We start from the raw sequence: 56,632 nt of genomic DNA, 5'->3' as shown, positions 1-56,632 counted from the left end.
AAGTTACAGGCCAAATTTTTATTTGTTTCTTTATTTAAATTATATGCCACTGACCATCTCACCAAAGGTGATCCTAAGCAACTTACAATCAAAGACAATCATTATGCAAACAATTCAGTTCAAGTTCAATACACATCACACCAAGCATCCCTTTATATGAAACAATGGGAGGGATAAATGGCAAGTTTAAATGTCTTTTAAGATGTACAAGTCTGTTATATCTTCTTACTGGCAGTGGACAATGATGTGTGTGTGACTTCATCTTTCTTACAATAAAGTTTCTAATCTAGGCACGCCATGCCTGGCAGCGTTCTGCCAACTTCCATTAAGATGAGCTAAGCTATGATCAGAAGGTCTGTTATTTATTGTTGAGTCTTGTTTAGAATGCCTAATGCAGGCATGTCAAAAACTTTAAGAATTATAACTGTTAATGTAACAGGAAGGGGAAATTGTGAGTGGAAAATAACAACATTAATTAGTATGGTTGTTAGATCGTGTAATGGATAGGCACACACAGGTTAACGGTAGCAACAGCTCTTTATTAAATGCAACAAGTGAGAACAATCCAGCGAAGGTTGAGTCTGACAGCATCCCTTTTATAGGGAGCTGTCAGACCCTTCGACCAATGAGATTAAACCCCTGTTCCCGCCGGAACAGAGGACCTTGGTGGAAACCACTATAGTTGAAGCTAGCATATAACAATGGTCAACTAAATTTAATTGGAATTTACTTTAACTGTAAATTATTCATGCAATAGCCAAGTTTAGCACCCGTTTAGACAAAGTTTACATCATTTATATTAATAAACCTAGAAAGAACTGCAATATAACTTTTCACAATGTATTCACAAATATATACTTGAAAACGTGGCAGAAGTGCTATGCTGACCTGAAGGACCTACACAGTTATCTTTTCAAAGCCTACTTTGAAAACACCCAGAAAGATTGAAATAGCAAAAAGAAAAATATGCAAGTATGGAAAATACTCTATTTACACAATTGCATAGAAAGTTATAACACCACGTGCTATAAATCTGTTTAAACTTACCTGAAACTTTCCAGTGAGCATTAAAAATCAGTTTTGACAAAGAGAGAGTGTACTAGTGAGCTGTATGAAAATTGCATTTAGTTGTATTTTATCTACAGTTAAGGAAAATGTATAATGCCAATAATTTATATATATTTTTTATTTAAAGGAGCCGAAATAAGATGTGCTTTATAGAATAAGAATAGTGCTTTTTTCACTACTGCTTGCTTAATTTTTTATGCATGTACTTTAAATAACAGTCTTTCTTTCTGGCTTTGATTTCTATTACATCTCTTTATTCAAGAAATATCATACTCTGCTTTTATGATATTTTAGATCATATTTTTGGAATAATAGCTTTATTGTGCAATGAATATGAAATTCAAAATCTTATTTTAAGTTTCTTTTGAATCCAATCAAAGTCCTATAAGTTTTTCCTTGATTTGCATAAGAGTTTTATCCAGAAAGGCCAAATTCTGTGATCTGCCTGAACGGCTGGTTTTCTCCTCAGAACAAAAAATTAGTATCTATTGCATTTTAGATGAAAACTGCTGAGGAAGCTTTAAAGCAGTTAATTATTCATTATTAAATTGTAATTATGAGGCTGAAATAGCTGCAAATTTCACCAACGAATATATTTATGCATACGAGACAATAGTTGTTATGTTGGTCTTAAGAAAATAAAGCCAAAATTAGTGGAAAGGAGTGCAAACAGTCAAAAAACAATAGTCAACAAAAATTTAAAGAAAGAATTCCACAGAACGTCTGGTCAGGCAAATATTACAAAAATGTGATTGAGAGAAAAATAATTGACTTGATTCTGAAATTATTAAGTTTGCATTGTTAAACTAATGTAAACCTCAGGAATGAAATACATTGATTTTCTCCTCCACTCTATCTGCCTTCTCCCAATCTTTGTTTTTAAAGATAGTTGGAGAATTGACCTTTGAATTGGATTAATAAAAGTATTTAACTAAAAGGGATTTTGCAATATTTACTCAGGTTTATCAGCTGTACTTTATCCCACTTATACGTCTTTTTGATATCTTTCCATCCCTTAACATAGTTGTTCTGAAATAACATACATTTAATGCTAAACAGTATACGCCCCAATTATTTTACCATCTTAATTTTGAAGCCAGTCCTTTTCTTCAAAATTTCTTAATCTTTTGTGATACTATTTTTTAATCCCAACTTTTTTTTTACTTTAAAGCAGGCTAATACACCAAAGTTCTTCCATTTCTTCATTAACTAGTCTATATCATTACTAGGCTCAAAACTAGATCATCAATAAATTTCCTCAATTTAGAAGTGTCTTTTTAATTTTCAATCCCATCATTTTCTCATCTTGTTTAAGATCTTTGTTCAATACTTCTAGAACTAAAAGGAAAAGACAAAGAATTGTAGAAGTATGATAAAGTATCAAAATCTGACAATCAAAATGGAAAGATTATGGCAAAAACTGGCTATGATGGTCACAGTGGTTACTGGCACACTAGGTGCTGTATCAAAAATATTGTATGGCACATAAGAAAATCTTTGTAATGATAAAATTTCCACATGTCAAAGCAGGGGTGAAATCAACTTACCTTCGCTACCGGTTCGCAAATATGAGCGCGTGCATGTGCAGAACCTTCCATGCATGCTCAGACTGTCAAAAGCCGGACGTGATGACATCCAGATGGATGGGCGGAGCCTCCCGCCACCACCGCTGCCAATTTGCCCAAACCGGATAGAACCAGCTGAATAACACTACTGTGTCAAAGGCCACACTGCTTGAATTTACACCTATGTAACATCCTAACTTGTTGGGAAGAACTTGGTATTTATGAAGGCCAACACCAGCGAAAGAACTGGCAACTGTGATTTCATATATTTGTGTATACAATAATGAAACATTAGAATAATCAGAAGTTTTAGAAAATAGGGTGATGGAGCCTGTAAATATTTGAATATTAGTACCATGTTTCCCCCAAAATAAGTCATGGTCTTATCTTCTTTTGACCCCCGAAATAAGCACTTGGCATTATTTTCAGGGAAGTCTTATTATTTTTGTGGTGCAGGAGGTTGCGAGCATAGTCACCTGAGGGCTGCTACTGTGTTGCAATATTTTCAGGGAGGGCTTATTTTTGGGAGAGGGCTTATTTTAGCGCAGGTGCTCAAAAACCCAATTGGGTTTATTACCCGGGGAGGTCTTATTTTCAGGGAAACAGGGTATATCCTTACTGTCTCTATGATGGAACGCAGGTAGTTCCAGCTCACTTTCCCATCAGATTCTCAGTCAAACACCATACAGACTTCGACTTACTAAAGGCTGGCAAAGATACTGATCTAGTAACGTTAACTCATGTCAAATCTGCCTTTCACAATTGGGTGATCCAGTGTATTCCCATGCAGTCAGCTATGCGGCAGACAGGTGGTGAATTCCAGCACATCTAGAAAGTATTATTTGCAGAAGATTGAACTAAACATATTATATGAAGGCAGAAAACTTGATAATAATCAATAATTATGTATATTTGCCTTCATTCACAAGTCAACTAGATTTATCAGAAATTTGAATACATGTAAGTAAGAAGAAAGAGATTGTATTCTGGTGCCACTAAATAAACAAAAGTATCAAAACAAAACTCAGGCATTATATTTGTATGATTTCATACAATCCCTCACGAGATACAAATTAATTCATTCTACCACAGTTGTTATTACTGCTGCATGGCTGACAAAAGAAAGCCTTTGTAAAGGTTTTCTTGAGGGTTTGAAAAATGTCGCAGACTTTCCAATTGATCCTTTTGTCAGGCAGCAACCTTTTGAATTGGACTGAAGGAAGCTTTTAACCCCTCAAAATATTTCTAGTCATCTTTTAAAAGACGTTTAAATAAAATATTTGCTTGAAGCCTTTTCCAGAAATAGAGATAAAGCCTCTTCACATATCTGAGCTTGGCAAAAAAAAAAAAAAGGGGGGGGGGAGAATGTAATTCTCTTCTGCTAAGAAGTGACAGCATAATATGCCTATCGCAGAGCTGCAGATGCCTTGTCTTACAGAAATCACATTTTCCGGCACAAACTTTATGTGCCTTTAACACTACGTTTTAAATGTGTTAGTCTCAAATGTCTTATGGACATTAAAGTTCATAACTAGATTATATATCTTCGGTCTATGAAGAGAAAGTTTCTAATTCTAAAAATGTCAATGACAGTAGTATACTGAAGCTGGGAAAAAGGGAAGCAGATTTATGGTTGGAAAAATTTGACATATACCACCATGTCACTGCTATCAGGTGAACTCATTAGCATTCAGCCTAATTTTAGAGTGGACAAGTGGACAGGGATACCCATGTAGTGGTCAAAAAAATCAGGGGGGGGGATGGGCTGACAGTGCAATTGACAGCTTGTCTCTTTTTTTATGCATGTTGCATGTGATCATGGAGATTATGTTAAACCCCTGTGGACATCCTGCAAATGGACATAGGCATGGAACGGGGAGGGAAAGAAATTAACCCCAACATATTATTATACAAATGTTGTAAACTACATGGGAAATACAGTTTATGTATGCTTCTACTATGCTTCGATATGCTTCTACTGAGCATAGAATATATGTGCTTATTGTGCTAGTACAAGAGATCCAATACAAATGGCCAGCTATATCATAGCTGATTTTCTAGTCTTGATTGTCACACAGAAGACTCTGTGGCTTAATGGTGACCTTACACAATGGCGCAGTTGTGCTGATGTACAGTAGCAATAGCTTTAACCATCTTTCATCAATTCCTCGCAATATGTCAGATGCGGGAAACCGGGAGCCAACCAATATATCCAGTACAAATAGGTAGCTACATCGTATCTGATTTGCTAGTCTTAATTGCTATTCAGAAGACTCTGTTGCTTAATGCTGACCTTATACAGGTGTGCTGGTGTACAGTAGCAATAGCTTTAAATATCTTGTTTCAAGTCTTTGCAAGTTGTCAGGGGCAGGAAAGCAGAAACCAGAACAGAATTCAAAAGCACTTGGAATTTATTCCATGCAACCGATATTGTACAATACTCCAATCTAATAACAGTCAAGGCAAATTGGCACCAGAGAAGACTCAATGGACTTCAAGGCGGGGTGGAAGTGGGGGAGCTGGACTTAGGTCTCTTTCGGGGCTGTAGGGATTCCACACTGATGATGCATTTGACTGCACTCTCAGGCTTGGCCTGGTCACCTCTTACACAGGCAGAACTCAAGTACAGGGTTAACAGCATAAGGAATTTTGGCAGCCAACCTATTCCAGTCAATCTTGGAAATTTAAAGAAGAATAAAGCTGGGAACTTTGCACGAAGGTGGGATGAAGCATAAATAACTTTAGGTACATCAATTTGTCTACTAACTGAAAATATGATTAAAAGCCATATTGTATAATGGAGAGATGCAACCCACAGTCATTTTGGTGACTTTTAGAATGAATAGAATTGCTGAGATTATATCTCTTTTAGGAAACTTACAAAAATATATTTTCATTTCTTGAAGACAAAAATGCAAAATATTTGCTCTATTTATTCAGTCTAAATCTATTTCTGAGACTATAATACATTTAGATTTCTTAATTTAAGCATTTAAGGTCACATAAATTGCATTACTTGCCAATGATAAACTTGTATGGGTAAAAATCAACACTACTGCTGTCACATTAGGAATATGTTGTCTTGCCATATTTGAAGAATTCTAAAATCACTATCTATAAATTTTTAAAAAATGAATTTAGAAGTATTACAGAAATTAAGTGATGTCTTTCTTGAGAAATGGACAGCTAAATCTAATTTTCTGATTAGATTAGATTCTATTATACAATCCTGAGGTCAAGGAATATACATATGTACTGTGTCTTTTTTGCTGCTTATTATTGTGCCTTATTTGCATTAAAAATATTTTAAATAGTTTATCGAAGTATTATTATAACTATAGTTTACAACAATCACAATAATTGTTCTTGTATCATTCTGACATGCCCCTTTGGGTTATTACAGAACAATATTTTGAGGACATTATAAGTCAATTGTAAATGTTCATTTATATTTTCCTTTTGCTCAAAAGCATGTTCTCTGCATATATTCCGTTGAGTTCCTGGAAGAAGTAATCTTTAGTATGCTATGAATCAATGGCATTGATTCATATTTTTTCTGTCCAAATAAACCCATAAAAATCACATATTTTTTAAAAAAAAAAATCAATTCCAGTGTTTTAAGCTTATATTCTAATTCAAAGTCTGCTTCAGTTAAAGTCTGCTTCATTCACTTAACTTGACATGAATCACTCCAAAAAAGAGTTTGCTGATGGATAATCCCTGATAACTACTATATTCTTTGTAGTTAAATTTCTTTCCGGAATCAAAGAGTGTTATCACCAATGGTATTGTACATCACTGCTATTTTCTACCTTTGATGGGATTATGTTTTATTTTGGATGTTTTATTTTGGTGTTATCAACTCTGTAAAACAGAACAAAGCAAAAATCTGCTACTAGGAAATCTGACAGCAAGCCTATCTAATTTAGCTTTAAAAAGTAGTATGGTATTGGGTTTTACAGGTCTTTTAATTGGTTTTATACTGTATAAACGCAGTTCATTTATGCATTTATATCCCATCCTAATTTTTTAATGAATAACTCAAGACTGCAAACATACCGAAAACTCCTTTCTCTTCCTGTTTTCCCCAGAAGAATTCTGTCATTGGGCAAGGCTTAGAAAGATTACCCCCCAAATCCCTTAGCTTATATTCATGCCTAAAGCAGGACTAGAACTCTCTGTTTCCTGGTTACTAGCTTGGTGCTTTAACCATTGAACCAAACTTATTGAACCAAACTTGTAACTTATTAAATATTGCAGCCAAGGTTGCTCTAAGATACACCGCACTTGTTCTGACCTAGCTCTCCAAACATGACAAATTCTCTGATGTGAACTCAAAAGATTATTTTATTAGGAATGCCTGCAGTACATTTATCTCACAGGCTAACACATTTGTCTGGCCAGAATATGAATTGTTGACTGCCACACAGGGGTGGGTTCTGGTTTCTTCTACTGCCGGTTCATTCAGGAACGTACTTCGCGCATGCGTGCATGTGTAGTAGTAAAAAAAATTCTTCTGCGCATGTGCAGAAGCAAAAAAACAAGATGGTGGTGTCTATGGCGCCGCTGATAGGACCGGTTCAGGGGCATGGCAGGCCGAGTTACTACCTACTCAGTCGAACTGGTCCGAACCAATAGGAATCCACCTCTGCAGACACACCTATTCATCTCTGCCCCCTGCCTTTTATTCCCAGAGCTAGGGTGAGGTCTTGTCAGCAGCAGTGGCTCTTCCTTCCCCAGCATTGCCCCCAGCTTTCTACTGCTCTCCCCTTCTCTGCCTTCTTTTTTTTCTTAAATAAAGTTTTTAAATTTTTGTTCTCTATATATACATTCACATAATTATTCTTTTTTTTTTACATTCATAATTCAAATCATTCCATTTATAGAATTGTAATATTATTTTCGGGTTGTTAGATATATATTCATAGATTTTCACGGGTGTAGGTATGCTGGTCTTGTTGTATTCGAGTCTTTTCCCGTATAAGATTGATATTGTCTTGGCAATGTTTCGGCGAGGTCTCACTCACCATCTTCAGGCTGGGTTTTGGGCTTAAAGCATGGTCGGAGCTGCTGTCTTCTATAAATCTTGGTGGTGTGTGTGTGGAATGCTAGCTTTGTTTCAGTAAGTGGAATGATTAGTCATGTGGTTGTATCATGATTGGTAAATTGGTGCTGATTGGTTCTGGCTGTGTGTCCGTTGTTGTTTTGTGTTGTAATGGCCTGGGTGGTAGGTGGGGCTCGTTTGTTGACTAGGGCTGCTTTCCAGATGTCTGGTAGGTGGGAGGTATCATCACGTTTATTCATGTTGTGGGGGTGTTTCTCTATTTCGATAGCTTCCATAATTATTCTCTTGTTGAAGTGTTCAGTTTTGGAGAGTAACCTGGTTCCTTCAAAATTAATTTCATGTCTTGTAGTTTTAAGGTGCTGGAAAAGGGAGGAAGTTTTTTCTTTTTTTCCTTGAACACTCTTTCGCCAGTTCATATTTGTTCAGCATTTCAGTAGCATGTTAGTTCATTGGTTTGATTAGTTATAATAAATCGGGAATTGGCAGTGTTTTTTTCCTGATTTCACACAAAATCATGCTGGTGCAAAATTATAATTAGTGTTGAAGAATAATTAAACTAATTATGCAATTTCTACATCTTTTGTCCTAGCTGCCTATAATAATCAGCCTACTTTTATCATATATACCTAACTATTAAAACTGCTCTTTATATCCTGTAGGGATAAATGTGGGGTTGTTTTTTTTCCCAATGAACCATAAAAATGCATTTAAGCATTTATTTTGTGCCCTGTAATTAGAATGTTGAAGTTTATTCTCATTAAACCAATTAGCTTGCATTTATTAAACTCATATCCTTTCTATGCATTAAGATTTCAGAACTAGTTTGTATTATTCTTGGATTACTGAAACTCAAAAATGATTGTTTATTTTCAATACAATAAAGGGGGGGGGAGACATAGTAAGTTAACAGAAAAATACAAACATCCTCTACATTTAATGTCTTTTAGTATAGAAAGACCCATAGCATAAGGACTGCAATGCATTTTTCTTAGGACTTCTTTCGGCAACCTTTTTGTCATCATTAGAAATGTGTGTGTAATTAGAATTACACAATCAGATATTTGAAAAATACTAAAAGCATGCAAATTCTTCCCCATTAGTTAATAAGCCAATTTATTGCTTTGCTAGAAAGCATTTGTAAAAATCCATTTGTAATAAGCAATAAGCAAAAATAATCCTACAATCCTACTTCACCGAACCTAGAAAATATTCAAGTAAAATTAACAAAAATAAATATATTGCAAAATAATATGTTTTATGAAAAAAAAAGCAAAATAGGAATGTGTCGTGGAATATGGTTTCAGTTAACAACAAACACATTCCCAAAACAGTGAACAGAATGTGAAGAGGTGTTTTATTTTTTAAGTCCAATTTGGGCTTTTGTTGTTGCACATATTTTTCCCTGCCTTTTATCAAGACCTGTTGTTGGTTATTTAATATCAGAAATGGGGATACTGCAAGGTATTAAAAATAAAAAGCTAATCTCAATGAGAAACTATCAGGAATGTTATTCTCTGGTCCTTTTTTGCTTCTGATTCCTGAAGGAGATTCTCTTTGGATGAGTAGGAGCTGTTCACATAACTCTACACTGTCTTTTATTAACCTTGCTACAGTGCCCCTGGAATGTTCTGATTTTTGTTTCTCATGAAATCTGTCAGCTAATCAAGCTAGGAACAGGCAAGAATTTCAGAGGTGAGGCTTCCAAGTCCAGGTTAGAAGTAATGGAATAAAGAAAGGCTGACTAGAAGTCAGAAATCTTTAGGCATGCCATGGAGGGAGGGCCATGTGGTCACCCATGAAATTTAAGCTCTGTATGCCTGGCTGGGTTCATTCAAAGTACTAAGTTTGAGGTCATGATTCACTAAGCAAAATAAATGGATAATCACAGGTATGTGATGCACACCACCCGTAGTTTGCCTTGTTACTATTCCTTTACACCCATACCGCAGCTATCGTTACAGAAATTTTGGGATTGTATGTTATTTTTTTGAAAGGAGCTGATTGAAATCAGAACTACCAGCTATAAAGGCAAGGAAAGCTAAACATTCACTGTGCCCCCGGTGTCACTCCACATGCACCCCACACTATGGAAAAATATGGGGGGGAACAAAGGTACTGAAACTGTAACAGAGCCATTTTATCACACACTCTTTGTCCCAATTCATGTCCAGAGGTCAGAGCAGGAATCTTAAGTTAAATCTATTATTCCTCCATTCAGATTTGAACGATACGTTGGTCCTGTTCAAGTGGATGCTTGATTTGGGTCATAGGGGTAGATGTTAAATGTGTTACATAAACACTTCAGTGCATAGATTACCTGCTTAAGTACTGCAAAGATAATTAGATTTAGCCCCAAGTAGACCTTTCCTTCTGTGGAGGTAACATAACTCTTCTCTATGGTGCCTGTTACTCAACCAGAATATTACCTGCATTTCCAGTGTCCATGTAGGCTGTTTTCGACCTGTAGCAATTTGGTTTTCACCACCTGCACACTCACACAGGGTTAGAAATAAGGTTAGAAATAAGAATAGATGTGGCCCTGACAATTCCTGTTGTGCTATTGAAGGATCAGATGATGGAATGTATGTCAGATGAGGACCTGGGATCAGAGGAAGGGTCATATGTGGCGATAAGACCCAAGTGTGGATGGAATGGACATGAGAGTGAGGAATGTGAATTCTGATAAAACATTTTCTCTGCCTTAATTTCTTTGCCTTGACAATTAAGAACTTTGCTCCTTTCCTGTCTCTCTCTCTCTCTCTCTCTGAAGAGGGGGGGGTCGCGGGGAAGCTGCCTCAGATAAAACTGTTTGTTCTTTTATTCTGCTCTGCAATAAGGAGGAGGGGGGCTGCACATTAACAGTGAGACAAAAGTTAGCACCTTAAAACCACTAGCCATGATGTTAGGAACAAGAACAGGTCACTTACATGAAAAACCCCAAAACCCACAAAGAGGTGGCACACTTTGCAAGATACCCGTGACCTGGGGTATCCAAATAACCAATCAATATTATCTGTCATGCATGCGTTATTAGGGGAAGGGCAAAGGATTGAACGCGACCATTCCTCGACTATAAAAACCGCTGTAAGATTCTACTCTTGGCACTTGGTTAGCTTTTCAAACCAGGGTCCTTATATCTTGGTACCAAAATAAAAGTATGATTGTGTCCGGTGACTTATCGGCTTCGACACCAAGCAAGAGCCCAGTTTTGGGGACAGCACTATCATAGATTCTCCGTCCCCCACACCCAAAATAAAAGAAATATAGAAAGGAAATGCAGTCTTCTTGGCAGAAATTGGAGGAGCTAACATGTTGATCTCTGACCAGAGTAATCCTGTGTCTCATTCTGTGTTGATCACAACACAGATATTGTGACTTGTCCATACACTCCAAAGTATATTTGGATATTTTTGTTTTGTCCATACACTCCAAAGTATATTTGGATATTTTTGTTTTGTCCATACACTCCAAAGTAATGGAGTAAGTAGAAATTACAAATCTTAGGTAGAAATTATAGTAAAGTATAGTAGTGTCTTATAGTAAAGATACTCCTGAACCACAGTTTAATCCATGCTGTCAGTTTGTACTGTTGGTGCTGTGCTTAATCATACCGTGGCTTATATCAGTTTTAGGCCATTTTTTCAGCTAGGGGCCTGTGCTTTTTAAATTATCTTGCTTCCCAAAGGCTGAGCAAGCAGAATTTCATTCCCAGTGGTATCACTGGAAAAGTGAGATAAACACATTGGCCTATTTGGGAAGGGATAAGATCTGATACTGGTGAAAAATGGATGTGTTTTGCTTTATAGAATCTTAGCACATTCATTTCAAAGGGTTTTGGGGGGAGGGAGAAAACAAAAAAGTATACACTATGAGTGAGTGCTTTGTTGAGCTACAAAATGTGGTATATGAGTCTCAATTTGCACAACCTAAACTCATTATGTTGAACAAACTACAACATATTGTTTATTTCTTTGATTTTAAAAAATAGAACTCAAATGCAAATTTTGAAAAGTGTGTATGTATCTGTGTGTTTGTGTGAATAAATAAAATAGAATAATTGTATGAATGGCTTTCAAAATGCATTAGGATTCTTATTTAACTTATTTTTTCAAACAATTCAACTCAAAATTTGACTTTCTTTGAGCCTTCTAGACTTGTTTTGACAGGCAGCTGATAGATACAGTAGATGATAGATCGATTGAGAGAGAGAGAAGAGAGAGAGAGAGAGAGAAAGGCAGGCAGGCAGATAGACAGATGAACAAGAAAAAGAGAGAGAAGATTAGTTTAGCAATTTTAAAATGGGACAGAAGCCTTGGGTATGTGAACTAATTTGTCTTTTTTATTCAACATTGCAATATGGATGATAGGAGCATGAGAGAGTGATCTTTTGGACATATACAGTTCAAAATCACAATTTTTCCAAAGAGTTTAACAAAAATCTTACTAATATTTTGCAGAAAACTTATAGAAAATTATAGGAAGTTAATATACATAAAAATAGTATTGTTTCAGATCACCTCTCTCCTGCCACGCCATTTATCCCGAGGCCCACTATGTCTAGAAGAGTTAAGAATAAGAATACTATGTAAGACCTTTGTTTTTAAAAACCAATACTAAGTTGTTGATATTTTATGGCAGGAAAGGGTATTGTTTTGGCTATACATGCGCAAAGCTAAGATTACTTAGTTCTGGCATCACCAGATTGTTTATTTTTATGATCCAGACCTTTAAACAACTATGCTGGGTATTTATTATAGGTCTCCTTGAGGGAAACAATAAAAGATCAAATAAAATTATAAAACCAGACACTTGTTATTTAGAAAAGGAAGTCTCATGTTATGAACTAATCTGCTGGCGTGGAGTCATTTTTTCTAATAAAGAAAAGGCAACTTTTGCTGGCCTTAAGAATAAAAACTCTTCCACTTTTTAACAATATTATTCTTTTCCATTTTTAAAAGATTCTACCTCTTAGGGCCCTTCCAACTCTATGACTATATTAGCTATGGTTCCTTTGTAACCAGGACAGATAATTTTTAGAAATTCTAAACGTGTATACTTCGGTGTATTTGTACATTTGTACATTTATCAGGCATTCTTGATGCAACTTTATCCAATCTGTTAAATTCCTAGTCAGTAGATTACTGTCAGTGGAATTTATAGGATTGTATTCCAGCATATAAAGATCTTCAGACCAGTGGTGGGTTTCAATTTATTTTACTACCGGTTCGCTCATGCATGCTCGCGTACTCATGCAACGTTTCTGTGCATGCGCAGAAGCGTCTGGGCAGGTGGGCAGAGCCTCCCGCCGCCACCACTACTGGTTTGCCCGATCTGGGGCGAACCGGCAGAACCCACTTCTGCTTCAGACACTGGATGGTTGTTTATTAGAAATGCTCTACTAGACTCTGAACTGAGGAAGAGATGGGATTAGCTGACCTCTAATCTAGCCAACTCTATAGTAAATTGACTTTAAGATCTATGCCCACCTACTGTGAGTGCTATAATAATGGTCAGACCCTTTTATGGTTGCTACATCCCAGTGCAGGGCACTTCATAATAGATGCAGGGCTGAAGGCTAGAACAAAATAATAGATTGCAGAGCTGTTCAAATTCTTTGAAGGAAATGCTTTACAAAAGAGCTGCGTTTTTTCCACCCTCATACTGGTTGCTTTGGAAGCTACACTCGGCTGCCTATACATGCATGTACATTTCCACTATTTGACTCTGCTATAGAGATACAGCCAGGAACACTTTCTGAAGCAACTGCTTTGAAAAGACATATTGCTTTAAAGATAGGGAGGGAGGTGCTTTAGACATGCCCCTGGGTGTTGTGAAGCATATTGTACAAAAGATTGCAGAGCTCTAAATCTTTTCTGCTGGACCAACTCAGCATTGTGCAAGATGAGGTGGTTATTCCAAGGAGCATATACAGTCTCAGTCAAAATCAATTATTGCCAAAGAAGAAATCAGATGAAAATCCTAGGAAATCCAAGTTTTTTCAGCAAATAAGCCTACTGAATATTCTCTAGATTTGACCATGTTCAGTCCATCAATTTACAAAGAATTTGAATACTCAATGTATCTGCTCATGTTTAACCTGCAGTATTTACCATAAATTATATTCTTTTACACAACATTTTTTTTAAATTACCAAAGGTACAATTGTAATTATTACACCATCATTCTCAGTTAACTACTTTCTTATTGCAACATATTATTTGTTAGCAGTAATCAGTTATGTCAAATATGTTTTACACTCCTGAGCACTCTGACTTACTGAAATGGAATTGGCTTTCAGCCACTAACATCCTTTCTTGAAATATATGATTTGTTACACTACTAGACTAACATAGTACCCTCCTGTTCCAGCTTATTTCCTTTATATGCTTCAGTCCAAGTTTTATACCTTGTAATTATGTGCATTGTTGTATTAAAGCTATATATATACAACTTTTCATTCTGACAGTCTAATGAGTTTGGATGACTATAATGCCACCCAAGTTTATAATTTTGTAGAATGTTTTGCCATCCAAGTGGCAACAAATAGAAAATGGACAAATTAACAAAAGAAATCCATGGAAAAGAAGAAACAGAATACTACCAGATATGGAATAAATGGTATAGGTGGATGGAGGAAAGAAACAAGGATCAATGAAGGAAGACAACAAAGCCCAAAAATAGTAGTTAAGGAGAATTAACACATATATATGTATCCAAGTGGTTTAAATTTACTAGAGGTAATCAGCCAATATAGCAGACAGATGAGTAAAATAAAAGGCTTAAGAATGGTGAAATGCAAATGAAATATAATAGAAGGGGAAATAATATAAGGTGAGCGATATTGATTGGCAATTGCTATTAGAAAGAACAGGAAGCTCCTGTTCGTATTGTATTGTGTAAATATGGTGTACGTCTAAGTTTTGTGTGTGTGTATTTTACATGTTTGTAAATAAAAAATTAACAAAAAATGTTTTTGTTGGTAGACTAGATAATATTTGCAACTCTCAGTATTATTCAATATACCTACTTGTTTAATAAACAATTGTTAGAAAGACTCGGGAAAATGAAAAGAGGATATAAGATTTAATGTATTTCATTTTTAATCCTATTTTAATCTGAACTTTTATAATCAGATTTTCCCCCAACCTGGAACTATCCAAGTATGATGAACAGTGCTAACCCAACTCATCTAGAACCTTCCTTCTTTGGTGTTATATAAGGAGCATAAGGGCATAAAATTTCAGTGGAAACCAGTATTCTTACAAAAAAGAACACCATTGTGCTATGAAATGCTAGAGCATAGCTGGAACAGATCTCCAGAACACTTGATTATTTTTTTTATGAAGAAAATAATTTTGCTTCCTTTAAGAGAGAGTTCTCTAACTTTTCCAGCTTTGGGGACCAGCAGTGGAGGGGTAGAGGGGATGGTTTGGGGCAAGTGGCTGGCAAGCACGTGCATATATGCAGCTCCATTTGTGTGAGAAGTGTGCATACATTGCTTGACATTCACGCAAATGAAGCACGTGTGCATGTGCTTGTCCACTGCTCACGTGAGGATGTGTGCATGTGTGCGCATGCTCACCCACCATTTCCTCAGCCCGGTTGCAAACACCTCACGGCCTGAACTCCTGCTTTAAGACATCCAATAGAGCTGAACAAATACATGTTTCATGAGAGAATTATTACCATAGCAGCAAATGGTATAATATAAATGTCTGGAGGGATTCTGGTTATGGTATATTCAGATATGCAAGCGTATAATATCTTGCTTCTAATATCTACAAGAAGACCTCCAAGGTCCCTTCCAGCTCTGTTATTTTGCTATGTCCTATGTATTGCCATATGCTAAAGTAAAATGCCCAAAGATAAGGAATCAAAAGGGAAGATGGAAAACAATTTTTATAAAACCCAAATACAAACCATAATCCAGCAAATAAATATTATAGATTTAATGTGATTAGTGTAATATTATAGATTAATGTGATTAGTGTAATATTATAGATTAATGTGATGACATTAACTTCTTTGCTTCATGTTATTCAGAAATAAGACCTTTCAAAAAAAAAATTGGCACTAGATGTAATATCAATAAGTAAGGAAAGGTGACAGGCATAAGAAAATTAGAACGCAAGTAGTCCTCACTTACCAACTGCTCATTTGGTGATTGTTCAAAGTTATGACAGTACTGAACCATAAACTTTGTATCTCTTTTTTAATAATAATTTTGTTAAAAATTACAACTCTAATGATGAAAAACCAATACATCCTACAAGAAAAACAAAAAAATTGGTGGTAAAAAAAAAAGAAAATAAAAAAACAGAAAATAAATAAAAAAAATAAGAACTTAGTAAAGAAAAAGTTGATCTCCACAATTTACTTCTGCAAGCTGCTTTAACATATTTACAGGTATTAGAGCAGCAAAATGGCGTAAGAACAGTATATATTTAACACATTGTTTTTAAACACCCTAATTTTGCTCAGTGGTTAGTTGTTCTGTCCTCTTTTCTTTTTCTTCTTTTTAACGAACAGAACTGTAGCCAAATTAGTCCCCAAATCTAGTTCACACAGAAACATAGTTCTGGTGGACTTCATTTGGTTTTACAGAGTTGCAGTTTAGGATCTGAATATATCCCAGTTGGCTTCTTTAAGTGCTGAATAAAAAAAAAAGGATTTGGTGTCCAGTGTGTAATTTCCCCTGACATGTTTTTTAACTCATGTCACAGAAAATAGAGATCAAATCCTCTCTTTAAAGTCATTCCTACTGCTTATTTTACGGTTTGCCCTTACGGTATAAACCAGAAGCAAATGGTCATCATTCTGAGTGAGAGACAAGGTTCTTGTAAGAAATGCTTAGGTCTGTATTTTTAATCTTGCATTCCATGCTGGTTCAGGAACATTTAGTTTAACATTTTAATATATAACATGTTGTTACAATTGCATATCGGTAAAAGATTTGAGCAAAGAGAATGATTAGCAGCAGTGTGGAATTGGTTTGGTTGTATTTCAGAGATATGCTGATTTCAGGCTGATTCCAAAAGCATGTTCCTCATCTAAAAGCTGCATTAGAATAAATTGTGCTTCTGTAAAAATGATTAAAAAGTAGTCTGTCAATGTGTAAAAACACACTTATCTGCCACTTAATCCTTTAAACTAGAAATGCCAAGGAAAGAAAATGGCATTTTCCATCTGCAAGCATGCACTTTATTGCTGAGCAATATTCTTTCTAAAATATTGACCTTTAATGTGCTCTTTGGGTGTTAAATAGAGAATACATAGCTCTAGGTTTTTACATTGTCAGGAACAAAAATGATCTCACACTACCTGCCTCTAAAAACATCTTACTCTGCAGAACTCAGCAAATGAAATGTTTGTGAAGATGCTTGGTAGACATGTTAAAAAGCTAGAAAATTCTGGAGTCAAATGCATAGCCTTATTCCGAGGATTTAAAAAAATTACTATATAATTGAAACTGAGATTTTTCTTTTGGGATTGCTGAACAAACAGTTAGAAAAAAAAGTTATGAAACTTTGTTTTAGTAAACGATAATGCAGTGAAATTACTGTATTCATAAAGATACAAAGTTTTGGCACTATGTCTCATTTGATTTCTTTGATCAGAGAAAAGGTATGTATGTTTATTGCTGAGTGAAAACCCCTGATCTACTCCTGCATGAAACAGACAAAAATGAATTTAAACTATATGAATTTAATTATTAGGGGAAAAAAGATTATAGAACTGTGGGAAGCCACCCTCTCCCAGAAGAATGAAATATTTTAGGAAATATTAAAAAGGCAGATTATATTTCCCTAAAAGAGAAATAGAAATCTTAAGGGAGACAGAAACTAAACCCCAACAACCTTCTCCCAGCAGATATTAAGAAAGATGGCCATAAGGCCATTCTCTCTACAAGACAAAAGGCCTACAGCCTCAGGGTGATGGGAATTAAACTCTCACTCAGGATCCAAACCAGGACAAAGCCATTAAGCCACAATAGGACCCTTTCAGAACACAAGCCATTTCATTACATTATCACCCTCCCAGCTTCAACCAAACTTGGGAGCTCAAACAAACTCAGCTATGACTCCTGCATAGCCCCATGAGGGCAACCAATAGAATATATGCTCTTGCCACAGGAACGGGAAGCTCAAGTTGAAAGCCCAGAGAGGATATAAATAACTCTCACCTTCCACTCCATGTGGCTAGCTACCCATAATCACACGTGCTTGGTGATTCTGCTTCATCATTAAACCATCTTTCCAATCAGCCTCCATGTTTCCAGTGTCTTTCTCCCCACTTGGAACTGAACCAGATGGATATTTCTTCCAACAGAACAAATAACACTCATCCTGCATCCATAGAAGAAGAGATTAATTTACATTTATACTTACAATTGCTATATAGAAAAATAGAAGCTACTTCCCTGTATATTCTTTCTATTTTTCTTTTACTGTTTTCTTTCTTTCATCTTTAACTTTCTCTTTCAATTATTTTCTTCTTCTTCTTCTTACTTTACATTACTTTGTACTAATTTTCAGTACCTTTTTAAAAAAACTAACCAAAATTATATATAAAAAGAAATATTTATGACAAGTAGCGAGTTATTATTACTTAAAACAATTGTCATTACACTGTCATTTTGACAAATAGCAAACGGTATATATGCAACTTAAAAACATTGGCATTAAAGTCTACTGTATTATACAGAACAAACAGGTTATTGTTCATGTTCCTAAATTATTGATTTTATCGCTGGCTGCTACAGCAAAAACCATTTTAGTATCAATAAATTTCCTATGAAGGGACAATAATACTGAGAAAAATATCCAGATGGAAACCTGTGGGGCCATTGAAAGCACTGCTGAGTGCCCCTGCTGTCCAACCAACAGACAGAATTAATAACTGGATTTCCACTGGGAATAGCTGTGATAGGATATCAATACTCTGGAAAATAATCCCTGGCAGGGAATAGAATAAGCCATTCTACATCCCAGCAGTGTTTCAAAAACACTGGTTCTCTGCTGTTGATAAATGGGAATCCAGTGATCTACTATAGGAACCACAGAACTCCAGATGTTGCAACTCTCGGCATGCCTCATGCACAAGTAGGTAATGATAAAGGATTCTGGGAGCTGTAATACCAGGAGAGTCTCCTGCTGACTATCCTTTGTAAGCTAAATCATCCCTAATATGTTATCATTTTGCACTGCTCTCAGATTAACCAAGGAGCAGGTCAAGAGATGGGTGTGACTTATGATTGAAGTCCATACCTTTTAATGTGATTTAAGGCTTCAGTCATGTCCACCATCTTGATCTTTGCAAAATCCTGTGGACACATCTGAGTGTCCTTTAATCAAGGTTTGAGACTTTCCAAAAACCCTACACATTATATGAAACCAAAAGAAGCCACTATTTTTACATGGGATGGACTTATTTTAAAATTTACTATTGGTCTGCTATTAAATTTGTATATCATCCAACTCCTTGCAATAATGGGATGTTCACAAGTTAAGAAAAACACAAAATAAACCATCAACAGTAAAAACAAGGAACAAAAAATATATTGAAGTCTGGGAAACAGGCCTCTTGTCAGACAACAGGAGTGCTGATTTACCACCAGCTTATCGGGTACTTAAGAGCTGAAGACTTGGTGGCACAAGGAAACAACAGCTAATCACTTAATAGCCAGCCATCAACTTCCCAATCAACCAATAAGAAGCTATACCAGGGGTGCCAAACTCAATTTCATTGAGGGCCCCATTAGACTGTGGTTGACCTCAGGGAGCTAGCCGGGTGTGGCCAACTGGGTGGCCATGGCCAGTTTGACGCCACTCCCAAAGCTGCTGGCATGTTTTCCTCTTCGCACTGGGTAGACCTGGCCGAAGCCACCCTGGCCTGATGTTTCCTCTTTGCAATGGGTAGACTGGGCCAAAGAGACACGGGGCTAATCCCTTACATTTTCCAGGATTGCCCCTTGGGCTAGATCCAACCAAATTGCAGGCTGGATCTGGTCCACAGGCCTTGTGTTTGACACCGCTGAGATATACCCAACCAGGTACCTCATAAATACAACCCATGGTATAGCTCAAAGCTCACATTCCAGTAGAGAGAACTTCCCTGAGGATGGGCTCCAGCACCACAAAGCTTGGAAGACTAAACTTCTGGTCCCAGTGACCAACCCAGATTGGATCCTGCAAAAATATATATTGCTTCCCACAGCAAAGAAAAAAGTAGAGATAGCTAAATGGGCTGGTTTATTCAAAGAAAATAACATTCATAATTTTGTTTTCATTTGGAAACTACTTCTGAATGTTGTGCTTGTGTTAAAAAAAAATCCCAAACTTTAATTTAGATAGGTTCATTGTAATTTAAATGCTTAGTATATTAAGGTAAAAGTAAAGGTTCCTCTCACACATATGTGCTAATTGTTCCCGACTCTAGGGGGTGGTGCTCATCTCTGTTTCAAAGCCAAAAAGCCAGCACTGCCCAAAGATGTCTTTGTGGTCATGTGGCTGGCCTGACTAAATGCCAAAGACACAAGGAACTCTGTTAACTTCCCACCAAAGGTGGTCCCTCTTTTTCTACTTGCGTTTTTATATCCTTTCGAACTGCTAGGTTGGCAGAAGCTGGGACAAGTAATGGAAGATCACCCCTTCACCACTAGAGATTTGAACCGCCGTACTGTCAATCTTTCTGATTGACAAGCTCAGCGTCTTAGCCAGAGCCACTGCGTCCCATGGTTAGTATATTACTATGCAAAAGTAAAAAGTTGAGATTGTTTATTGTTTATTATCTTCTACTGTGCTAAAAACAGTTGGAAGTTAACACCTTTTTTATCTTTTTTCCCTTCTTACCCACACTTTCTCCTCTTCCTTTAGTTTCCTATTATTTTGATATTCCTTTGTATTTTATATTCTGATAAACTAATAAAATTGAAATACAGAAATACAAGATGCTGCTGGTGGTTTGGTTGACAAACTAGGATATAAACCAAGAATGGCATAGGAAATTATTAAGTTTTATGTGAAAATGAGATTTGGTTTTGTTGACAGGTCTGGGGTTAGGGATCTGTGGATGTCCTGTGTCCATTTTGTGTGTATGTCAGGAATGCTATTTTAGTCTGGACAGTCGTATCGTTTTAGTTAAGTTTTTAATTTATGTATTATTGCATACTCTAACCCATCCAGAATCTTTCTGGAAATGGGCTGCTTAATGAATCAGAATAATTACTTTAAAAATAAAATAAACCTATCCAGGTAGGCAAGAACTCTAGAACTCTGCTATTGTTTTTGTCACTTTTTGCATGTGTTTTCCTAGTTAAAGTCCATTATATTTTGAAAGCAATATGCTTATCCTGAAACAAATCTGGTAAATTTCCCACATTTATAAAGAATAAAAATCGCATAACTTCTTAAATCCCAATCTTTTTTCCATCAGAAAAAAAAAGTTAGTAAATGTAATTACTGTATTTCTATTCTGGCCATGGTTTACAATTACGTTTGTAATTCATTGTTTAACAATATAAATGTGCTAACAGAATTTCTATCTGCTTTTTTCAGCACCTAATGGTTCACCTTTACCCATTGAGAGTTGGCTATGATTTGGTTTCCTTCTTAAAATGCATTAGAACTATCCAGTTGCCCAGTTCAAACATGTACTTTAATAAATCATATAAAAAGCATCCTATATCACATAGATGTACTGAATGAGATAATCTAATAGCTTAGTCTAGTATAGCACAACTTTGTATATACTCCAGCAGAATTGGAGAACAATTAGCAAACAGTGAGAATATTATAGTACTCTATTGCAATGCTGCCATCTAGGGATAGTCTTAAGTTTTTGCAGCTCAGATATGGCGGCTCTACAACATAATCCAGTGTTGGCGAACCTTTTCAGCACTGAGTGCCGAAACAAGAGTATGCATGCGTGGGACTGCTGGAAACCAGAAGAGCAGCTGCCTGGCACGCATGCGTGGGAGCACTGGAAACTGGATGAGCAGTTCCCTGGCGCGCATGTGCACACTGGGAAGCTGAGCTTCCAGTTTCTGACTTGCACATGCGCGGAGGTCACCTGGTCTTCTGATTTTTGGTGCACATGTGCACACGACGACCAGATGGCCAGCATGTATGTGCACACCGAAACCCAGAAGAGCAACAGGCGACGGCTGGAGTGCTCCAAGAGATGGCTCTGCGTGCCACTTCCGGCACATGTGACATAAGTTCGACATCACAGACATAGTCAATAGAACCTTTACATTTAATGAAAGGTCAGGCTTCTGTATTTACTGAGATCTCCTTGTACCACTTTAATGAGTAAAATATTTATTTATTTATTTATTTGACTTATCAGTCGCCCCCTCTCCGCAAAGGGACTCGGGGCGACGTACAATCAAAACAGATATACAGATGTGGCATGGAGGAGGTGACATCAATGCATTAACAAATAAGATTCAAATAAAAAGCCACTGGGTTAAAATAAATAACAATAAATTAAAACAGTTAAAATAATTTAAAACCCCAAAATTTACATTTACCATAATTAAAATTGCCAGGGAGGTCAGAAAGTTCTAGTTAAGCCAGGCCGGCTAGTTGGAACAGGTGGGTCTTGAGTTTCGTGCGGAAGGAGCGGAGATCGGTCGTTATCCTGATGTCTGGGGGGAGGTCATTCCAGAGGGCTGGGCCCATCACAGAGAAGGCCCTACTCCTGGGCGCCACCCTCTGACACTGCCTGGTGGACGGCACCCGGAGGAATCCCTCTCTGTGAGAGCGAATTGGTCGCAGGGATGTATGGGGCAGATATAAGACAAATATAGACAAATATAAGAATTGTGCCTACTCTCAACAGTTGAAGAAACTATGTTTATACGATCAAGTATAGAAGGTGACAGTATATACTGTATCATCCTATCTTAGCTTTTATTGGTTTGAAATAGTCCCAAGATTTTCATAGAACATGGCTTCCTTATTCAAAGAGCACACTCTGCTGGTTGACTACCAGATCTACTGTACTCGCTTTAAAGAGGTTTGTCTTCTTAGTTCATATAAAAGTAAAACTACTGCCCTAAATACAGTAACCTTAGTAAGGTTTATTTTTCAATAGACATGCAAAGACTTGTGCTGTATACTTTGTTTCCAGATTTTTATTTGTCCACAAAATACATGTGAATGGCATTATTTCTAAATGGCAGGCAGACCTTAATAATGATGTAATCTATAAATGATACAGGCATTTGGTACCCAGTCAAGGAGCTTGACCAAATGACATTGGATTTTATCAGAAGGAGCAAAACAGAACTTTTACAAGCAACCTGGATTAAACTAGGACACTTCATGAATGTTTGGAGCTTCAATGTGCTGCAGAAAAGTAACAAAAGCAATGGCTATCGTTAATTATTAGAATCGTCAGTCAATTTAGTTAAGCGTGGTTTATTTGGAGGCCTATTTATTTTGCAGTGATACTAGCTGCACTAAAAATGATCTTATCCATTGTTACTTTCCAGGTGAACTATCCACGTTCTGCTGTTGCAGATATATTTACAGACTGCTGCTTAGATAAGGAAGTCTTAAAAGAAGGTAGAATAAAAAAACTGATGTTTCTTTGATCATTCTGATACAAGTAGCAACAAATGATTTTTGTACTGTATTGTTCATTTAAAGATTTCTCATTTTAAGACATCAGCTGTCCTCTGCACTCGTATCAATGCACAAACATTTCTGATACCTTTTGCTAATGACTGGTTTTAGATTTTATTTCTGTTACTTAGCAATTACTATCCTGCAGAGGGAATGTATTGTAAGAAATACTCCTTTGTTATGGTTTACTGAAGAGGCAGTTACTTCACTTCTAAAAGACATTTGTATTGCCTCTATGTTTTTCTCAGGGATCTGAGCAAAATCATTATTTTTCAGAATAAATTTGTGGAGACAAGATCATGAGCTGTCTCTGGGTTTTGGCATTTCTCTAAGATGTACCATCACTTGAGCAAATACAAAATGCAATTATTCCCTTATGATTTCATTCAACAGATTTTTGTAGGAGTATGACAAAAGTGATATAGAAAACCATCATACAGGAAATATATATTTGCTATTATTAACATAAATTGACAGGTGTGGGGAGCAGTTAATGATTCCTTGGAGCATAATTATTTATCCTGTGTATGTAAAGTATCTTGCCCAAGTTGTTAGTTTATCAGGAAATAAATAAATTTGTATTTTCCAGTTTGGGTCAAACAAGATCAGTTCTTGTACCAGAGCATCATGAATTTGAAAACAAGTCCTTATCAGAGCTTCTGTTAGCCATTATGAAACAAATACTGATTTACAATCTATCTATGACATATCAAAGCATACACATATACAAAAAAGAATTGAGTCAGAATATACTGTGATTACAGGGCTTCAGCAAAAATTATCTTTTCCAAGCGTTTGTGTTTGGTAAAAAGGAAACATTTTAATTAAAATTACAAGGAAGCATTCTTTCTGAATGACTTATCTATCTACTCTTCATTTATTATTCAAAATGAACAAAAACTACATGCAAAACATCGTAACAAATTGTAGGATGAACAATTTGAAAATGAAAAAAGCTGTCTCATTAGAGGAAAAAGGAAGTTGAGAAAGATTTCCAAGGAACTAATGCTGTGGAAAAAAAATATAGTCAGCTGGTAATGGCTGATTATATGTGCTGGTATGTACTTTAAATATATCCTCATCATAAAAAACTTTCCAAATGATGTAAACATTAAATAACAAGCAATATTATCAAATTATGCTTTAAATAAAGACAGATTAAAATGCATAACCAATAATCATGAGTATAGCTTCACAATCATAGTGTTCATGCTGGATATGGCTAATGGATTAAAATAAGATCCCATCTCCCCATCCATAGCATGTGAATCCTGTGCCCTTCCTCCCCATGTTTTTAAATTGTAAATTATTAGTTATTATAAGTATTTATTATTGCAGAGTTTTATTGGCTTTAATGTTGTCCAGAATCGCCTTGAGATCTAATAAATCAATCAATCAAAGGCCAAATAAATAAATGTATTAAAATAGTGAGATGTCAAATTGATTTAAAACAATTTAAGTTTGTGTGTAAATTGTAATAAAAATGGTATTTATTTTTAATGGAAAGATAAATGTGTTTGGACAGACTTCAAAGTATGAACTGTCAAGCAAAATAAGTACTTTATTATTGCTAGAATGTATGGGAAATTACAACCAGGTTTATTTTTGTTTAGTACAAATAAGCCAGTGAATATATCATACTGGGCCAAAGAAGTGCATTGCACTTTATTATTGTTATTTAGAAATGATTCATATGTGTTTTTAAGTACAATGAATCATACTCATGCCCAGCCTTTCCCATTTCAATAGTCAACCAGTGCTGCAGCATCTCCACATTCCTTAACAACTGGAATTTAGCAGGATGTTGCTTCCACTGTTGCTCCATTTATTTATGTAATTACCATTAGAATGTCAAAGGATAGTGTCTTGTAATAAAAAACACCACAGTATAACAATATACTGTGAACAAGTGCTTCCTTTTGCCTATTATGGATAATCCCACAACCAAGAATTGTGAGAAAAATGGGAGAAATTTTTTTACTACTGGTTCTGGTGGTGGGCATGGCAGGGGAAGGATACTATAAAATCTCCATTCCCTCCCCACTCCAGGGGGAAGGTTACTGCAAAATCCCCATTTCCTCCCAATCAGCTGGGACTTGGGAGGCAGAGAATAGATGGGGGCAGGGCCAGTCAGAGGTGGTATTTACTCTGAACTGCTCAAAATTTCCACTGCTGGTTCTCCAGAACTGGTCAGAACCTGCTGAATACCAACTCTGTTTAGTACATTATGATATATAATATTTGATACATTACAATGGACTTTCAGTGATATTAGTATTCACTGTCAAATACAATAACTCAAATGTCCTATTGTACCATGTACAAATCAATATTTGCAAATATAGATGTAAAACACCATTTTATTTTTGTTCTCTCTTTACCAAGATATCTTTATACTCTATGTTCTGTCAAGTTGATAGAAAATCAATAGATTCATATTTACACAAATGAAGAAAACATCCTTTTTTTTTTTAACTTCTCAATACTACAATAATATTTTGGACTTTTGGTCCCATTGTGCTTGTACGGAAAATAAATAAGTGATTATGTTGTTTCAGATGCCAGAATAATGCTTCATTAAAACATACAGTTTCGTAGTGTTCTAAAATTATGTTCTATGCAGTATTAGTTTGACTGTAAGACAAAAGTTTAATATTTTTGGACCAGTCTTTCGAACTACTTATCTACTACTGGAAGCTGATAGTTGGACAATAGAATGATTCTCTTATAATTATTGCTAAGAGATTGATTTTTCACTTTTGAAAAGACAAATTTATGATCCCAGTTACCTAGTCCCAGAAGACTTGATGTTAATTGCATCTTACAAACAAGTTGTCTGTAGATGTAGAATATGTATGGATAATTACAATGAAGTATATATTTATGAAATTGATAATTAAAATATTTATTATTTATTTATTATTCATATTTATAGACCGCCCCCTCTCCCGAAAGGGACTCGGGGCGGTGTACAGTCATTAAAATGCGTTATAAAATACATACATAAATAACACACACACACATATCCCACACACACACACATATCCCACACCACAGACACACACATATCCCACACCACAGACACACACATATCCCACACCACAGACACACACATACACACTCACATGTACAATTTATGTTATTACTTCCTTGAGGTAATTTTTTATTTTTAAATAATAAGAAAAAAATCCTTATTGCTTTAACAGAAAACTGATTCTATTGTCCTGCAATTGGATAGCAACTAAAACAGAGCTAATGCCATGGTAACATAACATATAACTTTATGCAGCCCCTTTATTAACTGTCAGTACAAGAACAATCTAGTAGCAACAACATAGATACCACTGAGAATCTATGTCACGCATCTCAAACTCATGCGACATTTCGCAACGTTTTTCCCATTCAGAGCTGGGGTGGACGTGGCCTGTGCATATGTATCTGGCCCGCAGGTCGCCAGTTTGACACCCTTGCTACGTGATTGCACCAGATGTAAGTTTAAAAAAAAACACTCATCCTTCCAAATTCTATTTTTGCCATAAAGTTTGAAAGAATGTCCTTTTTTCTTAGATTCCAGAATCTACCAGAGACAGAAAATGAAAACCTTAAGGATATTATGAGTACAATTTTAGCAGAATACATTAAGAGAGACAAAGAGCAGCTGTGGTGGGATATGGACCTGGTTTGTAGGATTAATTCAGCATATGCTAGAAGCCATAATGTTCCAAGGGAGGTACATGTTAAATTTCTCAGGAGGACCACAAGGGATGAGGTGCTTGGGGCCCAAAGGGAGGGACCACTAAAATATAAAGATGAAGAATTCACCATTCTTAAGCAAATTCCGAAAAAAATAGGAGAAAGAAGGAGGAATTATTCCTCCTTATCAAAGAAATTATACAATAAAGGAGTTTGGTTTAGATAGTTATTGCCAGAAAGAATGTTGATCTTTTGGGAGGTAAATAGAATTAGAATTAATACAGTGCAGGAGGCTGAAGCCTTCATTAAAAAACATTTCTCTCTTTTAGAGGATGAACACAGGGAAAGTAGTGAAAAGGGTAGCAAGGTACAAGATATGAAGGAGGGGGGGGGCTGTGGCTCCATCTGGGGACAGGGAGAAAGGAGCAATATCGAAAAGGCTCAGGTTACAAAAATAAAAGTATTTGAAATATTTGTAATTGTTGATATACTAGAAAGTGACAAAGGAAAAATGATTGAACACATGGTTGATACAACATAGAATAAGATTCTGTTTTTTGCTTATCTTTTATACGTTGTTTTTAATATTGTAAAAATTGTGAGATTTGGAGGGATTTCTACCACTAGCATGGGAGCTGCCAAAATTTTCTATGTACTCCTTTACCTTTTCCCATAAATGTTTAAAAACCAATAAAATTCTTTAAAAAAAACACTCATCAATTTTTGGTAATTTTATTACAACTTACTAATTATAATGTTGAGGGCACCAAATATAGTGACCGTGAGGACAGCTTGCTGATAGTACAGAAACTGGCAGAGTTTACAGCACCTACTGGTATGTCATAAATTCCAAACAGATTAGTAGCACAAAGAACAAGAGGCATTTGTACGCCAACTTTTCCAAACAAATCCTTGTGACATTTTGTTAAGCATTTTAAGATTATTAGTCTGGAGACAAATAGTAATAGCAAATAATATTCTATCTTTACATATGATTCTTAAGTGCATATAGATAGCCCCCAAGTTCATTTAGTGACTGTTCAAAGTTACAGGAGACCTGGAAAAAGTGACTTATGACTGTTTTTCACACTTACAACTATTATGGTACCTTCATGGTCATCTGATCAAAATTCAGACGCTTGGCAATGGACACATTTATGATAGTTGCAGCGTCCTGGGATCATGTTATCATTTTTTCCCACCTTCTGAGAAAGTCAACATGGAAGCTGGATTCACTTAACAACCATGTTACTAACAACTGCAGTGATTCACTTAACATAAAATGGGGCAAAACTCACTTAACAACTGTCTCAGCAACATAAATTTTGGGCTTTATTATTGCCTCCTATCTAATGCAGGACTTCCTGCACTAGATAGTGCAGGCAAGAGAAACTATCTGATGACTCTGGAAGTAGATAGCAAAACCCAGGTTGTCAACTATTTTATAGTGCAAGAATCAATATGTGGGTACAATAAAGGCAATTTACTCCTCTCTCTGAACTGGACCCCAGCATCAGCATCGGCTAACAATGTTAAATAGCATTAGGGTCAGGTAAAACAGTAATACTTAGTCAAACCTAAGGTTTTTTATTCCATAAATATGGTTAGAGTAATCAGCTGAGATCATTTTTAAAAGGAGTAAAAGATACAAGTAGTCCTCAACTTACAATTCATTTAGTGACTGTTCCAAGCTACGTCACCTAAAAAAGTGACATGACCATTTTTCACACTTATGATTATTACAGCATCCCCATAGTCACATGATCAAAATTCAGATGCTTGGCAACTGACTCATATTTATGACTGTCCCTGTGTCCCAAGGTTATGTGATAATCTTCTGCGACCTTCTGAAAAGCAAAGTTAATGGGAAAACCAGTTTCATTTAACAACCATGTTACTAATTTACCAATTGCAGTGATTTACTAAACAACTGTGGCAAGAAAATTAATAGAATAGGGCAAAAGTCATTTAACTAATGTTTCACTTAGCAATAGAAATGTTGGGCTCAATTGTGGTTGTAAATTGAGGGCTATCTATAATTTCATCAGGTAAAGCAGCACTTTATAATATTGTGAAGACTAGGTGAGATTTTCCTCTTGTGCCCAAACTTTCCCGGAAACAACTGGCTGACCACTTTAGCAAAAAGGATTCTAGGCTTTTGTCTGATTCAACAATTTATTTACTTTTTCTAACAAAAGCTCTTACCATGCAAAAAGCATCTTTCAAATGGCCTGCCATATTTTTTTGAAACCTACACATTTTCAGCTGTTTAAAAGAGTGATTGCCTGTCAGCGTGGGTCATTCTGCCTCTCACTGGTCTTCTATCAACTGATATAGCAAAATATTACCCCTCCAACATTGATAACCTTCCAATTAATCAGCTAATATAGGTAGTCCTCGATTCACGACAACTGAGTCCAGAACTTCTGTTGCTAAGCGAGTAATTTGGTAAGCGAGTTTTGCGCCACGTTACGACTTTCCTTGCCGCATTTGTGAAGTGAATCACTGCAGTTCTTAGGTTAAGCAACACGGGCGTTAAGCGGATCTGGTTCCCTCAGTCAGAAGATCGTAACGGTGATCACATGACCTTGAGACGCTGCAACCACCATCTACATATGAATCAGTTGCCAAGCATCCAAATTCTGATCACGTGCGAAAAGCGGTCACAAGTCCCATTTCTCGGTGCCGCTGTAGCTTCGAACGGTCGAGGACTACCTGTAAAAAAAAGAAAACCCTCCAAGGGGAACAGAGGTAATAAACACAACGAATCAGGTCACTTTAAACTTCCTGCTCTATTTCTGCCTCCGCCCTTTCAGTCTCATCTTTCCTCGCGCGACACCCTCGCGCTCGGGTCACGCAAAAGGCCTCCGGCCTTCCCAAGCGCAGGGCATTAAAGCGCAGGCGCGTCGGCCGGGCCGCCGTCCCTCGAAACAATACTTTGTTTATGCGCAATTGGAACGGCCGCCTCTTCCATTTCCCGTCCGGCGTGACGATGCGTTGTTCTGTTGCTTCCGGGTCACGTGCCTCCCCGGCGTTTGGGGCCTCCGACGTCTGGGCTTCGAGGAGCCTCCTGAGAAACGCCGGGCCGGGCCGATGTTGAGGCGTCGCTGCTGGCCGGGAGGTTGAAGGGCGGCCGCGGAGCGAAGGGGAAAGGGCCGAAGGGGGACCTTCGGTGGCCAATGCTGGGCCGCCGTTCGCCATGGAGAAGATCTTGGAAGGGTTGGTAAGCTCGTCCTACCCGCTGCCGGTGAAACGTATGATCGTCAAGCGCGTGGTGGAGTCGGCCGAGTCGCCGCTGAGCGGGCCGCAATGCCAGGCCATGTTCGCCCTCAGCACCCGCCTCATCCTGCAGGGCCCCGACCAGTTCCAGCGCCAGGTCGGGCGGCAGGTCCTCGAGGCCTACGCTCGCCACCACCGCGACGACTTCGAGGCCTTCTTCACGCGCGACCTGGTCCTGGCTTTGCTTCACGGGGCAGGAGGAGGAGCAGGAGGAAGCCCCGCGTCCCCTCTCTTCCTCGCCCCTGCTCTGTCGCCCGCGCCCGGCCTTGGCTCCCACTTGGACCCCGGCGTCTTAGACTACATCCAGACCGGCTTGCGGCTTCTTATTAGCTGCCCGGCGGTGCTGGAGCTGTTCGCTCTGCTGCAGAGGGAAGCGCTGCGCCTGGTGAGCGAGAGGCCTCCGGCTCCTCTGTGCGCTCGCCTTTGCCAGCTGCTGAGCGACTTCCCTCAGTGTCTGCCCCGCGGTAGGAAACTCGCCCTCGCCTTTTGCCAGCAGTTGGTACGCAGCATTGCTCACTTCCAGACCCAAAGCACCCGGGAAGCTGCTCTACGCCTCTATGTCTCCCAAGTCACCCAAGTCAGCAATCTGCTGCGCGCCATCTGGAAAGCGGAACCCGATACGCTGCTGCCTTCCTTGCAGGAGCTCTTTGCCATCATCTCTTCCACCGGTAGGCTCGCCTTTTCCTCATGTCTTCTTGTTTTATTTTTTATTTGTTTGTTTGTTTGTTTCATTGAGCATGTATTAGACAACGTGTGTGTGTGTGTAAACATGATTTTGGGTACATGAAATGGATACGAATAAAAAGGAACATTAGGAGAGGGATGATAGGCACGCTGGTGTGCTTATGCACTCCCATTACAGACCTCTTAGGAATGGGGTGAGGTTGACAGTAGAAAGTCTAAGGCAGGGGTGTCCAAACTTGGGAACTTTAAGACTTGTGGACTTCAACTCCCAGTATTCCTCAGCCAAGTCCACAAGTCTTAAAGTTCCCAAGTTTGGACACCATGGCTGGGGAATTCTGGGAGTTGAAGTCCACAAATCTTAAAGTTCCCAAGTTTGGACACCCCTGGTCTAAGGTTAAAGTTTTGGGGGTTGGGGAAAGAAACCACAGAGTTAGGTAGTGCATTCCAGGCATTGGCCACTCTGTTGCAGAATCTAATCTAATCTGTTGAATCTAATCCCGTTGGGATTCTGTAAGTAAAAAAGAAGAAGAAGCTGAGAGATATCAAGAGAGGGGAAAGGCATTCCAGCCAACCCCAAAAAGGCTAGGAACAAGACTGATGTTGAAGGTGGAGCAGAAAGCTGGTTAAGGCTTCTGCATCTTGTTTGCAAAAATCTGGATGGCAGCACAGAGATGCTGAAAGCTGAAATCCTTCGCTGCTTTCTAGTGGTCTCTGGGTTTTTGCAACTCAGATATGTTATACCTGTCTTTGGTTGCTTTAAAAAAAGCCAGCTAAATATTGGGGAACGGAACTTTCTCTTCACTGCTAATAGGGTTCTGATTAACACAGTACTTGTGTTAATATCTGATTAGAGCAAAGTTCCTAAAGTTTCAAAGACTAGGTAAAACATTGATTAAATTATTTAGCATTTGTGTTGGTTAATAAGACTGGGGACTAGATTTTAGAAGTTCTTGGAGGGGAAGTAGGAAGAACTGATCGTAAATATTTTTGAGCGTATTAGATTAACAAGGTATATATTTTTATTCCTATATGCCATGACTTCCTTGATTTGTGTTGATTATGATTATAATATAATTCAGGCACAGCTTGGAGATCAGATAGATTCTAATTTGATGAGAGAGAGAGAAGCCTGTTTATATTTTTTTTGAAACTTTTAAGTCACTTAGTTATTATAGTATTATTAATGGTATAATTAATATTAAATATCATTGAGTGCATTCTTGGGCTGTCTGCATGGCTTTTAATGATTGTTGCCTTTAAAGTGCACTTATTTTTTCTAATGTAAGATTTTTAACACAAGTAAAAAGTTTTTAGTTGCAGAACCATAGAACTAGTTTAGTTTAATCAATTAAATATATTTACAAATATAATTAAATAATGTAGTTATTACCATCCAGCTGTGCTATACATGCTTTGGTACTAGTTGCATAGAGACAACTTATGGCTTCTCCATTTTGGGTTTCTCCTTGCAAAATAAATGATGACATGGTGTAATATGTCATGTGTTGCTGTTCATCTGAGGTTGTACTTAACTACTTAGGACCGGTTGATTTTTACTAGGTCCTGATACATAAAACTACAACTCAAAGAGGGTGTACTTTCTTTTTCACGTGAATTTGAACTGTAGCATTTGCTACAAACAGAACAATAGATGCTGAAGCTAGTGTCCTTTTAATAGTAGCATCACATTAATGAATGATACATCTATATGACTGTAAGACAAATAATTTACATACAAAATGTAAATATGAAATTCTATGCATTGTATTATTCAAAAAACTTTATTTTGCCTTTATATTGTTTTTATGAATAATTCAAGATGATAGTTGACATAATATTCCTTCCTCCTATTTTGCCACAACAACTATATGAGGTGGTTTGGATAGAAAGAGAGTGACTGGCCCAAGGTTACCAAGATGGCTTTCATGCCTAAATACTAGAACTCAATTTCTAGCCTGGTGCCAAACTACCAAACTATATTATATCCAAACTACCTGTGAGCTGAACTATGATATAGGAAAGCCCCATTAGAGGAAAGCAAAAAGCTGATTTTTCGAGTGTTCTTGTAGTTTCCTTAGCTTTTCTCTAGATGAAAATAGAAAGCAATGCTCAAATACTATCTTTTATCCTTCCAGCCATGAGCTTCCACTGAATATCACTCCTTTGGGGTTTGAGAGCTTTGAATTAGTTCAGAATGTGGTTAAACTTGAAACATAGCCTTTTAAAATTGATTCAAATCTTAATGGAAAAAAGCAGAAATAATATATTATAATTTCTTATATGTTTGGCAATTATAGATACTTCTGAACCTTCGGTTGCTTTGGCAAGTCTTGTGCAGCATATCCCTTTACAAATGATTACAGTCCTGATTGGAAGCCTTACCACAGATCCAAATGTAAAAGATGCAAGTATGACACAAGCTTTATGCAGGTATAGTATTCAGTCTGGCGAAAGAGTAGTTGTTAACTTAATTAAGCATCTTGTTTATTACATGCATTTTAAAGGGAAGTTTATTATTTCAATTTATATCACTGCTTATCTCAACTTCATGATTCTAGATAGTGTACAGTACTGAAACCACAGCAAACACACAAAACAAAAAATCACCAACAATTCACATTGGTAAGCTGGGTAAAAACAAGGACAGATTAACATAACTATTGTATGGACTACTGCCTACTGTCACAAAGCATTGATGTCACAACAGAAAGGCTCTCAGGGCCCAACATATGGCATTCCCTACTAAACCGACCTCAAGCATGCCTCTTCTGCCAGACTTAATAGCACAAGTATATACAATCAGGCGGAGGCAATTCCTCAGATAACCAAGTCCATTCTAGTTAATATGCAGATTAAAACTGCATATGTCTGAACATGATGTTACTGTGTTGTATTTGTATTGGAATGGAATACTTTATTTGGCCAAGTGTAACTAGAAACAGAAGGAATTTGTGTCCAGTATAATAACACTCTGTGAACTTGCCAGCAATGGAGAGAATTATAATATAATACCAATAGAATGGGGAAATGAAGATAATGAAAAGGATAAATAATATTTCATGGTTTAAGATGCATACACATTAGACAGAAACAGCAAGAATCAGGTGTTCAGCAGAGTGATGGCATGAGGGGAAAAACTGTCTCTGTATTTAGTTGTCCTGGTATACAGTCTATAGGACCATCCCAAGGTGAAATAGTTTATGTCCAGGATGTGAGATGCTTGCAGATATAATCTCAGTCCTCTTCCTGACTGCAATTATTCTTTCTGCAGAGTTGACTATCTGTTGATGTCTGTACCTGTCCTGTTTGGTTGTTGTACTAAACCAGAGAATTATAGAAGTACAAATAATAGACTCAATCATTCCTCTGTAAAGCTATATCAGCAACTTCTAGGACAGTCTGAACTTTCTGAGTTGATGCAGAAGAACATTATTATGCCTCTTTAATGATGGTTCTAATGTTAAATATCCATTGCAAGTCTTAGAAAATTATCAAAAATTAAAGGACTGTACTGCTGATACTCTTCTGTTGAATATACTGAGACAATAAAATAGAAGGACTCTTCCTAAAATCTGCTCTTTATTTCTACAGTTTTAAGCATGTTCAGCTCCAGACTGATGCAGCTGCACCACGGCCAAATAAAATTCCTTTTGCATTAATTAATTAATACAGCTTAAATTGGCATTTAAGTAGCAGGCTAGCTCTAAATAAGAAATTTGTTTATCTTTTTCTTTCCTATTATTTCTTCAAAAATAAAATACATATGGTAAGTACAGTAACTTATTTTGTTATTTTCCATTAGCTTACAAGTAATTGAAAAGTGTGCTGACTGTATGGTAATCTATTTTATATGGGAATACTTTTTCTGTGATCATAAACACTCACTGCAACAAATATGCCTATATGTTTTAATTGTTGTAGACTACAAAGTCCATGCATGGTTTAGGAAAATAGTGCCATTTCATTAGAAATTGGGATAGTTTTGCAGCTGGATTGTAATTAACAAAAGGAACAGTAATGAAAAATTGAGTATTCTTAGAAAATGTTTGTGTTTCATAGTAATTTCAAACCTTTTTTGAATTCCTCTACTAGACATGTGAAAAGTTTAGAACTACATTTTCTTTTAGACTTTTCCTTTGCCCTCTCTGGCATCTTTATTTGATTAGCCACCTGTTTCCTTGCGGTGTTTTCTTTTACTTATTCTATATTATCTAGGATCAATAATGATAGACAATTCAGCTTTTCTAGAAACTAACCTGAAGTTAGGAAATTGGGGGGGGGGATCACCTTTTTAAAAAATTAAATCATAAAACTTATATTTCCAACAAAAATCAACAGCACTTTTGGTTTCCAAAGAAAACTTATTGGAGGTCTTGTGTAATTGCAGAATGTAGAATATTTATTGGGGAGGGGTGTTTACAAATCTGGAAGAAGTATTTTAAAGTGTACAAAAATGGTGAATATTGTGATTTAATAGCAAATCTAACTTGAAGATTATATTTGGAATATCAATGCTATCAAGAATTTGTTTTTTGCTGTAATAGATGTTTTGATGGATTGATGATAGTGTAAAGAGCATATGTTGGCTTTGATAGTTTTGTTTATGTAATGTAATAAAACCAGGAGGGATTCAAACTGTTTATCTGCATTGTGATGTCCATACAATTCCATAGAGCACTGCAAATAACAAAAGATGTGTTGCCTTGATGGAAACGAGACAAAATACTGAATTGTTGCTATAGCTTCCCTAGAAAAAAAACTATCTGGCAAAGTTTTTCCCCAGCCAGAGCATCTTAAAGTTCTGGCTGTGATCTATGACCGTCATATAATTGATATAATATGTAAATCAATAACAGAGTTCAGAAATTGAGTAACTGGGATATAGGTTTTGCAGCTGAAATACTAAAAAAGACACATTCATCACTTTTCAGGATGATTGACTGGTTGTCCTGGCCATTAGCTCAGCACGTGGAGACCTGGGTGATAGCATTACTGAAAGGACTGGCTGCAGTTCAGAAGTTTACTATCCTTATTGATGTTACTTTGCTTAAAATTGAATTGGTAAGTATTATTACTCAATTATTATTAGAATTTTAATTAATGTAATAAAATTGTAAACAGGTTGCTTTTTGTAGAAATTTTTAATTTTATTTATGCATTTTTAAATATATGCTACAGAATTATAATACTGCTGTACATTTCTTATTTTTAATAAATCTTCCTTTTCCTGAAAGGTATTTAATCGCCTTTGGTTTCCGCTGGTGAGACCTGGTGCTTTGGCTGTCCTTTCTCATATGCTGCTCAGTTTTCAACATTCTCCAGAGGCTTTTCACTTGGTAAGTTTTATCTTTTTTTGCTTTAAAACTCATTTAAAAAGAAAATATCTATAAGCATGCCATCTTACTATTATATCAATAAAACCAAAAGCACACTCCTTCAACCTGGAAAAAAATGAATCATAATTTTGATTATATTAAAATTGATTCTTATCTTCCTTAGGAGGCTTGTAGAGTGTTCCGGGGGGGGGGGGGGGACGACAAGCAAAAAACAGGCCCGTTTTTTGTTTAAAAAAAAAGGCATTAGGAAGCTTATAGGGTGCTCCTGGGGGCTGGGAGGGGCGAAATTGAGCAAAAACAGTCTGTTTTTTGCTCATTTCTGCCCTCCCCAGCCCCCAGGAGCTCTCTCAAAGCCTCCTACAAGATATGCACCGCCATTTTGGTGAAGGGGCAGGGTTTCAGGAGGCAAGAAATGCTGTATTCAGTGTATAAGATGCAACCAGATTTTCAACCTTTTTTTGAGGGGAAAAGGGTGCGCCTTATACTCCGAAAAATATGGTAGTCATTTTCTTTAAAATGTGTTTTGTTCAACAAACAAGCCAATTATTATTTTATTTATCTTAAAATTAGATTGTTCCACATGTGGTTAAATTGGTGATATCGGTCAAAAGTAATGGTCTGTCTACCAGCACAACATTCTTACAACAACTGAGTGAATTAATGCACTGTATGATGTACCATTACTCTGGATTCCCAGAACTTTATGAACCCATTCTAGAAGCAATAAAGGTATGCAAACACAAATATTTCAGTACTGAAGGATGTAAATATTATTTTTATGCATAAAAATTGTATCAGTTATTTTCAGATTTCAGGAAAACATAATGAAAAACATTTAAATCAGCAGAGTAAAAGGTAACTGTCATTAATGTAATTTTTTAAAATAAGATCTTGAGTTTTGTCCGTAAAAGAAAATGGTAATGTATATTTTTACTTCAACATGGGAAGATTCATAGAAGTATTCTTACCAGTTAATTATCAAAAAGAAAGTCATTTTAACTAATTCTTTGATATCAGAGATTGATGTTTAAACTAGCCTAAAGGTTGCAAGAGTAGAAAAAAAAAGATTTTCACATTTTTGTTAGTAAGGGAATAGTGTTTTAGAAGATAATATGTATTTAGATATAAAGTTCCACAAGATGTCAGACAATGTCTGTAAAGATGGATTGGTGAGCACTTAGCTTTGATCCTTGTTTTTCACTGCAAAAAATAAAAATAGATCATAGTTGAACAAGATGGTTATACGTAGTTGTCATTATACAAATAGGCACTTTACTTAACAGAGAAGTTAAGATTTGGAAGAGTGGAACATAGACTGCTTGGCTACTCTTTTAGTAGATATAAATGTTATGAAAACACTTGCATAATACTCGCTGTTCAATTTGTGTCTCTGTTTTCATTTCTAGGAGCTTTTCAAACCCAATGAAGAAAAAATTAAGATAATACTGAATCAGAGTGCCTGGACATCTCAGTCCAGTTCCTTGCAATCTTGTCTGTCTAGATTTTCTGGAAAATCTGAAACTGGAAAGACTGGTCTGATTAATTTAGGAAATACTTGTTACATGAACAGTGTGATTCAAGCATTATTCATGGCTACAGAGTAAGTGTAATCCTATTTGTTTTAAGGTTTGCAACTTATTATGTATACAACGTTTTCTTTTTAAAAAAAATACATGGCATTTTTAAATTTTAAGATCTAAACAGTCTCTACCGTACTGGCATTTCAAAGGGCCCTGAAGATATAGCTGTTGGTGATGACAACTGGCACTTCCTTTTCCTTGTTACCATCTAGGCTTGTTTTCTTTGCCATCTTTATTTTTGTTTTGTTTTGTGTTTCTTGCTTTGTTCCTTGTTTTTAAATGTTTTGAACAGTTTGTAAATGCCCAGAATCACTGGGAGTTGAATGGCATATAAATTTCAGTTCTTATTATTTCTACTAGTAGTTCTGTGATGCCTTGAATATGGTAGTAAGAATCTGAGTAAACAGCAAAATGTATTTCCTTGCCTCAGTTCACATCATGATTAAAAAAACTAAATCACAATACATTTTTATTTGGTCATTGACCAGCAAATAAAACAAGAAAATTATAATTATTTAGGATATAAATATCAGGAATATATAGGTGGACAGTGGGGAGGTAGGCAGCAGTGCAGGAGGAGATGGTTGTGTGTGTGCAACCTAACTGCGCATGAGCAAATAAAGTTTTGCATGCTCACCTGTCACTTGCATGGCCCAGATTGCAAACTGGCACATGGGGGTTGAGGACCCCTGAGTTAATGAATTGCCAAACATATTTTTATAGTAGAAGGAAATTCAAAGGCATCCCTTCTACATTATTTATAATTGGAGAAATTTACTGGAAGGCTTCCTTTCCCCCCCTAAATTTCAAACCAAATCAAAGTCATTCCCCAAAGTGATTAAATTGTTCTTCAAAAGTATGGATTCCATTAAGACTTAATTCAAGTTTGAGCAGTCTCATATTGATAATATGATTGGAAGCATAGTTAAATTATTTTAAATTAGCTTAGGAAACACTCTTGAAACATCGGAGTGTATTTGTATAAGTTGTATCTGAAAACATGATCTCATTTTTTGCAGTTTCAGAAGACATGTGTTATCATTAAATCTAAATGGGTGCAATTCACTAATGAGAAAATTGCAACATCTTTTTGCATTTCTTGCTCATACACAGGTCTGTATTATTTTCTGAAAATTAAAATAATATTGCAAAAAGAGGGGGTTTGGGCCTTATTTATGTGTAGAATTAATTGTGAAATATTTGAATTTTTTATAAATTTTTTATAAACAATGCAGACCATTTTGTTTCATCTCTGAAATTTTGAAAGAAGAATTGGATACTTCTGGAAAAAGTGCAGACTGGTTGAAACTGGGCACTATACTGATACCATACTCATAAAATTGTAAGATACTCTCATAAAACAGTAATTTTAAATTAGATATCAAATGTTTTATTCAAACATAATCCCATCAAGTAAAAGTAATACATTAAGAGGTTAGGATTAATGTCCAAAATTACTTTGGAAAAGGACATGAAACAATTCTCGTTGCACCTGAATACATAAAATTTCATTAGCTGTCTTTAATAATAATAACTTTTTTTCCTGTGTTTCAAATGTACTTTTTAATTCTAAATTAATATGCAAGATTGAATTTGAACATGAAATTTGGAAGTAGATACTTAACATTTGGATTTATTCTGCAGTCAGAGCAGTTCACTTAATCCTTAGCTTTTCCACTATGTAACAGTATGTGAGAAAGACTTTGAGAAGTGGGACAAAGAGATCATGTCTAGGGAACAATCAGATAAGAGGGTACATCCTGCAACAGCATAAACTTCCCTAACTTCTCAGGCTATAAATGAAATATGGTTGGAAATTTGTACTTTTACATTTGCAAGATTCTGTTAATGTAGCCTTACAATAAATTAGAAGTACCTTGTGTGGTCTGTTTCCTATCTGATGTACCTGGGAAGGCCGACATCTTGCCTCCTATTCACTTGATTTCTGTTTTTATAAATTATGAAGTGCTTTGTAGAATGATGTCAGTGTTTGAAATCTGTTTTGGCTTGTTTGTTTGTTTTATCTAGAGGGATGCCTATGCTCCTCGCCTTTTCTTTGAGGCGTCTAGGCCTCCGTGGTTTACTTCTAGATCTCAGCAGGACTGCTCTGAATATCTTAAGTTTCTGCTAGACAGGTAATGATAATCTGCATTCATCATCCAAGATATTGTTTTTAAAAACATTTTATATGCAAAATATGTTGTAGGTAATGCATTTCTTGTAACATTGTTGGGTAAGAAGTATTTACCATAAACTTCTTCCACAGAGAGCTACAAAACCTGAAGCAGTCTTCCAATCTTCAGGTACAAAAAATACAGTATCTTTGTAAAAACAACTGTAATTTAAAAATAAAATAATTGAAATTTATATGGTCTGAAATAATATGCTTTGCTTTTGACGTGTGACATCTCAATCCCAGTCTCTTTCAATACAATCTTGGTTTTCAGTTACTGTTTACTAAAAACCCTTTGAATCTCGGCAATGGAATGTTTCTGTCTCTAAAATTCATACATTAAACAGCTCAAACTTTACCCCAGTTAGAGCTGAACTAAAGTAAAGTAACTGTTAGAATTAAAGCAACGGAGCAGAGTCTATTTGTAGTTGTGCCAATGACATTCAAGCTACAGTATTTTATTCCACACTAATCTTGCCTAGTAAATAATTGGTGTGTGTATAAGCATACTGAAACATAGTATTATATCTAATAGGTAAACTGATGGAGAACAATATAACTTGAAAAGAATTATTTTTCCTCCCCTAAGGCTACATGAAGAAGAGAGAACCTTGAAAATTCTGTCTTCATCAAAGCTTCCTGAGGATATGAATGAAGAGTCCCTGGTCCAAGAAGTAGCCAACAAATCTCAACTATTTATCAAGCAGTCATGTTCAATGAAAGAGGAGAGAACCTTGATAGAAAAAATGTTTCGAGGGAAACTACAAACAAGCATATGCTGTTTAAATTGCAAAAGTACTTCTCATAAAGAAGAAGCCTTCACAGATCTTTCACTTGCTTTTTGTCCTCCAGTATTCTTTAAAAATGTTGGTCCACCAACTGTAGAACATTCATCTGATGAGAAAGATGACTCCATGGAACAAGTCAGTGCTAGGGCATTGAGCCCCGTGACAGAGATGCCATCCGGTGATTCCTGTGAAATGGTCACAAATGATGGGACTTTGAAAGATGCCCCCACTGACTCAAATTCTGAAAATGTTACCGATCCTTTTATCTGTAAGACTGAAGTTGGGGATAACTTGAAGAAACATGTCAATGAAGTTACTCCTTCAGTTACTGATTTGTTAAATTATTTTTTGGCACCTGAAGTTCTTAAAGGGGATAACAAATACTTTTGTGAAAAATGTGCCTCCTTACAAAATGCAGAAAAAATTATGCAAATTGTAGAGGAGCCAGAATACCTCATCCTTACTCTTTTGAGATTTTCATATGATCCCAAGTGTCATATTAGGCGTAAAATCCTAGACAATGTGTCTCTTCCGCTTGTTCTAGAATTACCTGTTAATAGAACTCTCTCATCCTTAAGTACATTGTCAGGCATTTGGTCTATGAGTGTTGAGTTTTCTGATACGGGGGAGAATTTGGCTAAAAAACTAAAGCCTTCTGGTGCTGAAGAAGTTGGTTGCCCTCAACTAATCCCTTATGTATTAAGTTCTGTAGTTGTTCACTCTGGCATATCTTCTGAAAGTGGCCATTATTATTCTTATGCAAGAAATGTTGCTAATTCAGGGTCTTCGCTAGGATCTTTTGATCAGTCCCAAACTATGGCTTTAGCTTATCCTCAGAGCAATTTAACTGCAGCTACTGAAAAAGATCTGGATGAAAATGAAGTCTCAAAGGAATGGTTTCTATTTAATGACAGCCGAGTGACATTCACCTCATTTCAATCAGTCCAAAAAATTACAAGCAGATTCCCCAAAGATACTGCTTATGTGCTGTTTTACAAAAAACAAAACACTGCTGGGACTATCAGTGCAAAATCAGCCAGTGGACTCTGGATCAACGGAGATCCCCCTCTACAGAAAGAACTTATGGATGCAATTACAAAAGACAATAAGCTGTATTTGCAGGTAAGGTGCGGATAGTAATCTGAAGGAAATCAGTTATGTAATTACTATAAATGTGGACTGTATAATATAAAGTTGGGAATACAAATCTAGGCAGATTATTCTGATTAACCAGAATTGTTCAGATAATGTTACGGGTTGCTAAATTTTAGTATTCCCAGATTTCTGCAAAGGAAAAGCTTAAATATTTTCTGAACTGAAGTATTATAAATCCATAATTTAGAATTCAGTTTGACAAAAAGCTATCCCAAGGGTTTAGGCTGATTTGAGAAGAATTTACTAAAGTGTTTGTATTTTTCAATATGCCAAAGCTAAATAGCTTTCTAACTCAGCAGTATACTTCAATTATTTTAAAACAAAGAGCAGGAGTCAAGGTGGGGAATACTAGTTCTTGTCAGCTCTTGAACTTCTGTTGTTTAATGAATATTCTTGAAGTCAGGTTAATATATACCTCAGTATATTTTTATATAGCTGAACCATTTCACATATGTGTGACTCATACTAGCTTTGAATAATTCTAACCAGAAAAAAAATTGAAAATTGCAATATTTGTATGGGATTTGAGCAAAGGCAAGAACCTAGTAATGTGATTTTATGTGTAGAGTTACTTGGTCATAATGATGAAATGATAAATAATCCATGATTTAGATATTTATGTGGATAGGCGGCAAAGTAGGATACACAGTTAATTTGTAAAAGCAGTCATTTAATGGGTCAAATGCGTTTTTCAATTGGGTGTTTTTTTGTACATACCAACTTATTCTCAAAAATGGCTTAGTCATTATCATCATCCTAAGGTCCTATGCAGAGCATATTGGGCAGCAAGTGTTGTTCAGGTGTTTCGATCATTCGCAGCATCTTTAGCATCATCCCAAGAGACAGTAATGATCTTAAGAATTTCCTTAAATATTTGGTACCAAGTTTTCCAAGGCCAGCCTCGCTTCCTCTTTCCTTCAGGAGTTATTAAAATGGCTCTGTCCCGAATCCAAAAAAGCAAGTTTATGCCAGTACAAAATTAACGATCTTAAATGTTAGGATAAGAAATACCATACACATTTATTTATTAAATTTATGTGCCCCCTATCTCACTATCCAAAGCAATTGAAAAATGCAAAGCCTAATTCATTTAAATTGTCTAGTAATTTTGGAAATCCTCCTGACTGACTACAATAATTTACTGTAAAGCTATGGTTCCAGTGGAAGTGACGAATTATCTTGAGGATAGAGCAACATTTTATCCACAAAACCCAGGTTAGGTAGGTTCAAAATAAATTCCTATTGGAAACTCTAGGAAAGTGCTCAGTAGTCCTATGTGAATCAGGTTAGACCACAATTGGAAATTTGAAGGTTCAACTTTCTGATTTAAAATTCAGTGCAGTTCAGCTGGATTTATACCAGTTCAGGAATTGATTTGGAAGAAAAAAAATGTCTTTACTTTGTAATGAGAAAGTTTTGAATGTCTGAAGCAGTTTTACTTCACTTTTTGGTATAATGGAATCCCTGGTTGTATCAAGGATATGGTTTGCCTGTAATATCTTGGGTTAGTTAGACATGGCAGCAGAAGGAGGTTAGTACAGTTACAGTACCATAAAAATGGCAATCCATAACAAAATAGAAAAAGTGTCACCTGTGTCACTACTTTATAGCCTTATATACTACACCCTTAACTTTTAGAAGAATAAAGAAGCTTAAACCTTTCCTAGCTGTGCAGAGTTTAAAAGTAAGGCAACCTTACTTTTTTACTTCAATGGGGTCTGACAAGATGGGCATCATCCAGTTCCCCTCAATTAAATAATCTTGTCTGATGGAACTTAGGAAATGCATCTCTGTTCTGTAAAACAGAATATCTGTTCTGTAAAATAGTCTCTTCCCCCAATGCACCTGGTCCTGATGACCTTCTGTAATACATAGAAAACTTGATAATTCTTCTGGACCAGGAAGCTAAATGTGGTAATTGTTGTTGATACTTTAATTTTTGATTTGTTGTTTGCCATCCAGGGTCAAATGGGTGCTCTATATAGCTAGTTAATTAATAACCTTGAATCTATATTTACAATGCTGAAAGCTGAGTTGAACTTCCAGTTGTGTTTGCAGGATCAGTACATTCCATTAGTGCAAGAGAGAGATTAAGGCTTGTGACTGGCCATATTAAAGAATGTGACAGCTGAGAAAGTGAAAGAAAGCCTAAATAAGGTTAGCCCTGCCCATGTAAAGGAGCTGATTTGGTAGATATTATAATGAACAAATAAATTACTGGCCAGTAATTTGTGTCAGTGCCAGAAATCATAATATTCAGTGCTGAAGTTACTATTCTATATATTATTTGTAAGAATCAGAACAACTACCCAAATCTATCACATCTCTAAAGTGCTTTGGATTCACTTTACTTGGTTAACATACCTGCTTCAGTGGCTTGATTCAGTCCACGTTCTGTTGAATTCTATTGACCCATTCAAAATGTTACACAGTTCTACCAGTTAATAGATGCAATACTCAATGGGAATAAAAAGGATAGGAATGCTGGTCATTTGAGTTCTTGTTCATCAGTAGGCAGGCTAATCAGAACTACACAAACTATTTTTTCCAGAATGTTCTGGAGAAATACTAGAATTATGATGAATCTAGTGTCTGCTTGTTAAAAGGTTTTAAAGAAATTTGAAATGTTGCAGGATCCAATCTGAGGCGGTCACCAGGACCAAAGGTATATTTTCCTTCATCTATGAAATTTGAAATGTTCTGGAATAGTTCCTTAAGTTTAAAACAAAAGTTTTTAAAACTAGTAAAAATATTGGTTACTTCTGGTTTATTTTGTGGGGAGTTTGTTTTACATTTTATAGGGTCACAATTGAAGAAGTACTGGTTAATACTATTTGATATAGCTGTGTCATATGTAGAATTCTGTATCCCATTTCCCCCACCCCTGAAATTTGCATCATAATCACTTTCTTAAAAATCAATGTGTGTGTGTGACCACTTGTTTTTTTCTTTTCTTTTAGGAACAAGAGCTTAGTGCTCGAACCCAGGCCCTAGAAGCATCTGCAGCTTCGTGTTCTTTTCGGCCAAATGGATTTGATGACAATGATCCCCCAGGGAGTTGTGGTCCAAGCGGTGGAGGTGGTGGGGGAGGATTTAGTACTGTTGGCAGGCTTGTATTTTAAGGAAGATTGCTTTGGTTTCTAAACAGCTTTGATTTCTGCACAGGACTGTTATGTTACTGAACTGTATTAAATAATGTCCCAAGCTTTTTTCAAGATGTGATTTTTGTTCTAAAAAGAACTTTTGTTTTTTTTGTGTGTTTTTATTTGAAATAAATAAGTGCATCATGGAGAAATCTACCTCTTAAATTCACTTGTTTTTTGGAAAGAGATTCTTGGTCAAAAAAGGAATTAAACTTTTTAAAAAACAATATAGATCAGAGAATAAAAGCACTTAAACATTTAATTCCAAGTCCAGTGATAAAATAATATTTGAAAAAAGACATATTTCTGTGACACCAACAGTGCTTGTGTTTTGTTTTTATTTTATTTCTTAAATATGTAAATTGTCAAAGGCATTAGAAATGATAACTCTTAAATGGAAACCTAATCTTTTAAACAATGTAACCCAGAATAACAAAAGCTCTAATTCAATATATTTGTATTACAAGTACAAGTATGTTAAGATCAATTTCATGTGCTTGTTAAATCACTTTTCTAAATGGGTGTGGTCTTGTAGAGAGAGTTTTTAGGGAGAAAAAGAAAAAAACATTTGTAGTATTTCTTATTGCTTTGAGGATTTTAAAATTATTTCAGGGAGTACATCTTGCTTTGAAGGAAGTTTCTATGTGCCTTGCCATACTGTAACAAAGTACAAAAATTTTTGAAGCTGAAGAAAAGTGTAGAACATGAGTTGTTAATTTCTTGTTTAATATGAAGTTGATGAATTTTTGAAGTGTTAGCTTCTCCAAAAGTAAAGTCTGATGGTTCCAAAAATATAGTAGTTGCTCATGTGTTTTTAGTAATAATACTGGTTAAAACTTTTTGCATTGAAAATTAACATTGTGTTTAAAAATTGGAAGTGAAGCTTTACATATCTTGCTGAGATTGAACCTGTTAGGGTCATATTTGCTAAGTTTGTGGTAGTTGGCAAGAAACTTAATTTTTTTCCCCTCACATGCAATCTTATCTAGATTTTATTCCTCATATATCCTGTTGCATATCATATTGGTTTATTTGGATTTATATGCCGCCCTGGGTCCTTTTGGAGAAGGGCGGCATATAAATCCAAATAAACCAAACCAAACCAAGATTATTAAGTGAATATGCACGTTTTGGAGATTGAGAAAAAATACTCAAAATGAAACATAAGGTGAGGACACTTTTTGAAGTTAGAACATATTTACACTATTGGAATACGCTATAGCCACACAAGAAGATTTGAATACTTAGTGGGACCTTAGTGGGATCAGGAGTTGAAAGTCAAAGTAGTTTTGTGAGCCCAGTACAGGATTAATGTACATATCGTACTAAAATATGTGATTTTCAACAATGCTATTTTGAAGGGCACAAGGAGTTATAACACTGACTGGATTTGTATTACACCAAAGATGCATTAAATTAAAAACAAATTACACTCATTATCCAAGAATTCAGCCATTGCCTATTTACCTGTGCTAGTATTGTTCAAATATTTTTAGTAAATGGTGGAAGATAAAAATAACAACTCACAGTTTATAAAATTTTACATTAGTAAAAAGAAAAAAAAATCAGTATGTGGTCGTGACATTTAGGAACTTTGGATTATCCCTTATAGGTTTGTTTGTGATTCTGTTCACATCGCCTCTAATTGTGTTGTGTTAAAATAATACGGCAAAAAAAAAATCCATAATAACCTGCAACACACGAGCCAAAGAACTAGGTCACAGGTGTCATATTTGCTACGTTGTGTTGCTGTCATGTGACGTTTCACAATATTTCCCCCACTCACGGAGCTGGGGTGGGCGTGGCCTGCACGTGACGCATGCGGGCTGCCAATTTGACATTCCTGAACGAGGTAGTCCAGTATATTGTTTTTCACATTGCTAACCAAATGGTCTGCTTGCCAACAGACTTGAGGGCAACTGCCATTTTCTGCTATTATTTCCCAGAGTCAAAATAGCCCCTGGCAATTGAATTAATGTTCTAGGGCAGTGTCTTATGTAAATAGCATTTTGTTTCCTGAAAATAGAAAAAAATGTTTTAAAAAGGTGGCATCTTGGAATAGTTCCCTGTAGTGGCAATTCTACCCATAAAATCACTATCTTCTTAAACACGAGGTGTGGAAGGGTAAGGCTAAGCCCAAGAACGTCATAGAACAATTCAGCCAAAGTTCAATTCTTTATTTACTTACACACAATAGACAAAATCTTGCCAGGCTAAACTTCTACTACTCTCACCCTAAAGCAGTGCTTCTCAATTATTTTCTGTCATGCCCCCCCCCCAGGAAGAAGAAAACATTTCGCGCCCCCCGCGCGACTGTAAATAGATTTAAAGGAGCACAGCTAGAACATATACATACATATATTTATATATAGAGTATCACAGAAGTGAGTACACCCCTTAACATTTTGCAAATATTTAAGTATACTTAAATATTTACAAAATGTTAAGGGGTGTACTCGCTTCTGTGATAACACTGAAGAAATGACACTTGTCTCTTTCTGTCTCTCTCTGTCTCTTTCTGTCTCTCTGTGTCTCACTCTCTCTTTCTGTCTCTCTCTTCTCTCTCTCTGTCTTTCTCTGTCTCTCTCTCCTCTCTCTCTCTCTTTCTGTCCCTCTTTCTCCTGTCTCTCTGTCTCTCTCTCTCTGTGTCTCTCTCTCTGTCTATCTTTCTGTCTCACTTCTCCCTCCCTCCCTCTCACTAGCTCTCTCTCTATCATCTTCTGAAGGTGGGGGGGGGTGAAAAGGGGCCCATTTTTTGTGCCTCCTGGGGCATCTGTGCACCCCATTTTTCACCTCCCCCACCCCCAGAAGCATTCTACTGGCAACAAATGGGCAAAAATGGCCCGTTTTTTGGCCAAAACCTGCCATTTTCACCCATTTTTTGTGCTTCCTGGAGATTTTCAAAAGACGCTTCCGCTTCCCCCCGCGGCCAGTTGCAGGGCGTGGATCCCGCTCAGAGAAGGCGGAGCGGCAGCTCCTCCCTCAGCCAGGAGCCAGTGGGGGCTGGTCGGACAGGCAACCTTGGCGGGAAACTCCAGTCCGCCGCCGTTGCCGCCTTCGCCTTCGCCGTTGCACCCAGATGGAAAGGGAGCCTTCGCGCGCCCCTTTACGGAGCCTCGCGCCCCCCCTGGGGGGCGCGCCCCACTATTTGAGAACCACTGCCCTAAAGGATATATCCTGGAAATTCTAATGTTACTCTCTTCCTTGTCTCCTATCCTGATCTGGGCTGGGTTGCTTCTTATCTTGCTCCTTTTTCTGGAACAGGGGTGTCAAACTCTCAGCCCATGGGCCAGATGCGTTGCCCTGGCCATACTCGTCCCCGGTTTAGAAAGTGGGGGAAAGTTGCAATACATCATGTGATGACAATGTGTTGTCACGAGTTTGATATTCCTGTTCTAGAATATGCTTCCTGCTCCTGGGGAAACTGCTGTTTCACTATAATCCATCACACCACTTCCCTCTGTGGGCACCATTTCTCAAAGGGAGCAACAGAAAACTAACTGCATGTACCAGGAAAAGATCAGCAGAATTCGCCATAGCTTCTACATACTGCGCCGAGCCATTAAAATGTATATTTTTCCTTTAGATTGCTATTTTCAATTATCCTCTTTTGCTATGGCCTTGAATGATTGCAGAAATATGTTTTGAGACAATTATCTTTGAAATTACTCTTATTTTAAATTTATTGAATAAACACACTTTGAAAGATATTTCATTTGCACTGCACACTACAGTATATTTTCCATAATGATAATTGGCCTGATTAAATTGATAAATATTCACTGCCACATAGTACAAGCTAGACAAAGCCTACAAAGCTAGCATAATTTGTGAACATTGATAACAGATTTCAGCACACATCAGCTGTAATTCATGTATATTAATATTCACACTTTATTAATTATATCAAAACTCTTTCATACAGTTAATGAAAAGATTGAATCCTATAATCAAAGAGACAAGTTTCTTTTATAATCATTTGGTCATTCAGTACCATCTCAATTTTCTGAAAATATTTACTGACTATTCTGCCTGCTGTATGTTGTATTTCATTTCTCTTGGAAATCAATAATTCTCCCAACTCTGGGTGCGTGAATGTGGACTGTAGTCCATTCAGACATAATTTGAAATAAGCTCATGGAAAGTACCCCAGGTATGTATACGGATAAATCTGTGAAACCTATGCTAAAACAGTACAGGACTGAACTTTTGCTAAGCTATCACTCATTGAATTCAAACAACATGCTAAGCTCAAACCAAATAAACTATATTATATTTGAAAATGAAGTGTGAATTCAATGATTGTACTGACTGTTGTTCAGTAAGAGCCATAACATCCAAATTACACAGGATATTAAGTAAAAAATAGCAATAGCAATATCACTTAGACTTATATACTGCTTTACAGTCCTCTCTAAGCGGTTTAGAGAGTCAGCATATTGCTCCCAATAATCTAGGTCCTCATTTTACCCACCCCGGAAAGATGGAAGGCTGAGTCAACCTTGAGCCTGGTGAGATTTGAACTGCCAAACTGCAGGCAGCCTGCAGGCAGCAGCCTGCAGTACTGCACTTTAACCACTGTGCCACCGAGGCTCTTATCTTTTTCCCTAGGACTTCTTCAAATTCTGAAAAATGTAATTATCAGAATCTGAAGCACTGCAGAAAGAAAAAGTTACTCCACCACTTTTCACGGATACTTTGTACATAGGAATATACATCTTTCTTTGCCACATATGTTCATATGACCCCATGTGGCAGGTCTGCTGAGGCACTGATCAAATGAGGGCATGCCTCCCAAATACTTGAATACCAACTGTTTGCAAACAGCCACAATTCACAAATCCTATTTTTACAATGGCAATAAATTTCTAAATGTGCACTATTATTCCCGTTCTTTGCTTCATGCTTTGTATAGCTCCAGTTTAATTACTATTTTCTTATTTTTGCTTTCTTTTAGTCTTTTTGTTTGTATTAAAATTAATGCAAAGAATTGTTCAGATCAAGCGAAACAATTTCCCCATGGGAAATCCCTTTTTTTTCTTCTGCGTTAAACATAAAATAATTCTCAATTTTATCTTAAAGCAATAGTCCCATGGCTATAATTGACAACTCAATAAATTATCAGACTAGTTGAAAGCAGGGAAAGTACTCCCAATATCTAAGCAAGTCAGAGAGAAGAGAGGAAACATACTTTAGATGAGGAGCAGAAGTGCTATGGGCCACTGAAGAAAGATCCCATCTTTTTTCCATTTCTTATAGGCTAGTAAAAATATTTATAAATTATCTAAGAATTCTTTTAGGAGAATGAATCTGGGCCAGCATTAGATAATCTGAGTGGATGTGAGGGCGATCTGGCTCCGACATCAGAACACCGGGGAACTACCAGAGGACTGGAAAAGAGCTGATGTGGTTCCCATCTTCAAAAAAGGGAAAAAATTAGATCCAGGAAACTACAGACCTATCAGCCTAACCTCAATACCAGGAAAGATTCTGGAAAAAATAATCAAGCAACGAATTTGCGAACACCTAGAAGCAAACAAAGTAATAGCCAAAAGCCAACATGGATTTGTCAAAAACAGATCATGCCAGACTAATCTTATTGCATTCTTTGATAATGTGACAAAATTAGTGGACCAGAGGAATGCCGTTGATATAGTTTACTTGGACTTCAGTAAGGCTTTTGATAAGGTAGACCATAACCTACTACTAGATAAAGTAGAAGAATGTGGGTTAGACAGCATCACCACCAGATGGATTGGTAACTGGCTGACCAACCGCACTCAACGTGTAGTTCTCAATGGAACTGCATCTACATGGAGGGAAGTATGCAGTGGAGTACCCCAAGGCTCTGTTTTAGGCCCAGTACTCTTCAACATCTTCATCAATGATTTGGATGAGGGAATAAATGGGGAACTCATCAAATTTGCAGATGATACCAAGCTGGCAGGAATAGCCAACACTCCAGAAGATAGGCTTAAGATACAGAAGGATCTTGACAAACTTGAACATTGGGCACTATCTAATAAAATGAAATTCAATGGTGAAAAGAGTAAGGTTCTACATTTAGGCAACAAAAACGGAATGCACAGGTACAGTATAGGTGATACCTTACTCAGTAGTAGTAACTGTGAAAGGGATCTTGGAGTCCTAGTGGACAACCATTTAAATATGAGCCAGCAGTGTGCAGCAGCTGCCAAAAAAGCCAACACAGTTCTAGGCTGCATCAACAGAGGGATAGAATCAAGATCACGTGAAGTGTTAATACCACTTTATAATGCCTTGGTAAGGCCACACTTGGAATACTGCATTCAGTTCTGGTCGCCACGATGTAAAAAAGATGTGGAGACTCTAGAAAGAGTGCAGAGAAGAGCAACAAAGATGATTAGGGGACTGGAGACTAAAACATATGAAGAACGGTTGCAGGAACTGGGTATGTTTAGCTTAAGAGAAAGAAGGACTAGGGGAGACATGATAGCATTATTCCAATATCTCAGAGGTTGCCACAAAGAAGAGGGAGTCAAACTATTCTCCAAAGCACCTGAGGGTAGAACAAGAAGCAATGGGTGGAAACTAATCAAGGAGAGAAGCAACTTAGAACTGAGGAGAAATTTCCTGACAGTGAGAACAATTAATCAGTGGAACAGCTTGCCTCCAGAAGTTGTGAATGCCCCAACACTGGAAGTCTTTAAGAAGATGTTGGATAGCTATTTGTCTGAAACGGTATAGGGTTTCCTGCCTAGGCAGGGGGTTGGACTAGAAGACCTCCAAGGTCCCTTCCAACTCTACTATTGTATTGTATTGTATTGTATGCCATTGATCGCCAGGGTTGATTTGGCTGATCTGGCTAGCTTGGCGGGTGTCCCCTTCCTCCCTCACCGCTCCATGTGTGTCCCTCCCGAAGCTGCGCGCTCAGTGGAAGAGGACGACCATCCCAGATAGAAGGCATGTACTGATCTTCGGTCAAGGGTACACAATAATCCGAGTTTTACAAGTATGTTCATGAAAACTACATAAAGTTGATACAAAATACACTTCTCTTTGACAAATGCATTCATTCAACAGTTCATTCTAAGACCAAGTTTCAATTGCAAACGTTTAGAGTGGAAGGTATGACCTAATTTTTTTCTGGGTTTTTGTCTGAATTCTGAAGAATTTGAAAACTTGCAAGCCTTTTTATTGGCATTGGTTTTAAAGAAATACTATATCCAAATTTAAATATATTTTTTCTGGTGGATGAGCATTGATGCTACGTTGATTCTTTTTATTTAATTCGTAATAAATATCCTGATAAATTATCCTGGCTACTGCTCTTGGATTATGTATATCAAAACACAAACTAAGGAACAGCTTTGGAAAAAAAGAAGAGGTGTTCGTATTTACTCTGGATCCCTGTTTTGAAGCTATAGATTCTTCATACCAAGCTGCTCTGTAGAAGCAATAGTAAAAAACAACAACTCTAATCTAAATTTGGAGTATTGCTTAAAGTAGGCATGTCCAAAATCCGACCCAGGGGCCAATTGCGGTCCGTTTTCAAATTTCGAGCAGCCCGCAACCTCTTCTCCCCCCCCCCGGAGTTATTTGTCTTTCATAAATTAGTTCATTTGCATTTAATGTTAATAGTTAATAATAATCAAAGAATGTCAGGCTGAATGATCGGCCCCACACATTTTCACCTCACCAAATCTGGCCCTCCTTGCAAAAAGTTTGGACACCCCCTGGCTTAAAGGATATGATCAAGCAGAATGTTCCATTTTGCCTTGCATTAGACTATGCCAAGTTAAACAGTTTTGCCAACATTCCTATAGTATACTGCAAGTAAAATAATTGAGCTCAGAATTTATATTAAAGAGAACTATTTCTTATTTTAAGTGTTGCTTCTTTTTCACCTTCATTTCTAAGTACTATGTGCTTGTGTGTTCTGTAGTTGCAGCTTCTGAAATCAATGAGGACCATATACATAGAAAGTTAATTGTTTACCTTTTTATTTATGATGGAATGTAGATATAGAGCTTTTCGTTCAATTCCTCTGATTCACACAAAGGATAAATAATGAATGGATTGAAATAATTATTAGAAACTACAGTAGAACTCAAGTAAATACAGTAATACCGTAACATATTAAAGTGGCCTATCGTTTATATTGTGCTTGTTCTGTAATGATATATTCTTTCAGCTCTTGACTCAGAATAGATTAATGGGTGAACTTAAAGGGCAGAAGGTAATAGTTTGGACCTGCTGTGAGGGCTGAGAGAAGGAGTCAATGCTTTGCAATGGTTCTCATGTTTTCTCCATGACTGGTTCCAGGTCAGTGTTCATGGGGAGGAGAGTTTGAGTCATTGGGACTCAAACTCTGCCTTGCGGGGAAACCTGCCCATCAGCAATTTGCAGATGCCCACCTTTCTAGCCTTTGGAAAATTATTAATTGCTTTTTACTGAGGTATTTGGATAGTATAGGGAGAAAGCATGGAAGGAGAATAGCTGAGCCTGCAATGGGGCATCCCAAAGGGAATGATTAATAGAGGATGTTGGGAGTCTTCTAGTCCAACCCCCTGTTCAAGCAGGAGACTATACCATTCCAAGCAAGTTGCTATCCAATCTCTTCTTTAAAACCTTCAGTGATGGAGCACCCATAACTTTTAAAGGAGAGTCTTTCCACTGATTGTTCTCATTGTCATTGTAATTTCTTCTTAGTTCTAGGCTGCATTTCTCTTTGATAAGTTTCCATTCTGTTACTTCTTGTCCTGCCTTCAAGTGCTTTGGAGAATCCATTGATTCCTCATTCTTTGCGAAGCCCCTTAAATATTCAAAATTAGACTAGACATTTCCGGTTCCTGCAACCATTCCTCATATGTTTTAGCCTGGGATGATTGACCATCTATAGAGACATGATCGTAAAGGATTATTTTAATATGAATAGAAGTCAAATGTAAAAGATTTAGAATATTACCACTAAGAGTTTCCAAATATCTGTTGAAACACTTCAACAGATACATGTTTGAAACACTTCTGTTCAATTTCTGTAGGTCAATGCTGAACAAAATAATGACCACAATATGTACATAGCCAGTGTTTCCAGCTTGAAGCTATAGGTGGTGCTGTATTTCAGTTTTTCAAAGAGTAGTGCTATGCACTTTATGAAGTTTACTTTGCAGTTTGCAGAACTGAAGGCTAGTCTCTCTTAAAGCAAAGCATATCATGAGAATTAAGCAGTCAAAACAGCCAAGGAATTGCTGAATGACTCTTCAGTTCTCTTGCTAACATGCTCATATCTTTTCACCATTTTCTCCATTGCCACGGAACACATCAATTTTGCCTTCAAAATAGAATTATGCATACTCTCACTCCCCTATCATTCCATTCCCAGAGATTATCACCATTCTTGCTTCTTTTCCATGCCAAAAAATACTGTGCACAGCTTTGGGTCCATTGTTGCATTCAATAGGCTTCCAGCAGTGCTGCATGCATGTTTGATAAAGCAGGCAATAAAGGCTTAGGGAGGTGCTGGATTTAGAAAGAGCATTAAAATCATTGTTCTGAAACTATGGATGTGTTGCTTTCTAAAACTCTACACCTCCATAAATTTCATCAGGAGGCCTGGAATGGTGACCAGTTTTGAAAGAGCACTAAAGCTGAATTTTTGAGGGCACAGTAAAAATGGAGAGTGATATCTAGTTAACACCCACATTCTTAAGCCACTGTAATTTTGAAATCATGGCCTATTGCTTGGTATGTAATTGTACACCCAACCAATTGAGATTTATTTAAAAACAATGTTTAAATAAATCATGATGTGCAATATGTGAGCCAAGTTCCAAAAAGAGTATACTATAGAAATATGCATAGATTGAACTGTCGATAGCTATATTCATGCTAAATGGCCATATGATTCATTATAAAGTTTACATTGCAGGAAATGACATTTAACAATGGCAGTCTTAGTAACATTAGTAACTAATGCCATCCACGTATAGCTTCTAGCAGCCCCAAGCAGTAAGTGGTTAATGGCATCTGGATAGGATAGCTGGTTTATGTTAATTGCATTTTTATTGTTAGGCATCTTATATGTAAGGGAAACCTAATAAGTGGATGTTTCTTGGCTTTTTATTCTAAACCACCTGCTTTCAATAAAGCATTTCAGTCTGGACAAATGTGCTTTCCAGATTTTGCAGCAATAACTTGTGGTCAGATGATAGTTAGATTACGATGCTCGGGCTTTAAAGTACAGCCGCAGAAGTGACAGAAATTGGATCTAAGGCAGCTCCAATTTAAGCTGAGCTTTTATGTACTTCCCAAGTACAATGCAAACAGGCTTTGATTTTTGCGATCCAAGCTGCAATTCTATACAGTCTTTCCTGAAGTAAATCCCAAGAAAGTCAGTGGGGTTTTTTTTAGGGGAGGGGGGTTGGATTTTATTGCTAATGTCATAGATTTATTAAAGTAAGTTCCTTAGATGCCAACAGTGTAAATTAAATCTGAAAGATCAGAATATTGTTAAAACAATTGAGGAAATAGGCATTCAGTCTTCATCCGGTGCTTTTAATATTTCACGTGTTTAGTTTGAGTAGGATCGTTGTTATTTTGTTGTTGTTGTTGTCAGTAAAGACTAGTAGAATGGTTTTGCATCAACTTCAATTGGATATTCACATTGTTAATGTACACAATGTCACATTAAATTATATGTGTAGCCTACATAATACAAAAGCAGAGGTTTTATTTCCATCGTTATTTAATCCCTTAATACCGGGATGGTGAATCTATGGCACACGTGCCATAGGTGGAATGTGGAGCCATTTGTCAGGGCACGCGAGGCATTGCCCTATCAGCTGGCCAGCGCACATGTGCGTGCTGGCAAGCTGAGTTCAGCCTTTTTTAAAGCCATTTGTCACTCCGGAGGCTTTATAGGAACCTGGGGAGGGTGAAAACAGCCTCCCCCAGCCCCACCCCTGGAGGCCCTCTGGAGGCTTCAGGAACTTCCCTGGAGCCTCCGGAGTGCAAAAGACAGCCCAACGGGCAAACCGGAAGTTTGGGAATGGACTTCCAGTTTGCTCATAGGGCCGGTTTAAGCCCTCCAGAGCCTTCAGGGAAGCCTTCTGAGGGCTCCTGAATGCTCCGGAGGACTAAAATCGGCCCTACAAGCAACCCAGAAGTGACTTCTGGATTGCTCGTAGGGTCGTTTTTTTGCCCTCCTGAGGCTTCAGGAGCCTCTGGAGGGCTTCTGGGGGGGCAGGGGAAGCTGTTTTCGCCCTCCCCAGGCTCCTATAAAGCCTCCGGAGCCTGGGGAGGGCAAAAAAATCATGCAAAAAGGGGGGGAGCACCTGTCATGCGCGCATAAGTGTTTGGGAGGTGTCACGCATTGCATTATGGATATGGCACACCCACGCACGCACGGCCCCCCCTGCGCTCCCTCCGCTTATGGCATATCGAGCCAAAAAAGGTTCTCCATCGTTGCCTTAATATATTGAATACAGAGG

At 37.0% G+C, this 56,632-nt stretch overlaps 1 protein-coding gene across 1 annotated transcript; it reads left to right on the top strand.

Annotated features, from left to right (window-relative positions):
• Nucleotides 1–29,898: 29,898 nt before the first annotated feature.
• On the top strand, nucleotides 29,899–45,953 carry USP38 (ubiquitin specific peptidase 38). The gene is made up of 10 exons (XM_081959944.1): nucleotides 29,899–30,970; nucleotides 33,284–33,416; nucleotides 35,918–36,047; nucleotides 36,221–36,322; nucleotides 36,893–37,051; nucleotides 37,729–37,922; nucleotides 38,922–39,015; nucleotides 39,931–40,037; nucleotides 40,665–41,985; nucleotides 44,979–45,953. The coding sequence occupies exons 1-10, from the start codon at nucleotides 30,223–30,225 to the stop codon at nucleotides 45,138–45,140; spliced, it is 3,150 nt and encodes a 1,049-aa protein (XP_081816070.1). The 5' UTR covers nucleotides 29,899–30,222; the 3' UTR covers nucleotides 45,141–45,953.
• Nucleotides 45,954–56,632: the final 10,679 nt, after the last annotated feature.

This window comes from Natrix helvetica (genome assembly GCF_964273705.1).
Source record: "Natrix helvetica genome assembly, chromosome: 7".
In the NCBI taxonomy this organism is placed as follows: domain Eukaryota; kingdom Metazoa; phylum Chordata; class Lepidosauria; order Squamata; family Natricidae; genus Natrix; species Natrix helvetica.
Note: the sequence above shows the minus strand (reverse complement) of the source record. Positions and strands in the feature narration are given on the sequence as shown.

Coding starts and splice junctions, on each gene's coding strand:
- USP38 (XM_081959944.1), top strand. CDS start 30,223: ATGGAGAAGATCTTGGAAGGGTTGGTAAGCTCGTCCTACCCGCTGCCG. Junction 36,048..36,220: donor CTTTGCTTAAAATTGAATTG/GTAAGTATTATT, acceptor TTTTCCTGAAAG/GTATTTAATCGCCTTTGGTT. Junction 40,038..40,664: donor CTTAAGTTTCTGCTAGACAG/GTAATGATAATC, acceptor TCCTCCCCTAAG/GCTACATGAAGAAGAGAGAA.